This window comes from Medicago sativa, chromosome 3, assembly GCF_051527215.1.
Source record: "Medicago sativa cultivar Bolivia chromosome 3, Bolivia_mono, whole genome shotgun sequence".
NCBI classification, from domain to species: Eukaryota; Viridiplantae; Streptophyta; class Magnoliopsida; order Fabales; family Fabaceae; genus Medicago; species Medicago sativa.
In genome coordinates this window covers 47,055,749-47,127,837 of record NC_140751.1, presented here as the reverse complement: position 1 = coordinate 47,127,837, position 72,089 = coordinate 47,055,749, and the positions used below count along the sequence as shown (strand labels likewise).

At 35.3% G+C, this 72,089-nt stretch overlaps 5 protein-coding genes, 2 long non-coding RNA genes and 1 pseudogene across 9 annotated transcripts in view; 2 read left to right on the top strand and 6 right to left on the bottom strand.

Moving 5' to 3' along the window:
* LOC146937799 (uncharacterized) overlaps window positions 1–2,827 on the bottom strand; it is an 8,701-nt gene extending 5,874 nt beyond the window's left edge. Inside the window, exons 1-4 of the mRNA XM_085751919.1 lie at window positions 2,509–2,827; window positions 1,760–1,803; window positions 1,553–1,673; window positions 1,354–1,447 (exon numbers count right to left, since the gene is read on the bottom strand). Coding sequence (XP_085608045.1) covers window positions 1,354–1,447; window positions 1,553–1,673; window positions 1,760–1,803; window positions 2,509–2,707 — 458 coding nt within the window. The 5' untranslated portion in view covers window positions 2,708–2,827. The remainder of the gene's footprint in view (window positions 1–1,353; window positions 1,448–1,552; window positions 1,674–1,759; window positions 1,804–2,508) is intronic.
* Window positions 2,828–18,271: 15,444 nt separating this feature from the next.
* On the bottom strand, window positions 18,272–20,279 carry LOC146937798 (serpin-ZX-like). Its single transcript, XM_085757798.1, has 2 exons — window positions 19,693–20,279; window positions 18,272–19,197 (listed from the first exon to the last, which is right to left on the bottom strand). Exons 1-2 carry the CDS (start codon window positions 20,218–20,220, stop codon window positions 18,421–18,423), a joined length of 1,305 nt encoding a protein of 434 aa, XP_085613924.1. The 5' UTR covers window positions 20,221–20,279; the 3' UTR covers window positions 18,272–18,420.
* Window positions 20,280–23,361: 3,082 nt separating this feature from the next.
* Window positions 23,362–26,050, top strand: LOC146937797 (uncharacterized). Its single transcript, XR_015033322.1, has 2 exons — window positions 23,362–23,887; window positions 25,811–26,050. It is a non-coding gene; the product is annotated as an uncharacterized LOC146937797 (long non-coding RNA).
* An 8,651-nt stretch (window positions 26,051–34,701) lies between these two features.
* LOC146937796 (uncharacterized) lies at window positions 34,702–36,213 on the bottom strand (annotated as a pseudogene).
* Window positions 36,214–37,718: 1,505 nt separating this feature from the next.
* LOC146937795 (F-box protein SKIP23-like) lies at window positions 37,719–39,659 on the bottom strand. Its single transcript, XM_085751918.1, has 2 exons — window positions 38,397–39,659; window positions 37,719–38,081 (listed from the first exon to the last, which is right to left on the bottom strand). Exons 1-2 carry the CDS (start codon window positions 39,509–39,511, stop codon window positions 38,003–38,005), a joined length of 1,194 nt encoding a protein of 397 aa, XP_085608044.1. The 5' UTR covers window positions 39,512–39,659; the 3' UTR covers window positions 37,719–38,002.
* Window positions 39,660–46,198: 6,539 nt separating this feature from the next.
* On the top strand, window positions 46,199–48,997 carry LOC146937794 (uncharacterized). 2 transcript variants are annotated; one of them, XR_015033320.1, is made up of 9 exons: window positions 46,199–46,489; window positions 46,783–46,957; window positions 47,262–47,397; window positions 47,513–47,656; window positions 47,741–47,857; window positions 47,965–48,168; window positions 48,257–48,318; window positions 48,620–48,697; window positions 48,810–48,997. It is a non-coding gene; the product is annotated as an uncharacterized LOC146937794 (long non-coding RNA). The 2 variants fall into 2 exon arrangements; XR_015033321.1 differs by lacking the exon at window positions 47,513–47,656.
* Window positions 48,998–49,598: 601 nt separating this feature from the next.
* On the bottom strand, window positions 49,599–52,386 carry LOC146937793 (replication protein A 70 kDa DNA-binding subunit A-like). Its single transcript, XM_085751917.1, has 2 exons — window positions 52,098–52,386; window positions 49,599–51,539 (listed from the first exon to the last, which is right to left on the bottom strand). Exons 1-2 carry the CDS (start codon window positions 52,367–52,369, stop codon window positions 49,889–49,891), a joined length of 1,923 nt encoding a protein of 640 aa, XP_085608043.1. The 5' UTR covers window positions 52,370–52,386; the 3' UTR covers window positions 49,599–49,888.
* Window positions 52,387–54,440: 2,054 nt separating this feature from the next.
* LOC146937792 (Protein kinase superfamily protein) lies at window positions 54,441–58,697 on the bottom strand. 2 transcript variants are annotated; one of them, XM_085751916.1, is made up of 8 exons: window positions 58,290–58,697; window positions 57,132–57,842; window positions 56,921–57,025; window positions 56,628–56,750; window positions 56,150–56,320; window positions 55,939–56,068; window positions 55,639–55,848; window positions 54,441–54,953 (listed from the first exon to the last, which is right to left on the bottom strand). In XM_085751916.1, exons 2-8 carry the CDS (start codon window positions 57,773–57,775, stop codon window positions 54,819–54,821), a joined length of 1,518 nt encoding a protein of 505 aa, XP_085608042.1. In that variant the 5' UTR covers window positions 57,776–57,842; window positions 58,290–58,697; the 3' UTR covers window positions 54,441–54,818. The 2 variants fall into 2 exon arrangements, with proteins under 2 accessions (XP_085608042.1, XP_085608041.1); XM_085751915.1 differs by having other exon boundaries at window positions 55,939–56,320.
* Between the last annotated feature and the right edge of the window lie 13,392 nt (window positions 58,698–72,089).

Sequence of the window (72,089 nt, the reverse complement as noted above, 5' to 3'; positions counted from 1 at the left end):
GATTGGAACTTATGACCTATTATTAGACAGATGAAAGTAACTCTAACAGTTGCATTAAGACTCCCCATCAGATATTAGTATACTATTTACTGATTATTTATATCATCAAAAATACAAGTAATGCATACAAAAAAAAAATGCAGAGTTCAGTTGCTGTCACTAACATCCGATAGCAGTAAGAGATACCTCCCATGACCTGTATGTCACACTGAAACAAACATAGCTACAGTAGCTGACAGAACCACTGATCAAAACTTTCAGCATTTCTAATTTTCAAAATTTTATTTAAGACAAGCAAGAGTGAAAAACAATGCCTATGAGGAGATTTTCTAAACAAGGGAAAATGATTAAACATCCATTAAGTCTTCAAATTCGTCCAGTCACCAACCATAAAGTTCCCTGAGGATTCAAATGGGGCAACTGAACTTTTCAAAGACAATATGATAATGGACTTATGAACAATGACAATCACATGAATATTCTTTTTCCAAGAAGAAAAAAAAACAGAATAACAATAGATAAAGCAGCAGTGTTGTCAATTGCGGATTGTGGAAAATGGTGATTTCTTCAAATTCCTCTATGCTGCAACACGATAGTGCTGCTATAGTCGCTATTTGACAGCACTATGTGCGAAATAGCATATTGTTCAAATTCCACTGTTATAGCCGCTACTTGACAACATCAGAAAGCGACAAAGAGATTATTCACAAAAAGATACCATATATGAAAATCATCATCAAAACTACAATTGGGCACTGTTACAGAAAGCGACAAAGAGAATATTCACAAAATGATACCATAAATGAAAATCATCATCAAAACTACTATTGGGCCCTGTTACGTGGTGTTCCAGTCATCAACCATATGATAATGGACTTGTGAACAATGACAATCGATGAATATCCTTTCAACGAAAAAATAAAAAACAGAAGACTACCAAGAGTATTAAAGCGACAGTGTTGTCAATTGCAGATTGTGGAGAAGAGCCATTTTTTCAAATTCTTCTATGATGCAACACGATAGTGCTGCTATAATCGCTAGTTGACAGCACTATGTGTTAACTATCATATTGCGGAACTATAGCGATTTTTTCGTTCCGCTATGCTATAACCACTATTTGGCAACATTGGAAAGCGACAAGGAAAACTATGGCAATGTGGCAACATCGGGAAGCGACAAAGAAAACATTGACAAAATGATACGATATATGAAAATCATCATCAAAATCACCAATGTAACATTCTCAGCACATGGCCTGTCTCGTGGAATAACTGACATCAAGCCACAAACCATCAATAGCAAAATTAAGCATTAATAAAGTCAACGCCAAATTAGATTTTAAATAATACTCACACTTTTGTATTTTTCGCTACATAACGAGTCGTCGAAGATGTAACCGATGCACAAACTGACCCAACCTCTTGTTTGTCAGCCGCTTTACCATGTTCTGACATACGTTACACATATCCAACAACGTAAGACAATGCAATATTAAAAACCAATGTCACATTAAACGACAGATTATTAAATGCTTCACAGTCAAAGAAGATACCTTTATAAGCCACATGTTGAAATCCACTTTGCACAACACCAGGATCATTGACAATGCCGATTTTGCTTCCCTTATACCCCGTACTCTTACTCTTCGGCCTCGTCTCTGTCGCCTCCTTCATCTAAAGTCAAAATACATACACACATTATTCATCATCAAATTCAAATTCAATCTCATATCAATATTAACATAACTTAACAAAATTACCTCTTTTCTTTTTTCACGTTTGCTTCTCACCTCACGAAACGTATCTACAATTAAAATGTTGCAAACTTACAATTAAATTCACACACAATTTGCATTAAAAAAATATATTTTTAACAATCATTTGTATACAACTGACATCCCAACTATGTCGGCATCCAACCAATCGCTAACGATCATTTGCAGAACTTATAAAAATCATCAAACTGATTCATAAATCACAAACTACTTAAAAGGTATATCACCGACAACTACTGATCGAAGGCTTGTTCGAATATCTAACACCAACACCGACACAACAGTGACACAAGTGATTACAGTGAATTATGTCACTGTTTCAAAAAATTTAATCAGCATCGACGTGTCAGTGTGTGTATCGGGCGTCAGCGCTTCATAATTAAAAAACTATTAAACAAACATAAACAAATGTATCAATATCGACGTGTCAGTGTCAGTATCCGATATCCATAATTCAAAATTAAAAAAACAATTAAACAAACATAAACAAATGCATCATCAATAATTAAAACACAAATAAACAAGATAAACAAATGTATCATCAAAACCTATAAAATAAACTCAAAAATCATTTTTTTTCACTCAGAAAACCGTAACAAAACATCAAAACCACACAAACACACAAAAATCGAAAACCGATTTCATCATCAACACTAATTTTCTTCCATGCAACAAAATCGAAACGTTAGTAACGTAACCGAACAAAAAAAACGTATTCTCAAGAATCGAAAAACCTTGAGAGAGAAGCTTCTCAACAGCGAGATTAGGGTCCATATCACACTCCCTAAGAACATCATAGATCTCTTGTTCCGTACAATTCACAATCTCTTTAACCGCCGCAACCACATTCTTCGCCGTCGTAACAACTTCTTTCACCGCTTTCACTCCTCCACCGCCGCCGCCGTTACGGTTAACAACACTCTCACTCCCCATTCGGATTATTTCAACCGCGCTTATTTTAATAATCGCGTTTTGCGTCACGGCGAGGTTTTTTTCTGATTAAGAACGGAACAAAAAGAAGAAAAGCTTTTTTGTTTGTGTGACACTAAAATCGCTTTCGTTCTATCGCGCTTTTGGGTTTTGATGATGATAAATAAATTAATTATAAATTATTTGTTTGTATATATAGAGCGGTTTTTTTTTTCTTTCTTTCTTTTCTTTTGCTTTGCTTGTGGACTGTGATTGAGTAAAGTGTTGTAGAATATCTACACTAGATATTTGGGCTGTGTTATTCTTATTGGTTGTGATTTTTTTTTATTAATGAGGAAACATTTATGAAAAACTCATTTATCTCATTTTTCGTCTAATTTATTAACCAATTATTATTTAATTTGTGGTTTTGTATGTTTCAGATGACTAATGGTTGTCGTCATGAGTTTAGCTCAGTTAGTAAGGACAATTCATAAAATATGCAAAGGTTCGGGGTTCGAACCCCAGCCACCACCAAAAAAAATATGCAAGTGAATAATGTAACGCCCTAATTCTATTAAAGCAATAAAACATGCGAATATAGCAAATGTTCAAGAATTAGACGCTACGTCTCAAACTAAAAAAACGACATGCATGCATAGATAAAAATCTCAACAATCGCAGCGGACATAAAATCATACATCACCATATCAAATCCGTACATGTACCATGGTCAAATACATCATCATAAGAAAATTCTCCATCCTCAGCAAACAGTACACCTCAAATAAATAAAATAAGTCCAACACAACCAAAAGACACTGACTCGACCTAATCAGAGCCCTAGACTATAACTCCAAATGATAGCGGAGGCTAACTCCAACTATCCAAGCACTCACCGCAAGCGGACTACTCCTGCACAGCGTCTACCCATCCATACAGACAGGTAGGCGGTCAAAACCACTGGAGGTTAGTATTACATCAAGCATAATCAATATATAAAAACTTGATTTAGATAAAACAGTTCAATTCTCAATAATCATTATGAACATTTAACCTCCACATCCACATTCATATTACAACCTCAATCATTACAATCACATGATCATTTAGCACACTCATCATCAACATTCATCATTCAATACAACAATTAAGACTCATGCAACGTGATATGCCTAAACTCGACACATACATGCATGTGGTACCAAATCACCTCAAGGTCGTCACCTTCGATGCAACAAAAACATCGTAATCACCTCAATTGGATATAAAATCCGCCACCATCAGTCATGAATGCATGAACATATGACTCGACTACAATGCATATGTTCACACAAACAAATCACCTCACCATCACCAACATTTAGTATATATGCAATCGACAACAATTCACCACCACTTGACATATATACAATCACCAACAACATTCATAATTCAATCAACATATAGTTATCACATATATACATCATCAATCATCTCCACGTAAATTATATCAACTATCCACAAGGATTCATAAGGCAATCGGCTCTTAAAAACTTTTCTAACAAATTTCGTCTCTAAAAATCACAACTTTAGAAATAATTGAGCATTTAAGCCAAAACCAAGTAAACAAGTTTCAATGCCTCAACTAAGTATACCTCTAGGCCACATGTGGGTGCAGTAGAGGATACACTGGCGTTTCACCGACCAAACACGACGAATTCATGAAAATCACAAAGTTCGTCTCACCGAAACACTTTTCAAGAAATTTCCATTTTCTAAGCAAAACAAGTTAGACCCAACACATCACAGTTTGAAAACCATAATTGAACTTATAGAACCCAAGTTTGAAAGTAGGAAACAATCCATAAGGTTTGGGTCGACTTAAAAGTAGTTATGCGGAGTTTTCGTAAAATTTCTCTAAGACATCCTTAGAGTGTTTTCCTCATAACTTAAAATCCAAGAATCAATTTCAAGTAAAACCAGAGCCATTGGAAAGATAACAAGATTATCTAAAACTTCCATGTTTACACCAAAAGCCAAATCAAAACAGAAACGAGGGAAAATGACGCAAGAACGCGAAACAGGGGATACTGCCCTGTGCAACTCGCCGTTGCAAGTAACTTTACTCGCGAGGCGAGCAAGCCACAGGAAGCCCCTGTTGCTCGCGTCCAACTCGCCTCTAGCTCGCTGTGGCGAGTTGTGACAGTAAGCTCTCGAGAAAAACCCCATTTTCACCCTAAAACCCCAAATTATGACTTCCAATGCCCAAATTTGATCTCATGGTTTGTCTAAACGTTTCCAAACATGAAAAGACACTCAAATTCATATAAAATTTGACTCAAAACATTCTCCCAACAAAATTCACCATTTGACCCATTTTCATAAAACTTCAAAAAAATAAACAACACAAATCATCACAAGCTCAAAGATTATGGTTACCCAAGGTTCCATTCATCAACAACAACACCTCACAACTTCAACAACAACAACCAATCATGAATTCATCATCAATTTATCAACCACAACATTATTCATCATCAATTTCACTCAAGAACATGTTATATGCATATAAACCCATTTTATCATGCAAATTCAACGACAACAACACAATTATCATTCAATTCATGCATAGAATCATGTCCTCAAATTCAAGCACGAATTTCTACTTCTAAAAATCAAATTAACCACTTAATCAAAGAATTAGGGAAGAACAAAACTATTAATTATGCTTGAATTCTAACCCCCTTACCTTAATCCTTCTCAACACCAACTAAAGCTTCACTTTAGCTCCTAAAGCTTGAATCTCTAGCTCCCCTCTAGCCTCTTCTAGATCTCCTCTTCAAACCCTTATCTCCTCTCTATCTCTATCTCTTCTCAATTGCAAAATGTTGGTGAAAAACCCTATTTCTCTACTAACAAGAGTTTATATTGGTTCACCTAATTGGGCATAACTCACAACACTTTAATGGGCAACCCATTTCTATTCTTACCCAAATGTTACTACTCACTTAACGGTAAAATGTAATAACAACGGTCAACTACCGGTAATAAATAATTACTATAGTCTCTCTAGTGACTTAGTAAAATAACCACTCTCACTAAGCACTAAAAACAATCCTTATCAAAATTACAAAATTACCCCCACTCATAAAATGACTAAAATGCCCCTAAGTCCAAAATGACTAAAATACCCTTCTAACACCGAATTCTACTAATTTCCACCAAAACCCACACAGAGGCAAATAATCGCATATGAGCACATATCACACATAAATAAACAATTAAACAAATAATAAAATAAAACTGACGAAAAATCGGGCTGTTACAAATAACCTTGAATATAAAGTCCCCGTGATTTTAGCTCAAATAATAAGGACAATGCATAATATATGCAAAGTCCAGAGGGTTCGAACCTCGGACACCATAAAAAATATTAATGAATATGAAAATATATGAATTATCATATTTATTAATTGACGTCACAACATTATCATTTGATGAATATTTATACTGTATATAAAGAAAACAACATTTTCAACTCTTTTGGGCTAACTTTCCTAAAAAAACTCTTTTGGGTTGACTTTTTCTTTCCAAAAATGCCCTCAATTTTGAATACAAATAACACATGTAACAAATAGATAAGAATAAATTTAAATATTGAAAAAAAATGTAACAAACGCGATATGGATATATATATATATATATATATATATATGTCTGGAATTTTTTCCCTTTATCATTTAAAAAATGTAACAAACTAGATGAATATATTTATACGTATTTTTTCATTATTTCAATTATACTCTTAAACAATTTTTTATATAATAAAGATCGTTGTTTGTGTCATTAAAAAAAAAGAATTTAGATTATATTTTTTTATATTGTTGGTGTCATTGAAATAAATAATTATTAGTTTTTTTTTTGTAGTGGTCAGGGTTTGAACCCTGGACCTTGCATATAATTATGATTAGTTTAGTTTGTTATAACTTGAAAGCAACAAACATTTATATTTTTAGCTATCTCTCTGTTTTAACAGATGTGGGCTGAATTTGTTTTAGCCAAAAATTTGCCAAAGGGGGAGATTGTTGGATATTTGTATGTTGGCTTCACTTTTGCCTAAAACAAATATTCACTTCAGATGTGGAACACAATGTTCCAACATCAAGAGTTGTTCTGTACGTTCTGGGCCTGACCTATGTTTACGCACGCGCTTGCTTGATTGAAGGAATCCACACCAGCGTGTTGGTATGAACCGTGTGCAATTATGAAGAGATCAGAACATATGTGATTTCTTAAGATGAAATGACTTAGGAAAGTATTTTTATGTGACTTTTAATAAGCCTATTTTATAGGAGTTTCTATATCCGTCCATTGCTTAATGAAGAAGTCACTGATTCGATCTGAAGCATGATTGAAGGAATGACACGCCTTGCTTCAGTATATAAAAGGCTGCAAGACCTGAAGATATTCACTCAAGACATTGGTTTACAAATAGAGTTTTGTTTAGGTTTTGAGTCATACATATTGTGAGCCTTTCGTGTATCATCTTGATACATGTTTAGGACTGTGCTTTGAGTTGTAATACTGTGCACTACTCCGAAGCTTTTAAGCAAGGAGCTAGGTAGATTGTGGACTGCATCTAAGCTTTTAAGCAAGGTTGCAAGTTGTTGTTTTTTCGTGGGTAACCTCATTTGAATTGAGTCTGTAATTTGGGAATCACAGGGGATTGTGATCTGTTGTAAGGGAGTGAGATGGGATCTCAAATCTAGGAGTTCCTAGGTTGAAGTCTAGTTGGGGTAGGTCCTAGGTCTTAAGTGCAAACGTGGTTTGCTGAGAGCTTTTGAATACGGACTGCACTAGTGGATTTCCTTCCTGGCTTGGTAGCCCCCAGATGTAGGTGACGTTGCACCGAACTGGGTTAACAATTTCTCTGTGCCTCTTTTCTTTCCTGTTTATTATTTGCATTGTATTTGTTAGCTTAATGTTCTAAACATCATATACATCATCTGCTTTTCTGTGTTCTGTGTTGGAACATCGTTTGGAACATCGTAAGTCTAACGTGCCAGAATAACAATTGGCATCAGAGCAGACACCCTACCTGTTATTGGGTGAGATCCAGAGGAGATCTATTCTGGCAATATGGAGAGAGAAGGAGGCTTTGTTAACAGACCACCGTTGTTGGATGACACTAATTATGATTGTTGGAAATCACGTATGAGTGTCTTTCTCAAATCCATTGATAGCAAAACTTGGAAGTCTGTTCTGAAAGGATGGGAGCATCCTGTGGCTTTTGATAAAGATGGCAACAAGACAGCTGTTCTGAAATCAGAAGAAGAATGGACTACAACTGAAGATGAATCATCGCTTGCAAACTCTAGAGCCTTGAATGCCATTTTCAATGGAGTGGACAAGAACATGTTCAGAATGATCAAGCAATGCACTGTTGCTAAGAATGCTTGGGAGATTCTCAAAACAGCACATGAAGGCACGACTAAGGTAAAAAGTGCAAAACTTCAACTTCTTACTACTAAATTTGAGAATTTGAAAATGTTGGAGGATGAATGCATACAAGACTATCACCTGAATATTCTTGATATTGTCAATGATTTTAACTCACTTGGAGAGAAAATCTCTGATGAAAAACTTGTGAGAAAAATCCTCAGATCTGTACCTAAGAGGTTTGACATGAAGGTGACTGCAATTGAAGAAGCACAAGACATCTCCAGTATGAAGGTTGATGAGCTAATAGGGTCACTTCAAGCCTTTGAATTAGCTAATGGATATAAGAAGAAAAGCATAGCTTTTGCTTCCAACACTGATGAGGAAGATGTTCAATGTGATATGGAGACTGATGAAAGTATTTTAGATGCATTTGTGCGTCTTGGTAGAGAATTCAACAAAGTGGTGGAGATGTTTCACAAAAAGTCAAGACCAAATGTTCAGAACATCTTGTTCGACATCAACAAAAACAGTGAGTCTCAAAGAAGGGATAGAATTAATGATGAATATTCCAATCGTGTAACAGCTTTGACAGGAAGATGTAAGTCTGAGGTAAATGGTTCGGAAAGAATGAGTGCAAGTATGGCTACCAGGAAAGTGACTGCTCTAACAGGAAGAGTCTATTCTGATAATGAGTCTTGTGATGGAGAATTAGATTATGATGACCTAGTCACTGCTTACAAGGATCTGCATGCCAGAAGTGCAGAAATCTGTAAGATGCTAAGAAAACAAAAGAAGATAAATAGTCAACTTCTTTCAGAAAACAATACTTTTCTGACAAAGGTATCTGAACTCAATGATGAGGTAATGTGCTTAAATTCACAAATTGAAGGGTTTAAGAAACAGTTTGAAATTATGACAAATGGGTCTACAGTTCTGAATGATGTGACAGAAGGTGAGGGTAAGAGACAGACAAAGGGTATAGGATTCAATTATCAACCTCTAAATCGAAAGCAACGCAACAGAAAGACTGCATATGCTGTAGAAGATCATGGGATGATAAGAAAGGAAGAACAGGTCAAAGGTGTCAAGGCTCTTGATCCTTCAGGAACAGACGTTGCCAACAAGACAATGTTGAAACATTCTCAAAGACATCAGAATGGCAAAAAGACAGCTCGTCCTTGGATCTGTCACCACTGCAAAAGAAAAGGACACATAAGGCCGTACTGTTATAAATTGTATGGATATCCTCAGCCTCATGTTCAAACAAAGGTCAGTGGTATGATTACTCAAGATAGGAAAGAATGGAGACCCAAAACTCCAAATGTAAGTTCTTCTATGACTTCCTCTGTGTCGATTAATGTTCCACCTATTTTTACTAAGTCTAGAAACCTTGTTGAGTCAGTGCCTGTCGTCTATAAGCCCCATTCCATGTCAAAGTTGCATGTTGAACCCCTCAAAAACCATAATGTCAAACCAAATGTCAAATTATCTGGTATGGTTTCTGTTGTTGCTGATAATATTAATGAGGAAAGTGTTTTTGTGACCCCATCTAAAATTGCTGTTGTTGGCCCTCTTGAGGAAACCCTGACCCAACCTGATGTTGCATCGGATGTTACAACATCCTTAGCTCAACTTGATCACATAAAGTTTGAGTCTGAGTCTGAGTCTGAGTCAGCCTTTGATAATGGAAAATCCCAATGTAAGATGGTGTCTGAGAAGGATGGATCAGAAAGTGATGACCAAAGTGTGTGGAGTTTTCTCCTGTTTTAATCTTGGTTTTATGGATGTGTACTTATGTGTCATGATCTTATGTATTGCTGCTGTTCTTTCTATTTATGCGTCTTATGCATGGTAGTTTGTCAGAATTTATGGATAAAAAGGGGGAGTAAGTGTATACTTGTGTTCTTCTGATGTACTTCTGCTCTTTTCTATTTTCTGGAATGATGTCTGTGAAGTTGTTCCTGGAAGTAGGTTTTTGTATATGTTGGTGTGATAGCAGAATTTTTTGATGCATGCCTGATGATGGGATGTGTCAGATAATGTTGAAACATCTAGATGACATTTTCCTGTATGAAGAAGTGTAACGATCTGTTTTGTGAGACGTGTTATCTGTTTTCTCTTATGCGCACGTCTTTAAACTGTGAGGTATACATGACAATGATCTACTCTTGAAGTCTGCTACCTTCTGTTTGGCATATTTTATGGCTAAAAAGGGGGAGAAAAATGGTATTATCGTCTCTCTATATGTCTGCATTTTATGCAGCTTTATGTATGTTATGCCTGTTATGCCTGTATTTTCTGCTGTTGCATTTATTTTGCAACTATTTCAAGTACGTGTAGATGTTGACATGTATGTTGCAACATCCTGATGTTGTTCTGAGAATTTATTTTTCTCAGTATTTCTGCTGTACATGTTCTCTGCTGCTGCTATAAGGAAATTGGAACATGTCTATGTGTGACCTTGATAGGTCTGCTAGTTGGGGGAGTGATGGAAGTATTCCCTATGTATGTTGTGAAGAACTCCTAAGTTGTGTGGTCATATGATAGTAGGAAGATTAGTGCTCAGATAATGTGCATATTGATGTTGAGACATCTATGGTTGTGTTGAAGTCTTCTCTGTTAAGATGGTTATGTTTATGTATGCATGTTCTCGTGTTGCACTAGGAGTTTGAACATATTTCAGTTTGAGGATTTCTTCCTAGCATGCATATATTCAGGGGGAGTGTTAAAAATGTTATGTGTGCTCCTTGAGGGGGAGTAAACTTCTGTGTCCCTGAATGTTCCTAGAGATGTTGGAACGTCCGGTTTGAGCTACTGAGTATTGTTATTCCTATATTTCTCTAAGTAGCGTGTTGTGACAGTTGACTGTCTGTTTAGGATGTACAGGAATTTATTTTTCCTAATACGTCCTCTGCTGCAAGACTCTGATTTTCTCTCAGATACCTTCTAGTTCTCTTATCTGCTTATTTCCATGTGTTAATTGTTGTGTGAAAATATTGGAAGCAGAATCTGAGATCTGTAATATAATTCTTCTAGTCCTGAAGATTATGTGTGATGACTGAAGAACTATATTTTTGGTATCCTTTGGAAGTCTGAGAATGTGAACCTTTCTTCAAGGAAGATTTTAATTGTGAAGATTGAAGGAAAGGTTGCGTGTCTCTCTGTTTTAACAGGTGTGGGCTGAATTTGTTTTAGCCAAAAATTTGCCAAAGGGGGAGATTGTTGGATATTTGTATGTTGGCTTCACTTTTGCCTAAAACAAATATTCACTTCAGATGTGGAACTCAATGTTCCAACATCAAGAGTTGTTCTGTACGTTCTGGGCCTGACCTATGTTTACGCACGCGCTTGCTTGATTGAAGGAAGACACACCAGCATGTGTTGGTATGAACCGTGTGCAATTATGAAGAGATCAGAACATATGTGATTTCTTAAGATGAAATGACTTAGGAAAGTATTTTTATGTGACTTTTAATAAGCCTATTTTATAGGAGTTTCTATATCCGTCCATTGCTTAATGAAGAAGTCACTGATCCGATCTGAAGCATGATTGAAGGAATGACACACCTTGCTTCAGTATATAAAAGGCTGCAAGACCTGAAGATATTCACTCAAGACATTGGTTTACAAATTGAGTTTTGTTTAGGTTTTGAGTCATACATATTGTGAGCCTTTCGTGTATCATCTTGATACATGTTTAGGACTGTGCTTTGAATTGTAATACTGTGCACTACTCCGAAGCTTTTAAGCAAGGAGCTAGGTAGATTGTGGACTGCATCTAAGCTTTTAAGCAAGGTTGCAAGTTGTTGTTTTTTCGAGGGTAACCTCATTTGAATTGAGTCTGTAATTTGGGAATCACAGGGGATTGTGATCTGTTGTAAGGGAGTGAGATGGGATCTCAAATCTAGGAGTTCCTAGGTTGAAGTCTAGTTGGGGTAGGTCCTAGGTCTTTAGTGCAAACATGGTTTGCTGAGAGCTTTTGAATACGGACTGCACTAGTGGATTTCCTTCCTGGCTTGGTAGCCCCCAGATGTTGGTGACGTTGCACCGAACTGGGTTAACAATTTCTCTGTGCCTCTTTTCTTTCCTGTTTATTATTTGCATTGTATCTGTTAGCTTAATGTTCTAAACATCATATACATCATTTGCTTTTCTGTGTTCTGTGTTGGAACATCGTTTGGAACATCATAAGTCTAACGTGCCAGAATAACAAAATACATAGAAAATTACGTAATGATGAGATGTCATCACAACCCCAAACTTGAACCATTCCTTGTCCTCAAGGAATTTACTTGCAAAGCTGACAATCGACAGTAAAATAACAATTACCTGCTCAAGCGATAGTACCCAAAAGTTCAACACCTTACTAGCTAAACATAAGCTAGTTTGACTTGTACGCATCCAGCAATTCACAACTCCACGCAACAATATGAAAAGGGTTCACAGACAGTCGGCATGCAATCTACATATTACCATACGCTTGAAAAATTTCTAAACGTCAATCAAAATCAATGTCAATGCACACTTTGAGGTCTTTAAGGGTTATAACAGGGCTTAGGTGAAGGTGGGATAATATTTGGATAAGTAGGCTACACAAAATTTGAGTTAGGCATTCCTACGGAAATTAAGCACAAAATTCAATTCATCATTCATTCACCTTATGGAACAACAATTCTTGAAAGGGTATTAGAGATTATTTATAACAATTGGGACAATCGAGTTCGAAGTTACTCGGATTTTCAATGTTTTGTCCCTTTTTCATTCTTTTTTTTTTTGATACACCATTTTTCATGATAAATTCTTTCTTTGTTCTCTATGTTCTCTAGTACCCCCACCCTAAACATAGTTGGTTGCAAATTCCAATAGCAACCCCAAACTTAATATTTAGCAACATTCTACAATGCTAACTCAGAAAAACAATATTGGACAAGTCCTAAAAGTCTCTAAGCTTGTAATGTAGTTTGTCACCGAACAAAAAGTTCTAATCCTACCGGCTCAAATTGGTTAAGAAAAGGATAAAATATAACAATTAAAATCAGGGTAGGCTTCAAAAGGCTCACAGGAGCAAACACTTTTGCCTCTGTGTGCTAATGACAAAGATCAATCAACAGTAGAGAAAAATCGCAAGTTCTAGAAATGTAAATGCATGGAACACTCTATATAAGTAAATTGGAAAAATAAAATTTGGCCATGAATCCTTACAGTTATGATATCTGGGAGTTGTGACTACCTATCTTTAACGCCGTACACTTCGCCTTTGAAACACAAGTCACTCCTCCTTTTGAACTATATATAAGTCAACACATTAGCAACAAGCCAACACATTACTATATATAAGTCATCCCCTTAATCTATCATTGGTTTTAGGTTAACAACCTAATATTTCTCATTTAAGTGGATTTTTGATGTGTTGTGTATATCACAATTGCTCCAATATAATGCACTAAGATAAATCTTGAAAGAATAATGGGAAAATATATTTGATATGAATCTACATCTATCATTAATTGTACTAAGTCAACTTGTTTACAGCCCAGTAGGTTGATCATCAATTGATGAATTAGTTTTCTCAATATTAGGGGGAGATAATGAGCAGCTGAAAATGTGAACATGAAGTTCAAATAAATTATTTGAAAGGAAATATTATTGTCTCGTCTTGATCCTCAAGATATAACTCATTTGCAAAGGTAAACAAATCAAATATCAGCTGCTTATGCTCCAAACGAAATAGATATCCATGTCAGATAATCTAATACTGCAAATGAGTTTCAATCGTGCTTGAAGCATGGTAGATCAATCGGTTCCAAATATAAAAAGACTCGAATAAGAAAAGGAGCTTAAAGGAATGATAACACAAACGAGGATATAGAAACTCTAAAAGAGTTTTCTGACATAATTGATTTTTCATTTCTAGAAGAACTAATCAGGTACCTGAAACTTATGAAATATTAATAAATTATGTGATGAATGAAAGATCTCAATGGAATGAGATAGAGCCGAAATGAAGTCAACGTAAGTATTTTTGCATATAATATAGCGATACAAGTGATAGATACCCTAAGAATTCATACCTCAAGTTTTGTGGAAGTGGTTTCAATTCCACTTTTGGTGCCTCCTTTGGAAGAGGAACAGATTTTTCCTCAACCAAGTCTTCTATACCCAAGTCTTTGATGGGAGGATTTTCATCCAACAATTTAGCATAGACTTGGGCGTCTCCCTCCAACATTGTACCTGCATTGTTCACCAAACACATTTCCAAACCATCGTGTGTAGGTGATGCTAAAAAGCACTCTTTCACACAACTGTCAATCACATCTATCATGCAACAAGAGTTCTTAATGGAGGGACCCTTCATGAGTATCGTGGTAAGTATTCCCGCTTGTCATGCGGGTGACCCGGGTTCGATCCCCCGCAGCGGTGCCAAAAACTTGACACGAAACCGCAAGTGTACGGTTCTTATCGAGTAGTAAAAATATTGTCCACAGGGAGTTATATGTAATTCCCGATTTCTTTTTCAATTGTGATTAGCTGAAATGATTAAGGTTTAGAAGTTTAACAGATTTTTTTTGGTTTAAATTCAGATTTTAAAAGAAAGCCTTAGGATTGTGGTTGATCTTGATGACAAACTAAACAAATTCCTTATCTATTCCCTTATTCTATGTTAAATTCATTTTCTTAAGACAAGATTATCATTAGTAATTCATGTTTCCTTTTAGAAGCCACAAATGTATCTCTATAACAATCAAACCTATTATCATGGTTGATTGTTATTGAGATCCTTTAAGTTTTAATCTTAATGTCTAAGAGTTTACAAAACTATTCTCAAGTTTTGCTTACTTTGTCTAATCTCATTTGTTCCAATAACAATCTTCATCTTTCGATCATTCGATTGTTATTTGAAATATGATTTAAAGATGATGAGATTAGATAGAAAAGAATTTAAATAGAAAAAGGTTCTAAACTTGGTTTGAATAGGATTTAGTCATTAGACCTTCCAACAATCCCAAGCCTAGAGAGTCTACTCGCTCATGTTCATTGTAGACAAAGGAAATAAAAGAAAAGACATGGAATATAAAGACATTAAAATAAATTGCTGAATATGAATTGCAAGAAAGTAAAGAACAAGAGAAATAAAGAACAAGAATGTAAAAGTGCAGAAAATATAAGAGCGAAAGCTTAGAACAAAATGACAAACTTGATTTCAAGAAGATAGTGTGTTCACAATGATCCAAGGTAGTTTCTATGTCTGATAAGAGCCCTATATATAGTCTATAACCTTAGACAAGGCATTAAACTATCATTACATGGCAATAAAGGGCAAAAACCAAGAGTTTGTAACTGCAAAACTGCACTGAAAGGCACGCACGGTCGTGCTTGTGAGGCACACGACTGTGCTTGATAACAAAACGGCCAGAAGCTGGATGCTGAAGGGGCGCACGACCGTGCCATGAAGGCGCACGACCGTGCGTGTATGCTCGCAAATTCCTGGCACGGCCTGCCCAAGGTCACATACGACCTAGTGCAAATGGGGCACGACCGTGCCAACCTTTATATGCTCCAAAACTTGATTTTTCTTCATTTTTCTTGGCTTTTCATCCATCCGTTTGATCCTTGGCTTGTTCTTCATTATTTTTACCTAGAAAATAAAACACAAACTTTTGAAGTAAACTAGTTCTAAAAGTAAACTAAAACACACTAAATTCTATTAAAATAAACTCTTAAAAAGCACACAAACTATGACTTATCATTATATTTTTTCTTTTACGGTGCATCTCTCAATTTAATTTATAAACCAATATTTTTTTTTACATATTGATATAAAGCATGTTCTTTATATTGAACTTTTTTTTTGTTGCATCTTTATCTGGCACTCATATACCATTATAACTAGTACTAGTTTAAATATATCATAATAATTAGTACTAGTTTAAATAAAAAGATATAATTTTCCATCGAAAGTTATAAAATAAAATATACGATTATGAAGTTTAATTAAACAAAATATATAGAAGAAATTCATATATCACATATTACATTTGCAAAGAAAAAAATATAACTTTGAAACAAATTAAAATGTTTATAAATATAACTTATACAGAGTGCAAACATGCATGTACTTTAATGTCATTGTAAATTTATCAGCCACTTAAACAACTAATTTTAACAAACACTTATAAGCAAACTTTTCATCTATAAGCTTTCATCTATCAATCATCAGCTATAAGTTAGCTATTCTGATATCAGCTAACTTATCAGCTATAAGCTAGCTTATAACTTATTTTTACCAAATAGAGTTTATGTTTTGGGATGAATGATGATAACTCTTGGGCTTATATTATTTGGCTGACCGTTAAGTTTTCTCAAAAATGCAACTTTTGTGAATTCTACGTAAGTTATGGTGTGTTTTTTTTTAATTTCATTTTATAAAAAAATATCGTGGATTAAATGAGATACTTTATGTTTGCAAAGGGAGAACGGATGTTTGACGGTTAGGAGGTTGAAGGAGTTTAAATTATCATTACTAGGAAAATGAATTTGGAGGGTGTTGGAGGAAAGGGAGAGTTTGTGGTATAAAGAGCTTTGTGTGTAATATGGTGAGGAAGGGGGAAGGTTATGTGGGGGGGGATCGTTTTGGTGGCAAAACATGAACCAAATTAGAACGCAATGGAAAGCTTTTTCATAACAAGATGGAACAACTTATTTCTTTATTTGAAAAGGTTAAACTTTAAACTTTCTGGTGGTTAAAATTGTATTACATCAAAGTTGTTTTAGACAATGGAAAGACATTCTAGTATCGGATACCACAGCTAGAGTGGCAAAGTTGTTTTAGACATCAAAGGCTCCAAATTGAAAGCAAAATGAAGACAATAGAAACCTTGGTACGCCAATTACCTTTATATCATTTTCTTTGTTGTTTTACTAAGTTAAGAATCATGCCATATTTTATATCTAATTATTCTACTATGCTATTCTTTCTATATATTGTTACCCGTCAACAAAAGTATAGAACAAAGCAGCAATGTAACTGCTGTTTGTTGAAAATGTTGTCATTTGAACACCAAGAATTAGGAAACCACTAACAAAGCTCATCTAAAGAAGCATGTTTAAACAACAATAATTAAGAATAAGATTGATGAGAATTAATTAACAAGCTTATTTTTACACATGTGGGAAGAAGGTAAGAACAATTTTTGTTATTTTACCCTAGCAAACTGTTATGGAAAGGTAATTTCAAAGATTAAGGGAACACATACATCACCATGAAGTTACATGCAAACTAATGCCGGTCACTACATTAGCCTTCACGGTCTTAGGTTTGATTCTTCCTGGTGCCAATTCTGATGGACTAGTTTAACTTGTTAAAAAAAAGAGCCTTCATGAACCTCTAAATACCAGGCTCTTGTTTGCTTTATTTGAGTATCACAATGATCTTTGATAATTGGATGAGCGTCCCACTTAGTATTTATCCAAACATTTAATTTCTCGGGGCACTCTTCTTTTGAAGGCTTGCATTGTGATTAGATTTTCCAACATTTAAATTTTCATAATCAAAGTTTTGTTCTTGATCTAAGTAGGGAAATTCAACAACAACTTCAGTGCCAATTAGTACTTAGTACTTAAGGTTACAAAAACCTAATAAAACCTAAAGTTTTGTCATGTGTCTAGACTAGCTACATTATCTTCCATGCTTTGGAGCATCTTATACAGTTATGAGTAGTTTAAATAGTTTAGTTAGGGCCATGGAATTTATCAGAAACGACTCCTTTCAAGCTCTTTGCAAAAATTGTGTTCCCTCCGGACAAAGGAAACATGATAAGTCTAGAATATTTGATTCAAGATATGCTCAACTCATCAGCCCAAAAATGAACATTGCTTACAAAATCAAACCAAAGACGATATGAATGAAGTGAATTTATCATAGTTATTATACTCATCACTGTGAATGAGAATGTCTATCTTATTGAACTGTTGTATTTAAAATTTTAACTATAATAATACAGGCTCTTATTTTACGAATTGGCAAGCTCTTCAACATAAAAGAATATTTTTTAACATATTACCATTAGAAAAAATAAATTCCCTTTTAATTATCATTTTATTGACATATACTATAAGGAAATATCATCTGATTAAAATAAAGCTGGAAAAATCATAGGGCTATTTTCATACTCTTACCAACATTAACAAAATAAAATAAAAAGTACTTGTGTTATAAAATAATTCCAAATAGACACATCTAGACTCCTCTTCATCATAAATGCATATCTATTAGAAGAAAGGTTCCCTATTAATTTATTGGCAATCCAATAAGATCACTCAACAAGAGGATTGAGAACCTGCCCTACAAAGAGGATTGTTTCGGTCAAATCTTCTCTAATAAGAAATAAGAAAGGGTGGTCAGCTACAAAATCTACTCGACGACTTACACCCTTGATTCCGAATACATCAGCAGTGACTGCAGCAGCTTCAGTTCCTTCTTCATTTACTTCGATGAAAGACTTGTGAAATATGCGAGAAACAAAAAGGTCTTCATCCTCAAGAAAGTCCACCATTTTTGTCAAACCTCCAGGAGAGAAAGGTAAAACTACTCCTAGCTCCTTCAACATGTCAGAAGTTTCAAACCCAAATGAAACATTGAACCTTGGAATTCTGAAATCGCCCACTCTCTTTGGAGAAAGACGCTGAAGGTTTTGGTATAGTAACTCGGATTGAGAAGCCACCTTCTCAATCAAAGCCGATAGTCCATCTCTTGCATTTGGAAGAAAAAAATACATAGAAAATTGGCGCTTATCTTCACCTTGTCTATAAGGAAGACGAAGTACTTTGAAATCATCGAAAGCACAAATAAATTGATCCTCCTTGCTGGTCATGAAGGGAACTTTGATTAAGTTGCCATTCATTATGTGAAAATCGAAGTCTTTTGTTTCCGAAGCATCAAACTGTTGATCCCACACCCCTTTAAAGTAAAGTGCATTAGCAAATATGAGTTTGGTTAAGTTGTTTACCGACCCCGAAGGTAGGATTTCCTTAATAAGACCATTTGTCTCCTTTTTAGCCCATAAATTCACATCTTTAGTCACTTCAACTGCCTACAAAATAATATCAAAATTAAAAATAAATTATGCTTCATCGAATTTAAAAATAATCTATGCAAATAGAAAAGGTTGTAATTGAAGAATTGAACTTTTTGTTTCTGATTTTTACGCATTGCATCGATTGTTTTTGATCAATTGTTTTATAGAAGTTGAATCTTATTGCAGTAGAATCATTTTCGTCAAATAGCCGTATGCTAAAGGATCAGTAATGTTGTTTTCTTTTTAGAACTGGAAATTTTTTTTAGAACCTACTTTTTTACACACTTTATTGATTGATATCCTTCTAGAAGAACAGATTAACACAAAGGTTCACCACATACATGGAATTGCTTTAACGATTTTAAAGCGTATTAAAGCTGTATTATTATCATAATACAGGGCAAATACTTAGAAGAAACAAAGGTTATAAAACAACATGTACTCCAAATTAGGTTATGAAATAAAATAAAATAAAATGTTTAAAAAAGGGCATGGATATACAATACATACCTTGTTCTGAAAATCAACAGAATCTAAAGTTGCCTTGTAATCATTAGACACAATTTGTTGGAAGGAGAGTTTAAGAGAAAGGGCTTGATCAAACCACAAACCATTAAGGAATGAGAGGCGAGGACCACCAGCAGGAGCGGCATCAGATAAGGTGATGGAAAGGAGTTCAGCGACAAAGGAGTTGAGATGATTGGTAGATTCGGAGCGAAGGAAGTTGAGAAGCTGTTGTTGTGTCGGTCCCTCAGATCCAGCAGCGATAAGGCTGAGCACAACTTGTAGTGATAGCGGAGAAAACACGATGTTATTGTCGGGTTGTTTTGAAAAGAGATGTTTGACGATGTCGAGGGATACGTTGGTTTGGTTGCTGCTTGGTTTGTGGAGGGAAGAGTCTGTTTGGTTGGTAATGGTGACTGATTCTTCTTCTTGAGGTATGTATTGAATGTTTCGCATTCTTTTTCTTGGATTTGCTTTCTTCTGCAAGTATCGGAACTCAATTCTTCTTCTTCGTGATGGAGTTGCTTTCTTCATTCTTCAAGTAATTGCGGCAAAAAAAGATATCGCTACTGAGAAAGTTTCAAGTAACTACCGAAAACCTAATTTGAGTTGCTTTCTTCTCCAATTCTATACTATTCTATCCTATATATAATACTTTTTGAGGCGACTTTTTATATTTCAATTATATCTTTCAACAAATTTGCCTATAATAATGGTATATTGTTATGTTAATTAAAAAAAGATAAGAATTAGTGTTATATTGTTTTTATTATTTAAAAAGATTTTTTAAAAAATAATGTCAATTAAAAAGATGAATATACTTTTTTTTTTTGGTTACATGAGATAAGAAAGAAAAAAAAAACAAAAGAAAAAAGAAGCAAAGAAAAACTACGTCCTAATAAAGGACACTCCCATAGCATCAGCTAGTAAGGCTGAGGATAGGCATGGTAATGGTTGATGTACCATCACAAGAGTCTCTGATTGATTAGCACCTATTTTTGCAAGTATATCCGCGCAAGAGTTTCCTTCTCGAAAAATATGATGAATGGAAATATCCCACTGCTTATCCAAATACGTCTGAATGAGCTCCAAGAGGTTCTCATAGTGATGAAGCCTCGACACTTCCTTTGACACTAAATGCACTACATGAAGAGAGTCAGAAAAACAAACCAGTTTCTTATAACCAGCCTCCCAACAAAGCTTAATCCCAATCATAAGGGCATGAATTTCTGCATGCAAAATATTGGACATTCCCACACTACCATAGAAGGCAAATTGCATTTTTCCCTCAAAATTCCTAACCAATCCACCAAATCCTGCTGTACCTAGGTTAGTTAAAGCGCTACCATCTACATTAAGAACCATTGTATCATTATCACCATGCTGCCAGCATACTTCATGAGTGGACCTAACTAGTGTGGTTGAACTAGTATTGTCGAACGCCCGTTGTGAAACTTGCAATTGCGCATAAACATTTGAAACTGTAGTTGAGACTATTGGTTGGATACCATCAAACACCAACTTGTTGCGAGTGCACCATAGGTTCCACATTATAATAGGGGCGACACTCCCTATATTACTTAATAACATTTGTATGATATCACTCATATTACTCGAGAGATTACTAGTGCACAACGACGAAATGTCAGGAAATCCACATCCAGACCACACTGCAATAGCTCGTGGACAAAGGACGAGGCAATGAAGTATAGATTCATCCTCCCCGTTACAACATGGACATGTAGCAGAAACATTCACCCCTCGATGGTGAAGGACATACTTAGTTGGAATAGAGTTATGACAAACCTGCCAGATAAAAAATTGTACACTAGCTGAAAGTGGTAACTTCCAAATCCAATTCCATTTCTCCGGTGAAAAAATATCATCCCTTCGAGATAGGAGCCAGTGATACGCACTTTTAGCTGTGTATTCGCCATTTAAATTATCTTTCCAAACCCAAGTGTCAGCAAATGAGGTAATTATGGTTGGTTTCAGTTCATGTACTGAGGCAACAATTTCAGGAGATAAGGGAAGATTTAGCTCATCAATGATGCTTTCCCCGTTATCCCATAGATCCTTAATTTTGAGGCATAAATGATCTGGAGAGATATTTTGTACCACATTAATAAGAGGATGTTTGACGATCCAAGGATGGAACCACATATTTGTATCTCCATCTCCAATTTTGTACGTGAAACCATCTTCCAACACATTAAGAGTTTTGAGGATTGCATTCCAAATAGGTGAACCTGTCTTTGCTTTTTCTAAAAACATATTACCCTCTTTCAAGTATTTGTCAGCAAGGATAGACACCCATAACTTCTTGTCTGTTTGCACGAGACTCCAAACAAGTTTTCCCAACAAAGCTGTGTTTTGTAATCGAGATGAATATAGTTTGTTACAATATAAAACTGCAAAATATTTATCTATATTTATAATTTTTATTGCGTCAACGTTTAAAAATTATGAACAGTGTTATTTTTATGAAATTTTGTTTTTGATTAAAAACTAAAAATGTAAATGTTTGTTGTTTTCAAGCTATAACAAACCAAACAAATCATGATTATTTATTTCATTGACACCAATAATATAACAAAAATATAATCTAAATTTTTTTTAATGCCACTAGCAACAATCTTTATTATAGAAAAAACTGTTTAAGAGTATAATTAGGATAATGAAAAAGTATGTATAAATATACTCATCTAGTTTTTTATACTTTTTTTTAACAAACAAAAATGAGATATATTATCACAAAGGGAGAGCTCTACTCTCTAGCCAAACACCTGTAACATTTGGACGCCACTGCCAAACAACTGTAACAATTTCCTGCAAGGTAACTTTAGAAAGAGAGTCATACACTCCCCTGCTAAATCTTCCTCCCACGCCAACAACTGCCGACGCCACCCATAGGCTTCCCCTCCTTCCTCCCAACCCAAGGAATACATCTCCGCCACTGTCATATCCTTGTTTACAGATAAATCTAAAAGCCTCATAAACCTCTCCCTAAATGGAGCCGCCCTCACCCAACAGTCAGACAAAAAAAAAAGGTATTTAAACCATTACCAATTTTCATCTGAATGCTCTCCTCAAACCAACTTCCTCCCTCGACACCAATCTCTTCACGAATTTTCACAATCTCCCTCCACCAGGTAGAGACATCCCTCCCCCATTCTTTAATCTGCCCCCTCTCATCACCATAACGAGACGACATCACCTTATACCATAAACCCTCCCTATCCACCAGACACCTCTAACACCATTTACCTCATAGAACAATATTAAATTCCTTCAGCCGCTGCACCCCGAAACCCCCTGACTCCTTACTCATGCAAATAGAATTCCAACCAACTCAAGCAATTTTCCTATAATCCTCACCCTCGCCCCAAAAAAAAGTTAATTAAAATAGATATATACAATTTTTCGCGCGAAAGAGAATTACATTGATAAAATACATATGTAAAGAGTTTGATATGTTCACCGGAAGTGAGCTGATATATGTTTAAGAGAAATATTCACCTAAAGTGAATTCAAGAACTTTTTCTTGCTTCATTAAGTTTAGCATCACATGAAAGAGTCAATTTATATGAAAGATGTGTTGCAATATAGTTGTATGACTCACGTGATAGTTGTAACAACCATATTTTCGCTAGTTTTATTTTATTATTTATTTATGTGTGTTATATGTGCTCTTATGTGATTATTTGCCTCTGTGTGTATTTTTGGTTGGGAATCGTAGAATTCGGTGTTAGAAGGGTATTTTAGTCATTTTGGACTTAGGGGCATTTTGGTCATTTTGAGGGCAGTGGCAATTTTGTAATTTTGCAGAAAGTTATTTTTTTAGTGTTTAGTGGAAGTTATTATTTTACCAAGTTACTAGAGAGGGTGTAGTAATTATTTTAATTACCGTTAAGTGACCGTTAGTGTTATATTTTACCGGTAGGTGAGTAGTAACATTTTTAAGGTTGAATTAGAAATGGGTTAGGCCCATTAAGGTTTGTGAGATAAGCCCATTAAGTGAGCCTTTATAAACTAATGTTAGTGAGAAGAGATAGGGTTGCAACATTTTCATTTCATTTTTCATTTGAGAAGATAAGAGATAGAGGCTAGAGAGAAGAACAAGTGCAAGGGTTAGAGGCAAGAGGGATTCATCATCTAGGAGCTAAATTGAAGCTTGGGTTAGAGAATCTTGGTGCTAGAGGTAAGAGGGTTAGATTTCAACCATAATTCACATCTTTTTCTCTTTACCCATTTTTGTGAAATTGTTGAATTGAACCTAATTGCTTTCAAATTCGTGTTCATGTTTTAATGCAATGTTTGAGTATGTAATTTGAATGTTAATTGAGTTGTTGATGATGAAATTACATGCTTAAGTTGTGGTTATATGTATACTTTGCATTTTTGCCCAAAAATGGTGATATGAGATGTTGTTGTGATGAATTGTTGGTGAATTCATGATGTTTAGCTGCTGTTGTTGTTGATAGATGTTGTTGTTGATGATTAAAACATTGGGTAATCATAATTGGAGAGTTTGATATGACTTTGTGTTGTTTTGTTTGAAGTTTGATGAAAATGGGTCAAATGGTGATTTTTGTTAGGAGAATGTTTTGGGGCAAATTTTATATGGAATTGGGTGTCTTTTCATGTTTAGAAATGTTTAAACAAACTTTGGGATCAAATTTGAGCTTTGGGAAGTCAAAATTGGGGTTTTGGGGTGAAAAAGTGAGTTTTTCTAGTAACAGGACTGTCCCAACTCGCCACAGCGAGTGGGAGGCAAGTTGGAGGCGAGCAGGAGGTGCTTTCGGTGATGCTTACTCGCCTCGCGAGTAGATTTACTCGCCATGGCGAGCTGCACAGTGGCAGCATCCCCTGTTTCGCATTCTTGCGTCTTTTTCCCTCGTTTCTGTTTTGAATTGGTTTTAGGTGTAAACATGAAAGTTGTAGATAATTTTGTTAGCTTTCCAATGGCTTTGGTTTGACTTGAAAATGATTCTTGGTTTTTGAGTTATGAGGCAAATACTCCAAGGTGGTCTTGGTGAAATTTTACGAAAAATCCGCATAACTATTTCTAAGTCGACCCAAACCTTATGGATTGTTTCCAAACTTTCAAACTTATATTTTATGAGTTCAATTAAGGTGTTTAGTAGTATTTAAACTATGATGTGAGGGATTTAACTTGTTTTACTTAGAAAATGGAAAATTTCTTGAAAAGTGTTTCGGTGAGACGAACTTTGTGATTTTTATGAATTCATCGTATTTGGCCGATGAAATGCTTATGTAATTCTCTACTGCACATATGTGTGACTTGAGAGGATACATGGCATAGGCAATTGAACTCGTTTACTTGGTTTTGGCTTAGGTGCTCAATTATTTTCAATATTGTGATTTTTGAGACGAACTTGATTGAAAATGATCATTGAAGGCCAATTGCTTATGAACCCTCTATGATTAGATTGATATGATTATGAGATGATGTATGAATGGTTGTTAGGTGATTAATATGATGTTTGTGATCATATGTTGTAATTGTTCTTTTATTTGGAATGTAAGGAACTATGTAGAGATATGAACTATATGATATAGTTGAATGATGATTATAGCCGTTGACTTATAGCCGTTGACTTATAGCCGTTGATTATAGCCGTTGAATTGTTGTGAACATATGCATAGTGAATTGAGTCATATGTTCATGCATCATATGTCGTGTCGGATGTTATATCCATATTGCCGTTGACTATAGCCGTTGATAATGATGTTTTTGTTGCATCATGGGTGACGACCTTGAGGAGAATTGGTACCACATGCATCTAGATGAGTCTAGAGCCATTGCATACTTGTTGGTGAATTGAAATGCATTTGAGTTGATGATTGAATTTGTTAATTGTTGATTAAGATGGTTGATTTTGTGATGTGTGTATGTTACACTTGTGGGTATGAATTTGAGATGTTGATATTGAATGATGTGAATGTTAAGAATACTTGTGAATACATGTATGGTTTGTTATCCATCGTTCTTAAATGTATCTTTCATTCTCAAAGTTTCTTGATTAATTTTAAGTGGATTATGATGATGTAATGCTAACCCTCAGTGGTTTAGCACCTACCTTTCCGTATGGACGGGTAGATGGAGTGCAGGATGCTTAGTTGTGCTTGTTGATGCCGAGGAGTGGAGTTCCTCTTTTTCATGCAAGTGTCTAGATTAGGGCTCTGATCTAGGATAGTCTTTGCATGTTGTTTATTTGACTTTGTATTTTGGAGTTGTTGAGATATTCTGTTATTTGAGATTTGAAGGATACAGTTGTATTTAGTTTGAAGATCCAGATATGTTTATGAATTATATGTTGTTCCGCTGCTATGTTGTGTAGCATGATATTTATGCATGTATGATTTGTGGTTTATTCGAAGACGTAGCATCTATTTCTAGAATATGTTAGTATATTCGCGCGTTTTACCGCTTATTAGAAATAGGGTGTTACAAGTTGGTATCAGAGCCGTGGTCAGTCTTGTCCAGACTAGTAGACTAGTGTTTGTTGATTTACCCTGTTAGTATGCGAATGGTAATGAGTTACCTTCGGTACTTGTTCTTGTGTTGTTGTGCTGTTGTTCATATCTGTTGGTTGGTTTTGTGTAGAAGTGAGATGGCTGGTGGTAGAGATGATGCGGCAATTGCGCAGGCTTTGGCTTCGATGGCTCAGGTGTTGGCTCAGGCTAATGAGCAGGCGGCGGTTGGTCATCGTGATCCTGGTGAGGCTGAGGAGCGAAGGTTGGATCGTTTCTTGTGAAACAGTCCGCCGACGTTCAAGGGTAGATATGACCCGGATGGAGCTCAGAGTTGGGTGCAAGCCATGGAGAGGATCTTTCGTGCTATGGTGACTAGTGAGGATCAGAAGGTCAGACTGGCTACTCACATGCTTGCTGAAGAGGCTGAGTATTGGTGGACCAATGCTAAGGGAAGGCTTGAGGCTGGTGGAACTGTGACTTGGGCTAGGTTCAAGACTGAGTTTTTGAGGAAGTACTTTCCTGAGGATTTGAGGACTAAGAAGGAAGTTGAGTTCTTGAACTTGAAGCAAGAGAACCGTTCAGTGGCTGAGTATGCAGCAAAGTTTGAGGAGCTTTCGAGGTTTTGTCCGTACATCAATGCGGAGCATGCTATGGTCTCTAAGTGTGTGAAGTTCGAGAGCGGTTTGAGGCCCGATATCTATCAGTACATGTGTATTCAGGAGATCCGAGACTTTGATACTTTGGTGCATAAGTGTCGCATGTTTGATGAAGCTGGAAAGGTCAAGGTGAATCATTATAAGGCGATGAATGAGAAGAAAGGAAAGAGTCATGGATTTGGGAAGCCGTACAACAAGGACAAAGGAAAGAAGAGGGAATCTGGTGGAGGCTCTAAGCCGAATGTTGCTGATGTGAGATGCTACAAGTGTGGAATCTTGGGTCATTACTCTAGTGATTGTCGCAAGGGTGATAGTTGCTACAAGTGTGGACAGAAGGGTCACAAGGCATTTGAGTGCAAGAAGGATATTACTTGTTTCAACTGTGGTGAAGAGGGTCATCTTAGTACTAAGTGTACCAACCCAAAGAAGGCGGCGGGGAAGGTGTTTGCATTGAATGCGGAAGAGGTGGAGCATCCGGATAATCTCATCCGAGGTATGTGTTTTATCAATAGTACTCCTTTGATTGCAATTATTGATACTGGTGCTACTCATTCTTTTATTGCGGCTAGTTGTGTTGAGCGTTTGGGTTTGGTTGTGACTCCGTTGTCGCGAGGGATGGTTATCGATACCCCGGCTAGTGGTTCGGTGACTACTTCCTTAGTATGTGCTAAGTGTCCTGTTAGTTTTGGTAACGTGGATTTTGAGTTGGATCTTGTGTGTCTTCCATTGGAGCATATGGACGTAATTTTTGGTATGGATTGGATGTTGACTTTTGGTGTTAACATTAATTGTTTGACCAAGAGTGTAACGTTTTCTAAGCCGGTGGCTGAGGAAGGTGGGAAGTTCTTGACCGCGGAGCAAGTGAAGAGGTCCTTGGATGGTGAAGCTAGTGTGTTCATGATGTTTGCTTCCTTGAAGGAAAGTAGTGAGAAAGGAGTTGGTGAATTGCCGGTAGTGCAAGAGTTTCCAGAAGTTTTTCCTGACGACATTACCGAATTACCGCCGGAGAGGGAAGTTGAGTTTGCAATTGATTTGGTTCCGGAAATGAGTCCTATCTCGATTGCGCCTTATCGGATGTCTGCATCAGAGTTGGGTGAATTGAAGAAGCAATTGGAAGAGTTGCTTGAGAAACAGTTTATCAGACCGAGTGTTTCTCCGTGGGGTGCTCCTGTATTGTTGGTTAAGAAGAAGGATGGTAGCATGAGATTGTGTGTGGATTATCGGCAGTTGAACAAGGTGACAATCAAGAATCGGTATCCGCTTCCGAGGATTGATGATTTGATGGATCAGTTGGTTGGTGCAGAAGTGTTCAGTAAGATTGATTTGAGGTCAGGATATCATCAGATTAGAGTAAAGGCGGAAGATATATCCAAAACTGCGTTCAGAACGAGGTATGGACACTATGAGTATTCTGTGATGCCATTTGGAGTGTCTAATGCGCCAGGTGTCTTCATGGAGTATATGAATAGAATATTTCATCCTTTTCTGGACCGTTTTGTGGTGGTGTTCATAGATGATATTTTGGTGTATTCGAAGTCTGAAGAGGAGCATGCCGAGCATTTGAGGATAGTGTTGGGAGTCTTGAAGGAGAATAAGTTGTTTGCTAAGTTGTCGAAGTGTGAGTTTTGGTTGCGGGAAGTGAGTTTCCTTAGTCATGTGATTTCTAAAGGTGGTATTGCCGTGGATCCGTCGAAGGTTGATGCAGTGTTGCAGTGGGAACCACCTAAGTCTGTTTTTGAAGTTAGAAGCTTTCTTGGGTTGGAAGGTTATTATCGGAGGTTCATTGAGGGATTCTCTAAGTTGGCATTGCCATTGACGCAGTTGACTCGGAAAGGGCAAGCGTATGTTTGGGATGCTAAGTGTGAGAAGAGTTTCCAAGAGTTGAAGAAGAGGTTGACTTCAGCTCCAGTGTTGATTTTGCCGAATCCGAAGGAATCGTTTGTTGTGTATTGTGATGCTTCTAAGATGGGTCTTGGTGGTGTGCTTATGTAAAATCGTCAGGTTGTGGCTTATGCTTCGAGGCAGTTGAAAGTGCATGAGAATAATTATCTGACTCACGATTTGGAATTAGCAGCCGTGGTGTATGTGTTGAAGATTTGGAGGCATTATCTGTATGCTTCTAAGTTTGAAGTGTTCAGTGACCATAAGAGTCTGAAGTACTTGTTTGACCAAAAAGAGTTGAATATGAGGCAGAGAAGGTGGTTGGAGTATCTTAAGGATTTTGATTTTCAGCTGAGTTATCACCCTGGAAAGGCCAATGTTGTTGCTGATGCGTTGAGTAGGAAGTCGTTGCATATGTCTGCTTTGATGGTAAAAGAGTTAGAGTTGATTGAACAGTTTCGAGATTTGAGTTTGGTTAGTGAGTTGACACCGGATGGTGTGAGGTTGGGAATGTTGAAGCTGACAACTAATATTCTGGAGGAGATCAAGAATGGTCAGAAGGAAGATTTGGAACTTGTTGATCGAGTGGTGTTGGTTAATCAAGGTAAGGGTGGAGACTTCAGGTTGGATGAGAACGGTGTTTTGATGTTTCGTGATCGTGTCTGTGTACCAAGTGTTCTTGAGCTTAAGAGGCAGATTTTGGAAGAAGGTCACAGGAGTAGTTTGAGTATTCATCCAGGAGCGACTAAGATGTACCAAGATTTGAAGAGGTTGTTTTGGTGGCCTGGAATGAAGAAGGAGATCGCAGAGTTTGTGTATGCTTGTTTGGTTTGTCAGAAGTCCAAGATTGAACATCAGAGACCGTCAGGTTTGATGCAACCGTTGTTTGTGCCAGAGTGGAAGTGGGATAGTATATCAATGGACTTTGTGGGAGCGTTGCCGAAGACTGTTAACGGTTTTGATTCAATTTGGGTGATTGTTGATCGGTTGACGAAGTCGGCACATTTTGTTCCTATTAAGACCGGTATGTCTGTGGCGAAGTTGGCTGAGATCTACATTGAGCAGATTGTTAGATTGCATGGTATTCCTTCTACCATTGTGTCAGATCGGGATCCGAGGTTTACTTCTAAGTTTTGGGAGAGTTTGCAAGTTGCTTTGGGGACTAAATTGAGGTTGAGTTCCGCTTATCATCCCCAGACTGATGGTCAGACGGAGAGGACTATTCAGAGTTTGGAAGATTTGTTGAGGGCTTGTGTTTTGGAGCAAGGTGTCAGTTGGGTTGAATGTTTACCGTTGATTGAGTTTACTTACAACAACAGTTTTCATTCTAGTATTGGAATGGCACCGTTTGAGGCTTTGTATGGTCGGAGGTGTAGAACTCCTTTGTGTTGGTATGAGTCAGGAGAGGGTGCTTTGTTAGGACCGGATGTTGTGCAAGAGACTACGGAAAAGGTTAAGATGATCCAAGAGAAGATGAGAGCGTCTCAGAATAGGCAGAAGAGTTATCATGATAAGAGGAGGAAAGACCTTGAGTTTCAGGTTGGTGATCATGTATTCTTGAGAGTGAATCCTGTAACTGGTGTTGGTCGTGCTTTGAAGTGTCGGAAGTTGACTCCTCGTTTTGTTGGACCGTTTGAGATTATTGAGAAGGTTGGGATTGTAGCGTACCGGATTGCGTTACCGCCATCATTGTCGAATCTTCATGATGTGTTTCATGTATCTCAGTTGAGGAAGTATGTGTATGATGCGTCTCATGTGATTCAAGTGGATGATTTGGAAGTAAGGGATAATTTGACCGTTGAGACTTGGCCAGTGAGGATTGAGGATCGTGAAGTGAAGCGTTTGCGTGGCAAGGAGGTCGTTTTGGTTAAAGTGATTTGGGTTGGACCGACCGGTGAGAGTGCCACTTGGGAATCGGAGAGTAGGATGAGGGTTGCATACCCAGAGTTGTTTCCTTCGGGTAATTTTCGAGGGCGAAAATTCTTTTAGTGGGGGAGAGTTGTAACAGCCCGATTTTCGCTAGTTTTATTTTATTATTTATTTATGTGTGTTATATGTGCTCTTATGTGATTATTTGCCTCTGTGTGTATTTTTGGTTGGGAATCGTAGAATTCGGTGTTAGAAGGGTATTTTAGTCATTTTGGACTTAGGGGCATTTTGGTCATTTTGAGGGCAGTGGCAATTTTGTAATTTTGCAGAAAGTTATTTTTTTAGTGTTTAGTGGAAGTTATTATTTTACCAAGTTACTAGAGAGGGTGTAGTAATTATTTTAATTACCGTTAAGTGACTGTTAGTGTTATATTTTACCGGTAGGTGAGTAGTAACATTTTTAAGGTTGAATTAGAAATGGGTTAGGCCCATTAAGGTTTGTGAGATAAGCCCATTAAGTGAGCCTTTATAAACTAATGTTAGTGAGAAGAGATAGGGTTACAACATTTTCATTTCATTTTTCATTTGAGAAGATAAGAGATAGAGGCTAGAGAGAAGAACAAGTGCAAGGGTTAGAGGCAAGAGGGATTCATCATCTAAGAGCTAAATTGAAGCTTGGGTTAGAGAATCTTGGTGCTAGAGGTAAGAGGGTTAGATTTCAACCATAATTCACATCTTTTTCTCTTTACCCATTTTTGTGAAATTGTTGAATTGAACCTAATTGCTTTCAAATTCGTGTTCATGTTTTGATGCAATGTTTGAGTATGTAATTTGAATGTTAATTGAGTTGTTGATGATGAAATTACATGCTTAAGTTGTGGTTATATGTATACTTTGCATTTTTGCCCAAAAATGGTGATATGAGATGTTGTTGTGATGAATTGTTGGTGAATTCATGATGTTTAGCTGCTGTTGTTGTTGATAGATGTTGTTGTTGATGATTAAAACATTGGGTAATCATAATTGGAGAGTTTGATATGACTTTGTGTTGTTTTGTTTGAAGTTTGATGAAAATGGGTCAAATGGTGATTTTTGTTAGGAGAATGTTTTGGGGCAAATTTTATATGGAATTGGGTGTCTTTTCATGTTTAGAAATGTTTAAACAAACTTTGGGATCAAATTTGAGCTTTGGGAAGTCAAAATTGGGGTTTTGGGGTGAAAAAGTGAGTTTTTCTCGTAACAGGACTGTCCCAACTCGCCACAGCGAGTGGGAGGCAAGTTGGAGGCGAGCAGGAGGTGCTTTCGGTGATGCTTACTCGCCTCGCGAGTAGATTTACTCGCCACGGCGAGCTGCACAGTGGCAGCATCCCCTGTTTCGCATTCTTGCGTCTTTTTCCCTCGTTTCTGTTTTGAATTGGTTTTCGGTGTAAACATGAAAGTTGTAGATAATTTTGTTAGCTTTCGAATGGCTTTGGTTTGACTTGAAAGTGATTCTTGGTTTTTGAGTTATGAGGCAAATACTCCAAGGTGGTCTTGGTGAAATTTTACGAAAAATCCGCATAACTATTTCTAAGTCGACCCAAACCTTATGGATTGTTTCCAAACTTTCAAACTTATATTTTATGAGTTCAATTAAGGTGTTTAGTAGTATTTAAACTATGATGTGAGGGATTTAACTTGTTTTACTTAGAAAATGGAAAATTTCTTGAAAAGTGTTTCGGTGAGACGAACTTTGTGATTTTTATGAATTCATCGTATTTGGCCGATGAAATGCTTATGTAATTCTCTACTGCACATATGTGTGACTTGAGAGGATACATGGCATAGCCAATTGAACTCGTTTACTTGGTTTTGGCTTAGGTGCTCAATTATTTTCAATATTGTGATTTTTGAGACGAACTTGATTGAAAATGATCATTGAAGGCCAATTGCTTATGAACCCTCTATGATTAGATTGATATGATTATGAGATGATGTATGAATGGTTGTTAGGTGATTAATATGATGTTTGTGATCATATGTTGTAATTGTTCTTTTATTTGGAATGTAAGGAACTATGTGGAGATATGAACTATATGATATAGTTGAATGATGATTATAGCCGTTGACTTATAGCCGTTGATTATAGCCGTTGAATTGTTGTGAACATATGCATAGTGAATTGAGTCATATGTTCATGCATCATATGTCGTGTCGGATGTTATATCCATATTGCCGTTGACTATAGCCGTTGATAATGATGTTTTTGTTGCATCATGGGTGACGACCTTGAGGAGAATTGGTACCACATGCATCTAGATGAGTCTAGAGCCATTGCATACTTGTTGGTGAATTGAAATGCATTTGAGTTGATGATTGAATTTGTTAATTGTTGATTAAGATGGTTGATTTTGTGATGTGTGTATGTTACACTTGTGGGTATGAATTTGAGATGTTGATATTGAATGATGTGAATGTTAAGAATACTTGTGAATACATGTATGGTTTGTTATCCATCGTTCTTAAATGTATCTTTCATTCTCAAAGTTTCTTGATTAATTTTAAGTGGATTATGATGATGTAATGCTAACCCTCAGTGGTTTACCACCTACCTTTCCGTATGGACGGGTGGATGGAGTGCAGGATGCTTAGTTGTGCTTGTTGATGCCGAGGAGTGGAGTTCCTCTTTTTCATGCAAGTGTCTAGATTAGGGCTCTGATCTAGGATAGTCTTTGCATGTTGTTTATTTGACTTTGTATTTTGGAGTTGTTGAGATATTCTGTTATTTGAGATTTGAAGGATACAGTTGTATTTAGTTTGAAGATCCAGATATGTTTATGAATTATATGTTGTTCCGCTGCTATGTTGTGTAGCATGATATTTATGCATGTATGATTTGTGGTTTATTCGAAGACGTAGCATCTATTTCTAGAATATGTTAGTATATTCGCGCGTTTTACCGCTTATTAGAAATAGGGTGTTACAATAGTGATGAGTATATGAAATTCTTTGAAAGAGTTAATTTTCGTGAGATATTGAAGAAATGACATCATATGTCTATTTTAATGTATTTTGTTAACTTGTTTTTTGTCAATATTAGTAAATACAAATATCGGAACAAAGTCAAGCATACATAAGAGAAACAACATGATCAAGGAATTGGAGAATATTCTTTCAACAACTCAATATGAAGATAATATCTCAAGCACTGCTCATTTGGAGAAGGGTATAGAGATAAATCAGATCTCTCTTCAAAGTCACCCCCAAGTAAAGCTTTTGAGTAACCAGAATAGAAGACTAATTGACTTTCTTTGTTTCATATACGATTGCCTTTATGAGGGGGAGACATAAATGTGTTATGCACTTTTTTTTCCTTAACCATGGTTTTATCCAATTGGGTTTTCCTGGTAAGGTTTTTAATGAGGTAGATTATCACACAAAAGGATGTTGCACTCTTTTTCCTTCACTAGAACTTTTTTCCATTGGGTTTTTCTCTAATAAGGTTTTAATGAGGCATATCCTTGATGGACATCCAAGGGGGAGTGTTATGAATATTATAAGTGGATGTCCATATAACAATTGGGTTATTGGGTTATACTAAGTGCTTGCTCCCCAAGTCATTGTATTTCTCTATAAATAGAGCTCATATGTAACCTAATTGTATACCACAAAAGAATAATAGAATCATCTCTCTTCTCTTTCTTTCTCCTTCCCCACTTCTTTCTACTTTATTCTTGTTCCTATTTCTTTAGTTTCATAACAAAATCCAAAAAGAAAGAAAAAAGTGTACTATTAAAGAAGACCCTTGTGTTCCCGTGCATAGTTCAAAAACAATGCATTGTTATATATAAGGTTCGGGGTTTAAACCTTAGACACACTATTTTATTCACTTTTATAGAAAAAAGTCCATTGTAAAATCTTTAACTTGGTGCATGAAATGCTTCTCACTATTGTGCCACGATGCGGAACAAGCAATATTGAATGTTACAACCACATGTTAGCAAAAGGTACAAATAACACTGTCTGAACGTTGTCTATTATTGAAACTATAAACCATGACAAGATTCTTGAGTCTAGTCAATTTATTCGCAAATAAAAGGAAAAACAAAGGGAAAAGATCCAAACAAAAAGTGTAGAGTAATAATAAGCATGCTAATCAACAAGAGAATAATCTATCTCGTAGTGTAGATGTCTAAAACACCAATCCAAGTATTGTTGCCTTAAGAGGTCAGTAGTGGGATCTTGATGTTGAAGAATTATTTTTGGAATTTTATTGTCTTCCCCTTTATACACTCTATATTTTCGAGATGGAAGATCAATGAAATACACAGAATTGTTTTCATAACCCCACATGCGCGGGTTGCTCAGTGCATAATACTTTTTCCTCGGAGCATAAAATAATGCAATGTCACCCAAAGTTTCTAACTTGACATAATCTATGGTTGAGAAGTCTATCTTGTACACATTAAATATTTCCCTGGACATAACATTAAGCACTAAAAGATGTCCATCACAACTAACCAACCTTACATGTGAGTAAGAAGTAGAATTTACAATAGGAGTATTCTTCAAATTTAAATTTTTATATTTGCAGATTCCAAGCTGAGTATCCCAATGTTGGCCTTGTCAGTGACAATATATATGGCATTGTGCAAAACAACAAAGTCAACAACTTTTTGTGGTGTCAAATAAGTTACCCAATCACGATTTCGAGATTGATACACATGCAGATTGTTAGAAATTCTACATAAAACCACCAAGACAAATTCCTCCGAGCCTCTTGAAAAAGCAAGCAAAACTTGGCAAGAAAAACAAGAGAAATCAACTTTAAAGGTTGAGTTATTGATTACCATCTTTTTTCTTGTAAATGGATTAATTAGTATAAATGAATTATTCATCCCTGTCAAGATCAAATATCCACTAGAAGACCCTTGATAGCCAAATCCAAATAAGTAGTTATTGACCATCTCTGAGTGATAAGCTTTTTGCTGAGGTAAGCTGATGAAAGAAAAAGATTTCATATAACAGGGAGACATTTGGATAAGTAATGGTTCTTGAGATGACATGAAATTCCTCCAATAAATTTTATGAAATTCCCGCCAATTTTTGCACACATTACCAAATTGAAAGAGGTCATCAAAATCTAGCCTTCTTGAAATAATATCAAGCAAATTCTAAGGAAGTTGACAGTTCTTTACTACCTTTTTATTCCCTTTGAATCACAACAATAGACAACGTTAGATGATTTACAAACATGAGCTTCTTTTTCTATATTTCAAAAACATATAATATTTTTGTCACAATAATCTTTAAAAAAAAAAAATCTACTAACCTGTCTTATGACCCCGTTGTTCATCATTATCATCCAATGGAATTGGAAGTTTGATTAAATATGCTTCATGTAGGCGTTGAACCCTAAGATTAAATGTTTATGCCCTTTAAGTACCTTATTCATCCTTTCTTTGAATTCATGAATTGGAAGTATGATGATTCGATGATCATCATTCATGGATGTCTTGAAATCATATATGTCTTTTATAAACTCATCATACTCTCCCATCTTACCATGAAACACAACTTTTACTTCCTCCAGAAACCCAATTCCATATTCCTTTGCCATGGAGGCGGATTTGCTTCCGGAATTATCTGCAAACAACAAATGATTTTTTTTAACAAAAAATGAATTTTTTTTATTAAATAAAAACAAAAACTAATAACTACCCTTATGAATCATTCAAAGTTTTGAAAACAAAAGTCTAATTGAATTGGAAAACTAAAAACAGAACAGAGCTAATTCAAAAGAGAATAGACATTCCTCATCAACTAGAATTGATAAAGAAGGGAAAGAAGAAAAGAGAAAATACCTAGAAGAGTAACGCAGGAATAAAAATCTTATAACGAGATTATGAATAGAGAAAAAAAATATGATGATGAGAGATTATAAAAATTGAAAACCATAGCGTTATATCTACTATATATAATGAAAATAACTCTCAGTTATTTTGGGTTGACTTTTTTTCTACCAAAAACTACCATTAATTTTGAATACAAATAATGTAACAAATAGATAATAATAAATTTAAATATTATTTGGTCAAAAAAAAAATAAATTTAAATATTAAAAAAATGTAACAAACACGATGTGAATATATATATATATATATATATATATATATATATATATATATATATGTTTAATTTTCCTTTATCATTTAAATAATGTAACAAACTAGATTAATGTATTTATACTTACTTTTTCATTATTCCAAAGATATCATTAAACAATTTTTATATAATAAAGATTGTTGTTGATGTCATTAAAAAAATATTTAGATTATATATTTTTTGTTATATTTATACTATAAAAATTGAAAAAAAAATATCATTAAAGTATAAAAAATTGATGATGTGAGTATAAAAATTGAAAACCCTAGCGTTAAATCTAGCAATATATCTATAATATCTATAATATATATAACGAAAATAACCCTTTTAGCTCTTTTGGATTGAATTTTTTTCTTTTAGAAAATGCCCTCAATTTTCAATACAAATATAACACATGTAACAAATAGATAAGAATAAATTTAAATATTAAAAAGAAAAGTAAGAAACACAATGTGAATATATATATATGGAGCGTATCCCGTGAGAACTAATATTTTTTATGAGAAACAAGGAGGGCTTGACTTCATGTGGCTTACCCACTTCATTGCATTCCAATCTTTCTCATATTGCTTTTTTATCGTGGATATGATTTACAATTGTTTTGTAAATCAAATTTTTAATTATAAGTAAATGAAGTTATTAATTATAAATGTAATTTTTAATGATGAAAAGTATATTATGCTATTGTTGAAAAAAAAAAAAACCTCAAATTAAGATGGAGAAATAGAGTATTCATGAAGAGGCATGGCAGTTAGTGCTGTCAAGGTATGACAAACAAAGAAGATACATAAAACTTTTGATTAGTTCGAACTCGATTCGATTCAAGTTCATGAACAACCCTATTCGACTCGTTGGCCCGAGTCACATATATAATTCAACGGTCAATATTTTTTTTTTTAATTCTTTCACATAATTGATTTTTAAAAACTATCAATTATGTGAAAGAATTAAAAAAAAAATTGACAAAGCTAGTAATGATCAAAAGGCAAAAACCATATATACGATTACTAACATGGTAAGAACAATTTAGAAAACCAATGCACATGATTCCCTTCAAATGATGTTACAATAAAAAGAAAAAAGAAAGGAAATAAAACCAAGTAAGATTCATTGAGAAAAATCACAGAAATAAATAGTGAGAACCAATATCAATAATCAATTAAAAACTATAATTCTTTTCAATATATCAAATATGGGCTAGGTCAAGTATGAGCTAGGTCTTATGCATAATAACAATTTTGATATCATCGATCGTGGCCATATTGTCATATTGAGTTTGCATATTGCCATATTTTGCGAATGAACCCAATATTGTGTCTCGCGTTCCATTTCTTTCTCCCACTTCTGTATAAATTGACAAAGCTTTCTGTTAGGAACTAAATGAGAAAATTAAAATCCTAATAATTAATTTTAGGGAAAAATTATACAAGTAAACTGATAAATTAAGTTAATAAGCACATGATTTATGGACAACAAAGAAAACTTTGAAATAGATAAAAATAGAAGATGAACTAAAATAATAACCTTATTCTAAGTAAACAAGAAACAAAGAGGACTGATCAAGTCAAGTATAAGTTGGTTTTCATTGTTGAAACTAAGAACAATAATGCAGTATCAATCACTATCACATTAAAAATCTATCAATGTAAAATAACGTACTTTTTTATTGCAGCCGCGATCCACTTTGGAGGAGGCCATAAGAATAAGTTAAAATAATCTGGATAATCAGACAAAGGTGAAATCCGACCTTGATCCAAATGAAAAACACTCATATCATCTGCACAAAAGATGACACAATTCCCATTCTCTACACCCAAATCCGAAGCAGAAGCAGAAAACGAACAACCTTCCCCAAAAAACAAAACCCTATCCCCTAAATTAGACAATTTGACCCAATTCTTTTGCTTCTCATCGAGCCTAAACACATCGATCCTTACATCACCACTACTACCATCACCTTCATATCTATCCACAAGCAACAATTGACACTTACTTTCAACCAACAATTTAATATCGCCGCCGAAACAAGGTTCAGCCACCAAATGAACAGTCAAATCTGATTCGATCATCACAGTCCGACCGGTTCTATCTATTACACAAGGCCTCCCTTTAAAATTGCAAATATCTCCATGCGATTTTTCCACATTAGGGACATCGGGGATATTCATCCAATGATCATCCCTGCAATGGAAAATCATCGGCTCACCAGAATACTCGCATGTGACAATAGCTAGAGGTTGTTCCCCGACACCGAGGACCTTTCTAGGATAGACATAGCCCCCAGGATCACTGTCGTGGATGTAGAACACGTGTCCGAGATCGATGATGGAGAGTTTGTTTAAGTCGAGGGCCAAATTCAAATGTATTTGAAAATAAAAAGGTAATGTGTAGAAAATGTCTCTAGGGTCCCAGAGATGAGTTTTGCCGTTTAATTTTGGACCGACTCTGATCAACCAAGGGATTGGGGTCGTAGGTGATTTAATGAGAAAGATGTTGTGTTTTATGAGGCAGCTAATTTCAATGTTTGAGAATTCTGGAAGCTTCACTGGTAAATGGTTTTGATGGTAGTCATGGCTTGAAGAAGAGCGCCACGAGGAACAAACCGAACGAAAGCAAAGGCGATAGAGTTCACTGTCTAGTCTTTCGGATATTAGATGAAGAATTTCTTTTGGAAGTTGAGACCAATCTGGTTTTCTAACCTTTTTCTTTATTTTTAGCTTGTGGAGAATAGAAACAAGAACATGAAGGAAGGAATTTGAGACCAATCTAACCATGGATGTTGCCAGGTTTAGAGTGTTATGCAAGAAAAGAATGGATGAACATAAAATAATGTTGATAATATGGTTTTGGTTGGGTGGGAGAAATTGAAATTTTATAGACAAAAATTGGAATGTGAAATTGTGAACATGGGTAGTGAGAGAATGATCAACTGTGCTTTTTGAATTTTTGACGTTGCTGGTTGCATTACATCCTGATGACAAAGTTAATGGTCATGGGGACATCATGTTTCATTTTCTTGTTTGAAAATTTGGGTCAACAAGCTAGGTTTAGCTTTATTCCATACTACAAGCTAGGTTTTCATTGAAATAGCAATATGTAAACATCGGTGTAAAATTATACCTTTTCTTGCTTGGCCATTTTTGGAAAGATATGGAAAATTGGCACTAGACCAGTGATTTCTGATCGAATAAACATCTAATGTTCGACTGTCATTATAGCATTCCGTTATTGACTAAAGCAGATGAACAATTTTTTGAGGACTTGAGAATCAAAATGATTTACTAAATAGACATTTAGGGCGTGTTTGTAATTTTAGTATGTTAATTCAAAGACTATAATGACAACCCCTCACATATTTTGAGACTAAAATGATTGTTAAGTCTTTCAAATTCATGAATTAGAATATTTTTACTCTCACCAACAATGGATAGGTCCAAGTCCTATAAAAAAAACAATGGATAGGTCCAAGTGGTGATAAGTTTGAGTTTCTTACCAAATGGCTAAGAGTAATATTTATGACATGTGCTTATAAAGAAAAAATTCCGTTGAGAAGGAAGAATATATTGTGTGTCCAACACGATAGATATCCCGTTAAAAACGGTGAAAACTTCATACCTATAACATGATAAAAAAAAAAAAAAAGGAAATGCTAACCGGTGAACCTGGGGCATTGGTTAAAGATGTTAAAAAAGGAAATTATATAGTAGTTATTGCATTGAAAACTATGTAATTAATACTAAAAATGTCAAAAATGTTTCCTTTTATGGTAATAATTACCTTTTTTGACATCCTTAACCATTGTCCCGGGACACCGGTTAGCATGACCCAAAATTTATGTTATAGAACTTATTTAGTGATATTTGATTGAAATTATTGTATTTTTTCCCCAAAAATTGAGCTTTAGTATTTTGAATTTTGTTCTCACTGAGAATTTATTATTTAAGTACGAATCTTCATTCTTAACTTTAAAAATTTCATCATACGATGTAAACTTGAATGCATAAAAATGAACAATTGAATCATCAACTGACTTCATGGTGATCATATTCTTAAAAAATAGTATGTATTAATGACAAGTTTGTTTGAATTCATTATTCTTCTTAGAAATTTAGGTATTTCTTATCTCGTAACACATTCTTTCAACAAACATAAATTGATATTTTGCAACTTTTTTGCTCCACACAGTGCATTGAATTTTGCTCCCTTCTAATATCATGAACAACAAAAATTGTTGTATACTCTTTCAATCATAAAAATCATATCAAATAAATCAATTTGGTCTTGATCCTTGAAATTTTGAATTCTCCACATTCTAATGATCCTAATCTAAAAACACGATAATATAATGACAACCCCTCACATATTTAGAGACTTCTTTTTTGTGGTGGCCGGGATTCGAACCCCGAACCTTGCATATATTATACATTGTCCACACCAGCTGAGCTAAGCTCACGAGGACAACCCCTCACATATTTAGAGACTAAAATGATTGTTAAGTTTTTCAAATTTGTGAATTAGAATATTTTTACTCTCACCAACAATGAATATATCCAGGTCCTTTAAGGGCAAATATCTATGATTTGTGCTTAAAAAGAAAAAATTCAGTTTAGAAAGAAGAATATATATTGTGTTCAACAGATTCTCTCTAATAGATATTAATCACCCTTAAAAAGCGGTGAAAATTTCATACTGATAACATGGTAACAAAATTAAATTATTGATATTTGATTGAAATATTGTGTTTTTTTCCCAAAAAAATAGAGCGTGAGTATTTTGAATTTTTTTCTTCTCATTGGGAATTTATAATTTAATTAGTACTCCCTTAGTTTTTATTTAACCGTAGTCTGACAAGTTGGAGAATGAAAATTGTATAGGCTAATCACACAAACAATTGCTTATTCATTGAATTATATATCACCAAATAACTCCAAGTAGTACAATCCATAAAAAAAGAAGAAGAAAAAAAACTCTTAAGTAGTACAAACTTTTTCTTCAAAAAAAAAAAAAAAAAAAAAGTAGTACAAACTTTAGAATACCATACATTTACTCCAATATATTCAATATTATACGCAATTGAATTACATAAATGTCTGTGCATATACCAAACAACATATAGAGTGGAATGGCAGCATAAGAGGGTAGGGGTTGGGTTGGAGCCAACAATGAATAGAGTGCATACTGATCACATAGTAGCGTCTGATCTTGGTCAGTCCTAGCTTCGTGTGATAAGGCACAAGAAGGTCATAACAACAAAACAGCAAAAGAATGACATCATGATATAGTACGTTTTTAAACAATATGGCTACTTTGGAGGCATTAATAATTTAGATCATGTGACTTCCTTTTGCAAAGTAACATTCATAACTTTTGTAGTCTCATTCACAAAAAAAAATGTTGAAGTGAGAAGTTGTTAATATTGGTAAAACATGCTTTATAATGATTTTTTTGGACGTGGTTTTACATAATAAAAAAACTAAAAAAAATTGAGTCATGTATATTAATCAACCTCAAGAAGATCACTAAAAAAATTGATCATGTATATTATGAGTTGGTGCATTAACATAAAAGTTATGCTTGATGTTGATTCTTAAGAGTTACAACAATCACTATGAAGATGGCAGTTTCATGCTGCAGAAGAAAAGAAGACCGAATTAAAATCATTTAAAAGCCATAGAAAAGAGGTCTGAGTTGCACAACATGCTAGCAAGAGTGAAGATAGCAGAAGAATTAGGATTGCAACCTATACAAGATTCAATTTGGTTCCAAAGTCGTTGAGTCTATTTTGGAGAGAGACTTTGATGTTCTTAAGAGTGTGTTTGAACCAAAGTCATGCATACGAATTTTTAAAAAGTGTATATTATAGTACTTACCTATCACTATTGTGGAGTACAGCTGCATCTACAATTTAACAGGCAGTGAACAGAGATATCAAATTCAATAATCTGAACATAGAGAATCACATATTATTGGAGAGGAAGGTGGGGAATGGTATGTGTACCTTTTTATGGAACGATGTTTGGTTGCCAAATTTGAAGGCCCTTTGTGAGAGTTTCCCTCGTCTTTTTTCTTTATCAATAAAGAAAGAGATGAAGGTGGGGGAAGTGTGGAATGGTAATCCGGAAGGGGGGGAGTGGAGGCTCGAATGGCGTAGAAGTTTATTTTAGTGGGAGATGGACCTAGTTCATAGTCTTAAGATTGGTCTTCTTGGGGTGGAGGAGGGGGATGGGGTTGATTGGTGGAAATGGAAGCTAGAGGAGGGAGGGGTTTTTTCGGTAAATTCTTGCTATTTCTTATTGGAAAACTTGTTTTTGTTAGATGGGGGAGTTAGTGTGGAGGAGGAGAGGGTTTTCCGGTATCTTTGGAAGAGCCCGGCACTGTCCAAAGTTTTGGCTTTCTCTTGAACTTTACTACTTGGCAGTATCCCAACTAAGGATTTGGCGAAAAGACATTTCTTGGATGTTGAAGCATCAAGAAGGTGCGTTTTTTCAAACATATATGGGGAAACATCGGTTCATTTATTTTTGCATTGTGATGTGATTGCAAAGGTGTGGCTTAAGGTGATGAATTGGCTTAAGCGTCAACGATTTGGGTTGTTTGGAAAACAAGAAATGAGTGGTGCATTTTTTAGGCCAAAGGGCATCCCGAAGAAGTCATAGTGCCCATTAAATGTTTGAAAACTAGTTTTTGGAATGTCTTCTTATGCCAATCGTATTTGATGGTAACCGGACTGCAAGTCAATTTTAGAGAAGATGTGGGTGAAGGATGTCCGGAAACTACTTGAAGTGAGAGATCAAATTGTTCATAGTTAGTTTCGGATGGTTGTGTTTCAGAGTGAAGGAGAGAAGGAGATGGTCTAGGTTAGGGATGTCAATGGGTACCCATGGGTACGGATAGTATGATACCCGTCCCCGCCCCGTTGGATAAATATGATACCCGTACCCGCCCCATACCCTCGTGGGTACCCACTATGCGGGTACCCGCGGATATTGAGGTATCCATGGGTATTCATGGGTACCCATGGATTTTTGAATTTATTTATTTTTTTGGTACAAATAATAACTTTTATTAATTACCTACCAAAAACTTCAACTTTTAAACATCCATACATAATCCATTCAAAATTTCATAAATCATACATAATCCATAGAAAATTTATGATTCTTATATAATCGATATAATATGTTTTATGATGTGAATGAAGTGAAAATGGTGAACTTAATAAGATGAATTAAAAGAATTAAAAATAAAAATAGGTTATTAATGAGAAATCTTAGGTGGGCGGTAAAATTTCCTTCAATAAGGTAACAACTTTAAGTAATAACATAAGATATATAAAGATAATTTAGTAATTTACTTAACTCATTACCGGGTATGGGTACCCGTGGGTATGGATACAATCAAATCCATGTCCATATCCATATAATAATGGGTAGTCAAATACCCGTTATTATACCCGTGAATACCCGTTTAGCTACCCGCCCCATGCCCGTGACGGATTTTACCCACGGGTACCCGTGGGCATGGGTATTTTTGCCACCCCTAGTCTAGGTGGGTCAATTGAGATTTATTAGATGCAGACAATTTAGATTTATTTAGTTTTGCTAAAGCAATTGTTTGTGATATTGATAATGGGTGTAAAATTGCGAGTTCATTATGAATTTCAGGACGCAAACCAGAGATGAAGCAATCAAGAATGGAATGGGAGGGCAGGCCAATGACCCTATTACAAAGAGAATTCTGCTCTTTACCCAAACGGTTTTGCTCGTTCCCAAAGTAAATTAGTCCATATTACCCCTACGTGAGTTAACTCACGCTAGTGTTAAGTTTGCTTGAGTTAACTCACGCTGTGTTACTTAACTCATGCTAGTGTTAAATTTGCGTAAGTTAACTCACGCTACGTGACTTAAGTCACGTTGCTGAAAAATCACTTTGAATCCCAGCGTGAGTTAACTCACGCTGATTTTCTGTCATGCAAAAGCTTCAATATCATGTGGTGGCCTCTGTCATGTTTTACTTCAATATTAGACAAAAGTTGCCGTCATTGTCAAAGTGCCATCATTGCTTCAATATAACCATACATGATACATCATTCAATGTTTCAATATTATGACAAAAGCTGCTTGTATACGTACGTGCCATCAATGTTTCAATATTATGACAATGTGGTGGCCTCTATGATTTATATACGTGTCACAAAAAGAACTTAAGAATTGAATTGGTTAGTCAGCCAAGAACTCACGTGATACAAATTATTTGTCATGCAATTGTCTCCAATCCCCACAACTAATTACAGTAAAGTAAATAGGCTCTTCTCCCACTTTTGAAATTTGAAACTAGCGTGAGTTAACTCAGCGTAGGTTAACTCACGCAGGGGCAATATTGACATTTACTTTGGAAACGAGCAAAACCGTTTGTGTAAAAAGCAGAATTCTTACAAAGACGTTCCAAATCACGTTGGTAATCAGAAACAATAGTAGTTGTTTGCTGCAATTTGAACAGTGTCTGTCGATGGTTCTCATAAGCATATGGACTGAAACTAAGTTCCCAAAGCATGGATTTGTTAATCCGGTCTAACAACTATTTTGGGTAAGCAAATACTTCGGTCTTTGTATGTATAAGTATTGTCATTATAGTCCTTGAATGTATCGTATCAATCAATATACTACAAATACATGTCTAGGTGTCTCTTTTATTTGTAATTTTATGGACTAAATTGACTAAAGAAAAGCCCAAGTGACTCATTTGTTTACTATTTTGATACATTAAGGCTTTGTTTGCGAGTTGGGTTTTGGAGGGGAGGGGAGGGAAAGGAAAGGCTTATGGAGAGGTAAACCCTTGTTTGGGAGTTTTAAAAAAACAAGGGAAAGGTTTTGGGGGGTTTTGAAGGGCTTCATTTGTCCAATTTTAAAGTTCCCCCAAATTAGGGGGTTTTTGGGGGTTAAACATACAAATTGACAATTTTTTCCTCTTAATAATTCAAAATTCCAATTATATTTTACAAGATAAATTACAAAGTATAACATAATGTATTGATTTTAAGAGAAAAAATTGTAAAATAGTAAAATTATCACATAAGCCCTCCATCTCCTTTCCTTGTTGGTTTCTTTAACTCCCAAACAAGGGGAAGGTTTTCCCTCCTTTCTCCCTTCCCTCCCTTTCCTTCCCTTCCCCTCCTTAGCCTTTCCTTTCCTTCCCCTCAAAACTCGCAAACAAAACCTAAGGGAAAATAACAACAACATCTTTATCTTTATCTTTATATTAGACCTTTTCACCTCATTGTTTAGGCAACATTAGACACATCAAATTTGTAATCAGCCAATTTTTTAATCAATGAATCACTAACAAGCTTTTGTTCCATAACAAACCAATAAGATTCCTCCATTTGAAATTTGGGCGGCAAACATGTAAACAAAATTTAAAAAACAGGCTTCAAGGTTTAAATTGGGCTTCAACGCACTTCCTCTTTCAGCATATGTTTCAGAGATTTGGAAAAGCAAAAAACTCTTTCCTCCTTAACTCATGAAATTTTTTGGAAATTAACTGTCCAGCATTAATTCCTCCGCGCCAAGATTTCCCTCACCCCAACCCAAAACATGGTTTAACCCATTTGCTTTCTGAACCTATAATCACACATAAATTGCGAAACTTCAACATGTATTTCTTCTCCCAATTTTTTTTGTTTTCCTTGACTGAGTCTACAAATCTGCATTGGAGGGAGAATTTAGGGGGAAAACTCTTGAAATCTGGGCAAGGTAACCTCTAATTTTTTGTATCAAACTATGAACTACTGATTGAAAAATACATAGTATTATGTTTAAACAATTTAGTTTTTATTATGAAGCACGGATACGGACACAGACACTGACACGCCTCGAGAAAATCACATAATTCAGTGTAATTATAGGTGACGGTGTCGTGTCGGTGTCGAACACGACACGTGTCTGACACCAGGACACGGCTAATTTAAGGAGCGTTCGTACTTCATATGTTTAAGTTTATTTATTTTGTACAAAAGTTAATATTATCATTTTGTTCTTTGAATTAGGGACTAGGATCCATGCTTATGTTAAGAAAATTCTGATCCATAAGTTCCAAAATGATGTGAAGGAGGAGAGGGTATTTGCAGTGTCAATGGTTCTTGCGGTGTCAACGGCAACTCCTAGGTTCCTCTGTCAATGCTGCTGTTGCAATCCAGTTAGCTAAACTGAAGACCTTCCAAGGTTTGTTATTTTGACTCACCTTTAACTTTTCACTTTACTGCATTATGTCTTGTAAACTTCAGAGATAATATAAAATGCTAAATGTGTTTTTATTTGTTTTTCAATTTTATCTTAAGTGGTTGATTTCGAATTTGTAGACAAAATCCAAATACAAGATCTTTTTCGATCCTAACTGTGATGAGGCTATCAGCTTAAGAAACATGTTACAAAACACTTGGTCACTGTTTTTTTTATTTTTTATGAGAGTTTAACATAGTTTAAGTTAATTACTGTATTGGTTAACACTGTTTTTGACATGGTTTAGGATGACTGACATCACTCGACCACCGACAGTTATGTCTTTGTCCCAACTTCCTTCTGAACCAACTGTTGATCCTCTTCAAGAGTTTTTGTATGCGACTCAAAGACGGACAATTCAGGGGCTGAAAGACTGACCACAGGTTGAACATTTTAAATTATACACGTTAAAATTGTTTTTTTTAATGAAAATTAAGTCAATATCAAGTATCAACAGTTATCCAATCCGAATGTTCTCTGCATTTATTTATACTTCAGGATGGTCTTTATGTGGTGCTGGGTACTGTGAAACACATTGTGAATCCTGAAAATTGGTGGTACACAGCTTGTGTGTGCGACAAGTCTGTCTACCCTGATTCCAAGATGTTTTTCTGTGAAAAATGCAATAGGCATGTAACAAAGGTTGAAGAATATTTTCATCTTACATTATTTTCCAACAAACCAATGATTATTATTAACTTTCTTATTATTGCTATTTCACTATAGGTTTTCTATTAACGTTAGAGTGATGGATTATCGTGATTCTGCCACATTTGTATTGTTTGATCGTGAGGCAAGCAAAGCATGTTCAACAAGAGTTGTGCAGATATTTCGGATGCTAATGTAAGCTTGATCTGAGTCAAATACTTTTCAACAAATTGTTTAACTAGCCTTCTGTAATTGGATACTAATACTGTGTTTTGTTGCATTTTTCAAATGTAAATAAATAGAGATCTGCTGAGGGGCAACTCCCCGATGAAATCAATGCTTTGGTTAACTGCACATAGCTTTTTAAGGTTGAAAGTAAGGCTACTTTCAGTCCTAAGTTTGAGCAATCCTTTAGGGCGAGGATGGTGTGCACTGACGGTATAATTATCAACCAGTTTAAGGCTAAGTGGACCAATGAAGAGGCAATTTTCAGTAAGAATTCAAATGTAAGTCCAGTTAAAACATAAGGTTTGTCGTATATCAGAACAAGGTTACAGTTAATAGTGGCTTACAATTAAAATTTAACTTGTGTAGGATATGGCATCTCTAAGTACATTAGTTGAAAAGGGTAAGGACTCAAAGTCTGATATACACAGGTGAACATTTAAGTATTTTTCCTCTTTATATTTATCTGCAGTTTGTGAAACTGATGATGCTGCTACTGATTTTCAAAGTCGGATATACAACTTTTGTCTAAAGAAATTGATATTCTAAGTGAAAGCCTTATATTTGGTTCTGACTTATAACATCATGTCAAATTTTTAAACCAGATTTTTTTTAGATGATTGTTGTTTTAATCCAGGTTTCATTTATGGGGGTTGTAAAATGGACACATGTGAAAATACTTATGGTACTGCTACTGATTTTCTGTGTCTGATATATAACCTTTATTCTTAGGAAATTGATACTCTAAGTGGTAGCCTTTCACAAGGAAAAGAGAAGATTATTAAGGGAACAACAGTTACAATTTCTCAGGTTCACAATTTTGATGATCTAAAATCTCAAACTTTGATTCTGATCACAATCACAGTTAATTCAACCTCATGATGTTATTGTTAATAATATAAAGTACCAACTTATTTTTCAGGATCAGAGTGTTCTCTGCGGCTGTTGTGAATCTAGATGAAGATGAAATCCCAGTTGAAGGAAAGGGAAAGGGTGTTATGGCTGAAGTTGAAAGCAAGGAAGGGGCGTAATGGCTGAAGTTGAATGTTTAGGTTTAATGAATTATTATTAGGTTTTTATTTGTTAATTAATTGTAACTCATAGAACATGTGGCAGATGTGGATTTTGAGTTATCTTTAATGAATAAGTTTTTATTTGTTAATTAACATATACATAATATTGTTACTTCAAAAAAAAAATATAATATTGTTCTAAAAAATATAATATGTATAAAATATAATTAATTAATTATACATTACATGGTCAAATGTTATTCAACTTACATACGTTCCTAACAAAATAAAAAATAAACAAGCATACATATGTTAAAATTGGAAGGTAACGTGTCATCAATTTTTAACAAATTTAAAAGTCAACTGAACATTGGTTAATTAATTGGAAGTATTAAACAATAAGGTAATTTTGTCCCACTTAAACACAAAAAATGGGTTCACAATCATACTTGAACTACACCATCACATTCACCATATCACCTGAGCAATACACATATGAACCAAACCTTGAGTACCATTAAAAGTCAACTGAACATTGGTTAATTAATTGGAAGTATTAAACAATAAGGTAATTTTGTCCCACTTAAACACAAAAAATGGGTTCACAATCATACTTGAACTACACCATCACATTCACCATATCACCTGAGCAATACACATATGAACCAAACCTTGAGTACCAAAATCGCAAAGCATCATTAGAAAAGTTATCAATCGAATTTGCTTAAAGAACAAAATATTAAACAATGCAAATGATGTCTACTTTTCATGATACTTTATAGCCTATATTTTTATGCTTCCCACGTTTTTCACATATAAACAAACACTCCTAAACAAAAGTTTTTTGCTTGCCACATATAAACCAAAAGGGCAATACTACTAGTACTATACAACACTTTCTTCGTGACATGTAGCCTGAACAAATATCGTGACAATAGAATATCTCTTGGGAAAGAAACTAAAGTCAAGTCATGGCAAAAATATCAAATCAAACTTCATCTTGTGGTGGAACTTCTTCTTCTGCTTGCTCTGCCTCCAGATTCTGTGCAACTTCTTCAGCTTGTTCTACCTCAATATCAACCTGTGCATTTTCTTCTGCCTCAAGATTTTCTGCAACAACTTGTGCTTGAATTGCCCCAACTTCATGTGCAATCTGTGCTATGGGTGCTTCCAAGTTCACATCCTCATTATCCTTTTCATCTTGAGCAAGTTGACCAGCTACTAACCCATCATGCATTCCTCGCCCTTTTTCATAAACACCCTCATATGGAACTGCATTTAGGCCGGCATTGAAACCAGCACGATAAGAATCAATGTCACCATTCACATACACTTTATTAGAGATAGCAGCCCCTTGTGCAACATGGACTTCTTGTGCTTGAATTGCCCCAACTTCATGTGCAATCTGTGCTATGGGTGCTTCCAAGTTCACATCCTCATTATCCTCTTGATCTTGAGCAAGTTGACCAGCTACTAACCCATCATGCATTCCTCGCCCTTTTTCATAAACACCCTCATATGGAACTGCATTTAGGCCGGCATTGAAACCAGCACGATAAGAATCAATGTCACCATTCACATACACTTTATTAGAGATAGCAGCCCCTTGTGCAACACGGGGAAGAACTTCATCACCTAAGTTCATCCAGTCTGGCTTGTCTGTGCTCCCCAAACCTTCATCTTTGATTTGAGATACAGTTTTGCGTAGCTCATTCTTTGGTCCTCCATAAGAAATGTCTTTAGAAATGGACGAAGAAGCAGAATCTTTCCCGTCTTGATCAAACCAGAGCCTTAAGCTCTGAGCCTCAGGGAAATCTGGATTTACAAAAAGCCGTGTAGAAGGAATAGTGTTTATAGACTTTCCACGGAATTCATTAACCTTCCCAGCCTTTACTGCCAAAACGGGAAAACCCCCAGCATCCACAATATCTTTCAGCTCTTGTCCTTCCCTGTTGCATAGCTCACCCCAAAGTGTTAGCTCAACACTCCTGCCAGAATTGTCCTTTAGATTCAAAATCCTTTTACTCATTTCCAATGCATTTTCCCTTGACATAAGAACTGAAGAATTCACAGATGTAACAACCCCAATAACATCAACGATAGTGTTACTCTCTACATTCTCAATGTCACTGATAGACCTGAAGGAGAATTTATGCATAGGTATAGAACCATCCTCATCTGGGCAAAGCTCAACAGTTGAATTTGAATTCAGTATGATTTCCCAATCAATCTTCAAATGTTTCAAATCTTTTGAGGCAGGTTTCAAATATTTTAAGGCAGGTATCAAGCCACCTTTCGATATCAAGTAAACTTTACCAACCTCGATCCCTTCATAGAAAGTGTCAATTACATCATTTAAGCAAGTTACCTGTATTTCACCTCCATCAGAATCAAGAACATCAAACGAGAAGGCCTTTGCATATCCTTCAGGACTGTTATAGTGGCGAAAATGCCCTTTTGAAGTAACCCTTGCCTTGATGGCCCACCTACCCTTATAGGGATGTAAAGCAGCTATAGGTATTACACTTGTTGTTTCTTCATTTTCTACAGTTGGTAATTCTGAATCCACAAATGACTTTGGATTCCCAATGATTTGAGAATCAAGAACAATGGTTTCCATGTTATGCACTATAATAATCCTGTACAAGGAAAAACAAACTCAGAAGCACATAAATCTTTTGACTCTTCAACATCCACATGCTAAGAACTCGGATTCTATCAATTATTATGCTTCATTTCCCAATTTTCACACTAAAACTCAAGTATCATTATAGTGCATAACCAAAATTAAGTTTTAACTTCACACTAAAACTTAGGTTTTAATTTCTTGTAATCTGTGTTATTATCAAGATTCAACAGTAAAAGAAAGATTACATCATGGATTACAAAAATTTAAAACTTATGTAAAATAATTATCAAAAGGACAATAATAAAGTTTTAGGTTTAAAATTGGAATGACACAAAACTTAAATGCATATAAAATTCAAATCGCAACAATCATAATAAACTATGACAAGAAAAGAAGATTAAAAATTACAACATTTACAAGAAGTAAAGAATTACAACACTTAGAATGAAAACTGAATCAACTATCACATTTCATCATCATTCTCACACGAATTTTTACAAATGAAACAAAATTGAAATAGAAACAATCATAATAAGAGTATAATCAATTAATGGCGGAAAGTACGTACTTTTTAGTCACGATAGTAGGGCAGACGTAATCGAGAAGCTGAACGATGGAACCTTCCTTAACTCGTCCGGTTCCGACTCCGTCGTTGAGTTGAGCAGCGATTGTGGCGGGGTGAGAATAAACTCCGTCGGAAAGTTTCAGATGATATTTTCGCAGCAGAGAGTCGTCGCTGCTTACGAGTAATGTAACGCCGACAACTTGAACCAATGGTTTTGCATCAACGTCGCCGTTGATTATCGCCGGAATAGCGTTCTCCGTCAGCTTAACAGACATGGTGGTTGTTACAATTGTTTGTGTATGAAAGAAATTTAATACAGTTAATGGAAAGAGAAATTGTATATATAGCAAATATATATTGTTTAAAAACAAAATATATATATATATATATATATATATATATATATATATATATATTAAAATCATGGTGTGGATGGGATGGGTTGGGTCGATCCGGAAAACCCGGTCAAAACCACCCAAAAAACTTTTTTAGAGGGTTTAATCGGTTATCGGATGGGTATGGTTTTGAAAAATGAAATATCCATAAAAAATAACGTGTTTCAGGTAAAACGACGCTCAAACTCTATAAACTAACTTATGCAATAATATAAGCAGGGTCGTAATTAAATTTCATTAAAAAAATCAGAAGAACTTCTAAATATGAAACGAAATAAAAAAATTAAGTGAAAGAGAGGTGAAATTTACCTAACGGTGTGTTAGCCCATATTTTTATCCTATGTTATTCGACAGGTAAAAAGAGGTTTGAGGCTATAAAATTCTTTTAAGTCTATGACTGAAGTTGCTGAGTTCGACAGATGCTGAGAAGGTATTTGACAGAAGCCACAATTCGACAAAGCATTGGAAGTTTTCAACAAAAAGGTGAAAACTAACAAGCAGTTAATTCAGCAAAGAAGGTGGTTTCAAGTGTCCAAACACGTGGAAGAAATGCAGTTTTTAACGGTTTAGGTTCTGCAGTTATTTTCTAATATATTTATATATAGTAGTTTTTCATAAGAAATAAGAGTCGCAAATCACTTATAGAATTCTAGCACTCAAAATACTAGCGTCTAGACAAAAGAGTCATACAGAATGTATGTAATCTGATTTGTCGAACCACCTTTACATTAATGCAATGCAATTTACCTTTTCTTTATGTGTTTTAAACTTTTAAGTCTTTTACTTGCATTTCCTTTACTTTTCTATGTCGAAAGACATTTATTTTCATACATAACTTCATCTTGTTCATAAAGCAACCTATGAAAATGATGAACATTCATATATTTTATGGAAAAAGATTGCACAACATGTTCTAGGATTTCTAGTTTGATCATGCTTGTAATAACCAAACCTAGTCTTGTTGTTTACCCAAAAACCCACGTAAACACGGTGTCGTTTGAATTTGTCACTCCTCCATTGTGGGAAAGGGGAAAACGGATGATTTATGCGAAAAAGAAATTATAGTTGTGATTCTTTTAATGAAATAACTTTCGAAATTGATTGATTAAGTGATTATATAAATTGGGGGTGATTTGACAGCATCAAATTTATGTCCAAAAAGAAAAATTAGAGTCTAGAAAAAAAACTCAAATGTGTACCGAAGAAAAAAAAGGAAGTAACATATATATTTTTTTATTTAATTGAGGTGTGAGTATTAGACTTAATTATTTGTTTTGAGGCACATAGCTTTTGGAGGCCTGACTTAGTTGAGCTGCTTGCGCACCCTCAAGGTCGGGCCTGAATATGAGTTGTCATAATCGTTAATTTTAATGAGTATGAAAACTTATTTAAAAAAACTAATTAATATGAAAACTCATCATTGGATTGGATGCATGTGTATAAATAAATGTAGATCATATTAATTAAACTCAACATAATTCTATGAGATGACCGCTTAGTTTTTCTGAAGTCTATTTTGTGTTCTATGCCGATCTACTTCCTTTCATTCATCTAAGCTCTTGCAGGTATCATTGTTATCATTACTTCCCTTGAATGTATTTTTAACTTTTTTTTTTGGTCTTGCTAACAAATTAGGGCACTTGTTAAGGATTTAAAAAAGGAAATAATTGATAAATTTTATGTTGAAAAAGTTACTTTTTAATGTTTCAATGTGTTGAATATACAACTTACAATATAAACCTTCCACTTTAAACTTCTTATCAAGTGCTATGAGAGCACTTGTTAGCATTTCCCAAATAATAGTAATAATAATGAAATACTATTAATTAAATTATAAAAACAAGTTTGAGGTCAAAAGCAGCTAACATGCTTGGAGCTCCCTTGAGTGAGGAAGAAGTAGAGATGTAGAATCAAATTGTAAGGAAAATAAAATAATCAAGTAAGAAAATAATTTAAAACAAAGGCATATCATAATTCATAACCTCACTTAATGTCCTTTTGTAGCATATACATATAACTTAAAACAAAATCCAAGAAAAATGAAGCCTTATATCTAATTTTCACCAAATATCAATTTTTTCTTATCACCATTCTCCATCAGACATCTGTACAAAACTAACACACTCCATCCTCCTTGCAAATATGGTGTGTAATGGTCTTAATTAATCCTTAATCATCCAACTGAGGTATCATCTTTTATATAATTCTCTTTTCAGATGCAGCAAAAAAGTTTTTTCAGCACAAACTTGTGATAATGGTGTTGGATTGGTTGCTGAAAACAGCACAAAGCCAACTTGAACACCAAGGTTAAGTCACGTGATTCTTAATTCTACCCTTGAGTCGTCTCAGGTGCGCATTCTTCAGAACCTTTCGTCTTATCAGCAGTATCAGAAGGACCAGAGATATCCTTCAGAGATTCAACAATGTCTATGCTGGCGGTGCGGCTTTTTCTATTCCTTCGATCCTGAAAGGGATACCAATGACATGTTTAACTTAAATTAGGTTAAGAGATGAATATTTAGTTCATATAAATTATGAAAAAAGTCATGCATACTGCTTCAAAGGATGAGTTTTGCGAAAGCAAAACGGGTTAGCCATCATCATATTAGTCTTTCAAGTTCATCAATAACTCCACACAAATGGAAGCATAACACAACAAACATTAAAATGAAATCTAGCATTCTTTTTGTAATATGACAATCATTATACTATCATTTACTATTTTGGATGACTGTAAAGCGTGACTAACTACTCATGAAGGCACATTCAATCTATGTGGCACCTACATTCGAGATTCAAGGCACGTTCGAGTAACTGACATGTGTCGGTGTCTGACAGCAACACCATACTAACACTTGTGATTAAATACAATCACATCTATTTTATCAAATTATTACAGGTGTATCTGTCAGTGTAGGTGTCATGTCCGGTGTCGGTGTTAATGTAGTGTCGGTGTCATTGCCAATGCTTCGTAGCATTTAATTCCATCCTCAATACTCAACGATGAAGACATACCAATACAATAGCTCTTCATATCACTCACATTAGAATGTCATGCACAGAAAAGCTATGTAAAAAGTATGCATTCGCAGTGATGTAGCATAACAAAAGCAAGGAATCGATAGACAAGATAAGATAATGAAAGGAACCTCTCTGAATGGATATTCATCAGCTTCAAGCATCCTCACAACCTGACTCATTTTGGGTCTCTTCTCTGAATCAGGATCAACACACCTAAATGCAACAAGAAGGGCACGCTTTAAAGCACGTGTTGGTGGTTTCACTTCAAGGCTAGAGTCCACGACTTCCTCAGCTCTCCTTGAGCCCACCATCATCTTCAGCCACTCAACAAGATTCACCTGTCATCAGAATAATAAAAATCTTATCAGCTATATGAAAGGCAATTGTATCATCGCTTTCGATGGAAAACAGAGACGCATATTTGAAACCTCATTGGCAGGACGTGTATAGTCTACAGGGTCCCTTCCGGTAATCGCTTCTAGTAGGAGAACACCAAAGCTGTAAATATCACTCTTCTCGTTTAACAGGCCAGTATTAGCATATTCTGGTGCAACGTAACTGAAATGGAAAACAGAAGTTAGTTTCCATTTGTTAAATCTTTCAAATACATTTGAAAAATAATGAAAAATTTCAGCATACCCAAATGTTCCCATTACTCTGGTGGTTATGTGACTTTCTCCGGAATCCAAAAGTTTGGCTAAACCAAAATCAGAAACCTTTGCATTAAACTCGCTATCAATTAAAATGTTGCTTGACTTTATATCACGGTGAACAACTTTTGGTTCTATTGCTTCATGAAAATAAGCAAGCCTGCCACAAGTCACGGTAAAATGGGGATTTTAATTAGTCGTAAATTTAGGTCTAAAGCTGAAACTAACATAGCAGGTACATACGAAGTAACTTAAACAAATTTGAGGACGTGTAGGAAAAAACTTAACAATTATCGACATAAACTCTCAAATGACAGGTCACAGGACTTCGATAAGCATATCATAAACATCTCAAATTACGGAACATGAAATTCAGACGATCGTGATTTAACAAATCAATTTTGCACAAGACAGCAATGGAAATGATTGACATCGTTCATGTTTCCAATTTTTCTAATTGAACTTACGCTTTCGCTGTGCCGAGAATAACTTTCATGCGAGCTTCCCACGTAAGTACTCCATGTTGCCTCATTGCCCCATGTAACCATTGTTCTAAGTTGCCATTGTTCACATACTCATACACAAGCAACCTGAAAATCAGTTAGAAACTAAATTAATTATGAAACAGAGAGGCATATAATATAATAAACAGAAGAGCTTCTGTTAAAAAAATTTACCAACAGAAAAGATTGTCACAAACGCAAAGTTTGAAACGTTATCGAGTAGCGATTTCGACACATTTAACGAACATAAGGGTTACCTGTGAACTCCTTCTACGCAAAATCCAAGTAAGCGCACAAGATTTTTATGTCTGACATGACCTATAGCCTCGACTTCAACCCTGAATTCTTTCTCTGCTTGTCCCCTATAAAGAAATAAAGGACATTGTTTAAGAACGAAATAATCTCAATAAGATAAGTGCCACAAGAGAAAACTAAAAAAGTATTAATCAAACCCTAAAGTGCCCTTACAAGTTGTTAAGAAGTCTCTTCACCGCCACCTCAGATCCATTGATCAATCTTCCTTTATAAACAACTCCATATCCGCCCTCACCAATCACATTTTCAGCAGAAAAACGGTTAGTCGAAAGTTCGAGATCTCTAAGTGTGAACCAATGACCCCATCCAAGATGAGAACCTTCAGGCAAGCCAACCAGAGGAGATGCAGTTACCATATACTGCTTCTTAACAGTTCCAAAGTTTCCATCCTCTGCTGACATTAAACTTAATCCTCTCTCGTGGTGATAAATCGAACTACACTGACTGATATTATCAGGATCACTGGATTTTCTCAAATGAACAAACAACTTATCTGAATTCTTATCACTTGTCATGTTGTCGTGGACATGAATAGACACACTATCTACTTGACCGTTAGAAGGTTGCACTTCAACCTTGTCAACTTTAATATCCTTCGAGACATGCGGTATTTGAGATGACGAGTACTTGTCTACAGACCTCCTTGTTTTTCTCCGAAACGTTATCCATATAGATAACAAACAAAGAATCAGAACTATAAATGCACCAACAGCTAGTCCTATCAAAACCCATAATCTCAAACCCAAAAATGAAGTCTTCTTCGACAATTCCATTTTCAAAGAATGGTTGGAAGACATAATTGGATGCAAAAACTCAATCTTTATCCTCCAAATTCTTCTCACAGTAGAATCAACACATTCTCATCTGAGTACAAGAAAAAACTCTAGTTCAGTACTTATACACAAATCAAGAACATTCTAATTTACAAACAAATTTTCAGTTCTTACACTCATAAACCAAAAATAAAAAACAAATTCAACAATTCTACTAAATAGTAACTATATTAATTGCATTGTAGCTATATCAAAATCCAAATTCAATACAATCTGCAAGTAACATTCCGATAAATTGCGAGAATTCAGGTGTTCCAAACCATAAACTAATGTGATGCTTCAAATATTCAACAAATCAAAAACCCATTTGCAATTACATCCATATCACTCCAATAAGAAAAGACACAATAAATTCACAATTTATTTATTGGATAATACAAATCACAAGCAAAAATCCAACAACAAAACAAAGTAAGCTAGCAATAGCATCACTTATGATCCAACCAAACAGTGATATACAGAAAAACAAAACAATCACCTTTGTATTGATCTAAGTTACCCTCTTTGATCATCTTCCTTCAACACTAATAAAAACCAAAAGGGTCTTGTTTATAACCCTCAAATTACTCATATATCTGCAAAAAAACGTGAAACAAAAACTACAAAGCCTTACACAATTCAGAAACTACAAAAAGATGCAATTTTTTCAAAAGGGTCAGTGAGAAATGAAAAATGAAAGCAATGTCAGACAAAAAAAAATGATATTTTTAATGCAAAAAAATGCAGAAGAAGAGAGAGAAGTGAGGAAAAGGGTTTGGTGTAGTGTGGTTGAGGAAGATGAGAGTGGGACCAAAACAAAGGTGGAAAGGAAGCTTGGTTTGTAATGGAGGAAACACAGAGAAAGAGAAAAAGGTGAAAGAGAAACAGTAAAGGTAAAGCAAAAAATGTGAATGTGATGAATAGGTGTATGCATTTATAGCTTGTAGTGGAAAAGTGTACTTGATTAAGTTGACACAAAAAGTAATAAAAGGTGTGGAGAGAGAGAGAGAAAGAGAAGTGAAGTGAGAGAGTCAACCTCAATCCTACAAGGATCAACTCCAATCCAAATCTAGTTTGTCATGAGTTTTACAATATATTCCCTTCGGTCTCAAATGTAATAAACTTTATAAATGATGTATGTGGTCTATATAAACCACATACATTATTTATTGAATGAATCTAAAAAGTAAAAAGTTTCTTACATTTGAGACCGGAGGGAGTATTGTTTGCTACCTTCCTCCATACTATAATTTGCAAAAATAGTTCATTTTAAAATTAATATTAGTTGTCATTTTTAGATGTATTTATAATTCAATCAAAAAAAATTATTTCTAATTCAATCTAAAATTTTACATTTTAAATTCATTCAATTAATGATGTATATGGTCTTTATTATAGATCACATACATCATTTAATGAATGAATCTAAAATATTAGTTTTTGCTTATAATAGTGACCGGATGGTGTAATTAATATATGTATGGATCGGGGTTCAAATCCTAGACACCTCACTTACTCACTTTTAAGGTGAATTTTTCTAACTGTTTGGCTACTTTGACAAAAAAAAAATATTTCTAATTAATATTTTGTATAAATATGTCATTCTGATGATGATAGTGAATATAGTAGTAGGGTTTATTTGCTAAATTTAAAATTTTATTTATATTTTTAAAAGTGAGTGAAATAAGTAAGTGTGATAATGATTAGGGATGTTGGGAGTAATAGTATGTGACCAACTATTGAAGACATTATTTATTAGCTAAAATCCAAATTATTTTTTGCTATTTTGAAAATAATTTGGATTAATTATATGGATTTTTTACCAAACTTTGATGATATTTATATAAAACTCACTTTATAAAATAGAATGTGTAAAAATATGTATTAAAGAATTTATTAGTGGTTATTTACTTGCTGAATTATCCTATTGACACGAAAAGAAAAAAAATAATGTTTACAAATATAGAGATATGAAACATAATTTTTTTTCTTGTTTATATAATGAATTTGAAAATTTTCTATTGTACTAATTATATGAGACAATTTCATTTATTAAAATGACCAACCAAAACACAATTAAAGAATAATGAACCAAAACAACTTTTTATTATGTGAACGATATAGTTTAGATGAGTTGGACACCAAAAGACTTATCAGACTTAGGATGCAGATAAAAAAAACTAATATCATCAATAATTTTTTTTCCACACAATCAATTATTTTAAGTTTCATATGGTCATTTGAAACATTGCATCACATTGCGACTGTGTGCACAATATTACTCCTTCAATTCCCTCTCTTTCTATATAGATAATTTTCTCATTTTTTATATATTAAGAAAAAAATGATTGTGTAATGTGTATGTATATTTTGTGTATAACTATTGAAGGTAATATTTAAATATTGAATTTTTATCTTGAAGGATATAATAAATAAAATTAGTTAGGATTATGTTTAGAAAAGAAAAGTAAACATAGATAATAATTTTAAAAAATTCCTTATATATTAAAGTGCAGCTTTTTAAAATGGTGTTAAAGGTTAGAAACAGATGGAGTATTTTCCTAAACTGAGAGTGGAATCAGGTTTTCGATAACCATAGAGTATATCAAAGGGTACAGAAAATGTTAACATTTTTTTTTTGTATTTTTCATTTGCAGCTGGCAGATACATTTATATATTCTAGTTTTTTGTTCAAGGAAGAAACTTTCAAAATTGTTTCCAACTATTGAATGTGATGGCACTGGCACAAACTTTATACTAATTACTATTAACCAATGCATAGTTGATTAGCACATGGAATTTGACATTTTTAGTACTTGTAAAAATAAACACAAAACAGTCCACATCCATTCATAAGTCTTGATTAATATAAAAATATAGGAGTACTACATAAAAAACAGATTGAGCATACCATTAGTTTAATGTCGAATTTTTTTTGAGAACAGTTTAATGTCGAATTAAAAGCTGCTCTTTTTGGTACAAATTAAAAGCACTTTAAAATGGGAAAATACTCACCATATAATACTTATGGCAGGATTATTTTTTTATCGGGTTAACAAGTGTTCTAAAAATATTAGTTAAGAAAGCAAAAAATGAAAAATATATATTGAAAATAATTAACAAATTTTGAACTTTACGTCATCAAACAACAAATGATCCAAATGAGACGGACAAGACACAAAGAATCTAATTTCATCATTCAAGGCACACTCATAGTTTGCTAACGAATAAACACACTGATTAACTTCACAAAAAAATATATTTAACAACCTCCCACTCAAAATCAGATATATAGGTAGAGGGGATCCCATTTATTTTATGATATAGTGTCTCAACTTTTTTACAATTACCTCTGTCATTTCCATGAATATAAAAATATATGTATATATTTAATTATGACGTGTCAAGTTTGTGTCTATGCAGTAGAAACTCTTTAATTTAATACTCGGTAAATTAATAAACTCTCTAAAATAATAAATTTGTCCGGTCCCGACTTGGGCCAATGTAAAAAATTGAAAAACTCGATAAAATAATAAGATAATAATTTTTCGGGAGATCCCTTTATAATTTTCGGTCCCAAGAAAATCATAAATTAATAATTCACAGAAACTGAAAAAAAATATATTAAGAATACATTGAACACATTTGTTCCTCTTGTTTACATTTACTGTACTTCAAAAGTCATTATTGATTTCCAATGCATATGAACACAGTAGTTACTAATTTACGTTGAGTCCCAAGGTTCGCTGCAACGTAATTCTAAGAGACATAGACTAATTTGCCTTTTTGTTTGGTATGTACAGTATAATTACTTAAAAACTCTTTAAATTAATAATTATTAATTTATCGATAAATTAATAACTCTCTAAATTAATAAATTTCTCCGGTCCTGATATTATTAATTTATAGAGTTTTAACTGTAGTTAGATGGATGGAAATAGATTGTCTCAAACTACATAGAACCCGACATCGAGTTACCAATCTGACCGAATCTGCTACAACAAAACCCAAACCGAATCCAACACCAGACGGAAGCTACGTACATCGATTCAAATCAGCCGAATCAACATCCGACACGGCCGAACTCACGTGACAGTTACGACGGCGACAACAAACATTCAGGGGACCACTCAAATCGGACAGCATCTTCATCATCAAATCCGAACCACCAACAACAACGGACCAGAGGCTAGGCCAAGGCGAGCGCGAACCAGCAGAACAACAACAACCGTCACCGGCAATCGACGTAACCTTAAGCGATCCGGAACTCCGTTACGAGGTAAAATCCCTTTCGTTTTTGAATCTAATTTTTTTTCATTATCTTTGTTCTTTTTTTGGGGAAGAGAAAGGTAGGAGAAGAAATAATAAAAAGGAAAAGGATAATTGAAAGAGAATGAGGGATTGAATCAAAAAAGGAAGATGAAAGAGGAGTAGAAATAAGGAACCGAAATGAAGAAGAAGAGAGAAAGAACACGTCCTTGTTCCTGTAACATAAGAGAGAGAAAGCAATTGATAAAAATGAATGAAAAATTAGTCTCACACCCTTTTTATGCTACTGGGTCAACCCAGTTAACCCTACCCGCTCCAGGAACTAGTCCGACCCGCCCAGCTTGTTTCAGCCCAGTCTGCTCACTTTTTTAATTCCTACACCCCCCTAATACTGTTGCACCACCCACCTTGTGATTGAACCTTTTTTATTATTTCGAGTCTTGCATGCATTTTATTTTTATCTCTTAGCATCATTATTGTTTATATTTTCTCATGCATATTTTAGGATTAGATTCGTTATTTTGTTCACATATATCGTTTATTTTAAAGCAAGAAATTAGAATGTAAATTAGGCTTTAATGTAAATATTTATTTTATTGCAGACCTTAGAATGTAAATAGGCTTTGATGTAATAACTTAGGTGCATGTGTGTGCGTGTGTGTGTGCGTGTGTGTATGCCTCTTATTTCGTTTCTAGATTAGGTTAAAGGTGTTCGTGGTGATCCAACATCGCCACGAAATACCCACGCTTTTATTTTTTTATGCTCCATTAGCTATTATTCAAAAAACAACAAAAACATGCAAATAGTTCAAAAATCACAAAAAATATTTTCTTAAATAAACCTTGATCCTAAATCAAGTGACGTCCTTTTTTATTTTCTTTCCTTAATCAAACTTCAATCAATTTAATCATATTTCAAGTCATTTTTCTTTAATATTAAAACACACAAACAAATTCATTTTTGCCACTTGGCTTTTCATTTTAAAACTTTTTTCAAACTAATAAAAAACACACAACCAATCAAACGTCAGTTTTTACCACGAACTACGTGATTTTGATCCCTCACGGGTACGTAGGCAGAGGACTTTGTTCTTCCAAATCAATAAAATGTAGATAATTAGGTCTTCCTTTTTTCATTTCAAATCCCTTTATTTTTTTCAAAAAAATAAGCAAGTTATAGCACACTAATTAAATAAAACTAAGAGGTTCCCGTAGAGTACTACGGACATAAAGGGTGCTAACACCTTCCCTTTATGTAACTAACCCCCGAACCCTAAATCTTTTCAAAATGGGGTGGTTTGAACTTTTTTCCCCTTTTCTTTAAAAAATAAAATGTTCAGTCGTGAAATAATTAGTGAGTCAAAAAGCTAATCAAATAGCCTTGATCTCCAAAAAATGACGCGACAGAAATGGCGACTTCACTGGGGACCCCCCTAAGAGGGTTAAGCCTAACTTGGTCTTATTTAATATTTGTGCTATAACTTGCTTAAAAATAAAATCAAAAAAATAAAAGATGGAAATACTTGTATATATGTTCTCTCTTCTTCTTCCTTCTTTCTTAACGTGAGTGGTGAGATAAGTCCTACACCCGGACTTGAGGGAAACATAAGATAGGATGGTGGTATAATCAAAGTCCCATACCGAGAGTAAGTTTCGGGATATGGCACATGTGATAACCCCACTCAACGGAGGTCTCTTGGAAGTAATTTATGTCGACATGAGTAGTCGTGATTGGCATTGCTATTTTCAAGTGACTGTTAATGTTGAGGACCTTTAGTTACCTTTAACCCATCTTGGCCTTTTAGGACGTAGTGCGGTGGCTAATCAAGAGTAGTCTTGAGTTATTTGATACGCGATACTACACTCAGACGAGACTTTCTTACGAACATTGTTGGACCGGAAGTAGTTCTGCAACCCGATAATGTTCGGGAGTGGTTGATAACTCTGGGAACTTGGTAGAACCCGTGATACAGGTACATTTGAAACCATAGTCCTTACCAAATGGCGTTGTTACCCTTGACTCCAACATTATGGACTTAACCACACCATGTTTTCTCCGTTCTTTAGCATAATCATGCATACATGCATTCATTCATAAAAAAATTTCTCATCAAAACATTGAAGGACTTAGATAAGTTCTTGTAAACATTGGATGTGTGGACCTTATAAAGAGGGACACCAAGGAATACAGTTTCAAAAGTCTTAAACTAGACCTTAGCTTTGTTGGGAACCGTTTTTAATATCTCAAATTATCAAATGAAACAATGTTCCTTATGATGTTTACAATTACTTTGACAAATCATCTGATAAAAAAAAATGTGTCCATTTTTTGCATAAGCATGTCATGCATCATTTTTCAGTCTCAATTTCGAGTCTCACAAATTTTTCTCTTCCGTAAAAAGGTCAATCCAACAGTAAAGTGGTCCAATGTCGTCCTTCAATTTCAGTTCGCATATGCAGACATTCGTGCAAACACAAAAGACGGATCAACTTGAGCAAGAGGTCCACGACCTCCGCGGAGAGGTGACAACGCTTCGGGCCGAGGTAGAGAAGTTAACTAACTTAGTATCTTCACTGATGGTTACACAGGTTCAGCCACTATGTCCCCAACAACCTCGACAACAGGCTCTGCAACAGTTTATTCCTCAAAACCAGGCTAAGGGGGCACCGAAGTTTGATCCAATCCCTGTGAAATACGCGGAGCTGTTTCCTACACTGCTTAAGGAGGACCTAATCCAAACTAGACCACCTCCTCCGGTGCCGAAAAGATTGCCAATGGGGTATAGAGCTGACCTTTCTTGTGCATTTCATCAAGGGGCACCAGGTCACGATATCGAGCGATGTTTTGCTTTCAAGACTGTAGTTCAGAGGTTAATCCAAGATAACACCCTGTCCCCCGAAGGCCAGCTACTTGTCCAGCCACAACCTCAACAACAGGCTCCAAAAGCACTACAGTTTGATCTGATTCCTATGAAGTACGCGGAGTTGCTTCCGTATTTGCTTAAAAGGAGCTTCGTACAAACAAAGGCACCTCTTCCAGTACCGAAGAAATTGCCGGCTTGGTGGAGACCTTATCTCTTTTGTGTCTTCCATCAAGGGGCACAAGGTCATGATGTTGAGAACTGTTTCTCTTTGAAGATTGAAGTCCAGAAACTGATCGATGACAACGTCTTGCCTTTCAAGAATTTGAATCCGAGCGTGTAGCCGCAATTGGGTCGCTGTCAATGTTCTTTCTACTACTCATCTGCTCATTTAATGTGTTTGTTGTTTGTCTTTTCAAAAAAAAAATCCTTTCCTCCTGCCCGAGACGAAAGTAAACTTGTGTAGGGCTTTTCGCTTCATGTATTTTCCATCATTAATAAAAATGTCGTTTTGATCCCGACTTTGATTTTATTTTGTGCTTATTCTGGAAAAATGGTAATACAAAAAAACCAAAAAAAAAAAAAATTTAATCATTTCCACATATCTGCATAATTATAATGTTTATATCAATAATCAAATCATGCATTAATAAACCCGTTGAACGCATTAACCATGTATTCTCTCCCAACTTTGAGTTCCTTGTATCTGAAGCTGAAGAAGGAGAATGAAGAGATTCCCGACAAGATCACTCACATACTGGGGCATCTTAGCCATTGAAGCTGCAAACATAATATCAAGGAGATTGTCCAGAAGATGACATTCGGTTACAAAGACTGCCCCGGGGTGCTACCATTCGCTTTGCTCAGACATCGTACTTCAGTACACATTTCAACAGGGGCAACCCCCCTCCTTCCCCAATATGCAACATGGAGGTCATGCTTCCTGTGGAGGTCGAAGTCCCGTCAATAGGAGTTCTGCTAAAGTCCAAGCTTGATCGAATTTAAACGCATGACGACCTTGTACAAATATATCAAAAGAAGTTTGAAACAAGCTTCTAACGAAAAGGTTCGTCCCCATGAATTTCAAGAAGGGAACTTTGTACTACTTTTCAACCAGACTCCAGTGGCAAAGGTGGATGCCTAACTATGAAGGCTCGTGTGCAATGACTTTCGCATTTATGGATGGTGACAAACTGACACGTCCTATGAACGCTGGTGCAGTCAAGAAATACTCTGTCAAAAAATAAAAGATCGATGAGTCGCAAATCATAAAATGCGGCTTAGGCAAAAATGAGCGTCTCGGTGGACTGAAAACCCGAAAGGGCGGTCCAGGCAAAAATTAGAGACAAAAAAAAATGATGATTATCCTGATAGATTGAAAACCCCAAAAGGGCGATCTATGCAAAAGTTAAGGATAAAAAGACAAAGTAACTGCATCAATCAGCACAGTCCACTTGGGGCATCCAGTCGTCAAAAGAACCTCTGATTCGAAACGTCCACAAATCAATGACTCAAAACAGGGGCATTCAAAGTTGTTAGAGAATATAACAGTTATTGTGTTCAATGTACCTCCCATTATATTTACCATTTTCCAAATTTTTCAAAGATCCGTGGGGCCACGCCATTGGTAGGCCACCACTCAATTCATCAAACTTGAGCTTGTGCCATTTATTTGGAATTCTCATTCATTCTACTTGCAAAATTTCTTCTATTCTTTGATGGCAACACTTAAAGCAAAAAATTTAAAATACAAAACTTTTTTTTTACATCGTTTGAAAAGTGTGAACAGCAAACACACTCTCTTTGAACTCGTGAGTAGTTGAAGCGTACATCAGCATGCGCCTTGAGAACGGTTACATTCCGAAAGAGAAACATGGCTAAGCATTATGGAGAGGACTTTTGCTTCAAGCAAGATGCTTTTACAGTCAAAAAAATATATATACAAAAGGAAATACAAAAAATAAAAATGCTCGCTAAGTTGAAAACCTGAAAAGGTGGCTTAGGCAATAGAGAGCGTCCCGGTGGACTGTAAACCCGAAAGGGTGGTCCAGGCAAAAATTAGGGGCACAAAAAAGGAATATACTCCCGGTGGACTGAAAACCTGAAAGGGCGGTCCAATCAAAAGTTAGGGATTTTCAAAAACAAAAAATATGCAAAAAATGACTGTTGAAGCATGCCGATGGAAATACACTCTGCGCCGGTTTACAAAATGGCGACTTCTTCCAGATTCTTTTGGTTAACAATGGGCTTTATCCCCAGGAGGCATCTGTTGCTACCTTGTGCATGATTTTACACCGTCAATGGCTCAATTTATTCACAATAATATCATCTTCAAGGAAATTTGCCAAGTGTTTGTGCTGCGATGTCAGTCCACCTCTCATCTTACATGTCTTGTATTGTTTCATCGAGTCACTTGTCACGTACAGTTTATACAGTCATACAAGTTACATCCATACATTCATACAATCATACATTCATACATTAATACTTTCACATATTCATACATTCATATATACACAACATATACACAACATCATTCATACATGGTTGCATCAGTCACCCATAGTCTTGGTTGGTCGTATCCCTTCAGTTCGGTCTTCACTTACCATTTGGTCCAGGTTAATCACCTGCCAATATCTTTTATGCCTGTTGGACCGGGTTAATCACCTGCCAATATCTTTTGTGCATGTTGGTCCGGGTTAATCACCTGCGAATATCTATTATGCATGTTGGACCGGGTTAATCACCTGCCAATATCTTTTGTGCCTGATGGTCCAGGTTAATCACCTGCCAATATCTATTATGCCTGTTGGACCGGGTTAATCACCTGCCAATATCTATTATGCCTGTTGGACCGGGTTAATCACTTGCCAGTATCTTTTGTGCCTTTTGGACCGGTTTAATCACCTGCCAATATCTTTTGTTATCCTTGGTGTCAAGCGAATAGCTTGCAAACCTCTTTTGTTATCCTTGGTGTCAAGAGAATAGCTTGTAAACATCTTTTATTACCTATGTGCAAGCGAATAGCTTGCAAACATCTTTTATACCTGGAGTCAAGCGAATAGCTTGCAAACATTTTTTTGTCACCTATGCGTCAAGCGAATAGCTTGCAAACATCTTTTGTTACCTATGTGTCAAGCGAATAGCTTACAACCCTCTTTTGTCATCATGTGTCTCAAGCGAATAGCTTGCAAGCCTCTAATGTTACCTATATGTCAAGCGAATAGCTTGCGAAATTCTTGTCATATAAAAATTGTCATCCCCAGCGTTAGCTGTTCCAGTGATGTCATTAGTCAATTTCAATTTCAAAAGTGTCATCCCCAACGTTAGTTGTTCCAGTGATGTCATTAGTCAATTTCAATTTCAAAAGTGTCATCCCCAGCGTTAGCTGTTCCAGTGATGTCATTAATCAATTTCAATTTCAAATGTTTCGTCCCCATTTTATCGTTCAAGAGATGTCACCCCAAAGTTTTTGTCTTCACACAACTGTCAATACAGTAGTAGACAATCATTTTCCCCAGTGAAACTACATTCCCTCTAGCAGAGCCGGATCCCTTTTCTTCAACGAATTTGGGTACCTCGTTGTTGTTTCTCGTCTCAGTCAAGTCATATTTGTCGTCCTACATTCATACTCGCATCATGAGCATTTCACGATATCTTAGGTCAAAAATTGGTGTACTTTTATATTTAAGTCTCTTCGGTCCGTCAAATCAAAGATTCCATCTTCAAATCTCCGGACGAAGAAACTTAAATAGGGGCATCTGTCATACCCCAATTTTTGACCTAAGGATCCTACATTCATACACCGACACGTGTCACCTGACCCTGATCAGCCTCTGACTTTTCAGTGAAAAATTCAACAGAGAGGTATTTTAAAATACCTCATTTTTTTTAATCTCTATTTCCATCTTTTAATTTTAATTTAATCTTAATTTTATTTTTAATTTTTAATGAATCAATATTTCCTTTTATTTTAATTACTTCTTTTTAGGATAAGTCTAATTGTACAAATTTGCAGTCACCCTTTTTATTATTATTTCTTTTTATTATTATTATTTGATAAAACCCCAAAAATATGCATAGTCATCCTTTCTTTTATTTTCTTTATTATTTGTATTATTATTTTATTTTTAGTCCAAGTCCAAAAAGTGTCCACGTTCAACCCAGCCTGTCAATCCCAATCCATGTTCAAGCCTCATCTGCAAAGAACACATTCAGGAACAGAATTCCTCATCTTCTCCTAATTCCAAGCACAAGTTTCTGCTAATTTGAACAAACCCTAACATCCTAATCCTTGTACTATAAAATAAACCTGCACACACACAGAAAGGGGGGCCGAAATTCACACCAAAACCTGCACACAAATTCGGCCAAAATTTCATCGGAATCGCACAACACAAAATTCATCACAGAACCAATTCCCACAACCATTTTCACGCACAAGGCCAATTTTTTTTCTTCACAACCGACAACAGAACAAATCAACAATTTTACACGCACAAATAGCCAAGACTCAATAGAAAAAGCCAATATTTTAACGCATAAAACAAGCTAAACCTGCAAAAATTTACAAACACCAAATCAATTTCCAGTAACACAAATTCACAATCAACCAAAACCTTCCAAACCAATTCAATCCTCATTGAACCCGACATCGAGTTACCAATCTGACCGAATCTGCTACAACAAAACCCAAACCGAATCCAACACCAGACGGAAGCTACGTACATCGATTCAAATCAGCCGAATCAACATCCGACACGGCCGAACTCACGTGACAGTTACGACGGCGACAACAAACATTCAGGGGACCACTCAAATCGGACAGCATCTTCATCATCAAATCCGAACCACCAACAACAACGGACCAGAGGCTAGGCCAAGGCGAGCGCGAACCAGCAGAACAACAACAACCGTCACCGGCAATCGACGTAACCTTAAGCGATCCGGAACTCCGTTACGAGGTAAAATCCCTTTCGTTTTTGAATCTAATTTTTTTTCATTATCTTTGTTCTTTTTTTGGGGAAGAGAAAGGTAGGAGAAGAAATAATAAAAAGGAAAAGGATAATTGAAAGAGAATGAGGGATTGAATCAAAAAAGGAAGATGAAAGAGGAGTAGAAATAAGGAACCGAAATGAAGAAGAAGAGAGAAAGAACACGTCCTTGTTCCTGTAACATAAGAGAGAGAAAGCAATTGATAAAAATGAATGAAAAATTAGTCTCACACCCTTTTTATGCTACTGGGTCAACCCAGTTAACCCTACCCGCTCCAGGAACTAGTCCGACCCGCCCAGCTTGTTTCAGCCCAGTCTGCTCACTTTTTTAATTCCTACACCCCCCTAATACTGTTGCACCACCCACCTTGTGATTGAACCTTTTTTATTATTTCGAGTCTTGCATGCATTTTATTTTTATCTCTTAGCATCATTATTGTTTATATTTTCTCATGCATATTTTAGGATTAGATTCGTTATTTTGTTCACATATATCGTTTATTTTAAAGCAAGAAATTAGAATGTAAATTAGGCTTTAATGTAAATATTTATTTTATTGCAGACCTTAGAATGTAAATAGGCTTTGATGTAATAACTTAGGTGCATGTGTGTGCGTGTGTGTGTGCGTGTGTGTATGCCTCTTATTTCGTTTCTAGATTAGGTTAAAGGTGTTCGTGGTGATCCAACATCGCCACGAAATACCCACGCTTTTATTTTTTTATGCTCCATTAGCTATTATTCAAAAAACAACAAAAACATGCAAATAGTTCAAAAATCACAAAAAATATTTTCTTAAATAAACCTTGATCCTAAATCAAGTGACGTCCTTTTTTATTTTCTTTCCTTAATCAAACTTCAATCAATTTAATCATATTTCAAGTCATTTTTCTTTAATATTAAAACACACAAACAAATTCATTTTTGCCACTTGGCTTTTCATTTTAAAACTTTTTTCAAACTAATAAAAAACACACAACCAATCAAACGTCAGTTTTTACCACGAACTACGTGATTTTGATCCCTCACGGGTACGTAGGCAGAGGACTTTGTTCTTCCAAATCAATAAAATGTAGATAATTAGGTCTTCCTTTTTTCATTTCAAATCCCTTTATTTTTTTCAAAAAAATAAGCAAGTTATAGCACACTAATTAAATAAAACTAAGAGGTTCCCGTAGAGTACTACGGACATAAAGGGTGCTAACACCTTCCCTTTATGTAACTAACCCCCGAACCCTAAATCTTTTCAAAATGGGGTGGTTTGAACTTTTTTCCCCTTTTCTTTAAAAAATAAAATGTTCAGTCGTGAAATAATTAGTGAGTCAAAAAGCTAATCAAATAGCCTTGATCTCCAAAAAATGACGCGACAGAAATGGCGACTTCACTGGGGACCCCCCTAAGAGGGTTAAGCCTAACTTGGTCTTATTTATTATTTGTGCTATAACTTGCTTAAAAATAAAATCAAAAAAATAAAAGATGGAAATACTTGTATATATGTTCTCTCTTCTTCTTCCTTCTTTCTTAACGTGAGTGGTGAGATAAGTCCTACACCCGGACTTGAGGGAAACATAAGATAGGATGGTGGTATAATCAAAGTCCCATACCGAGAGTAAGTTTCGGGATATGGCACATGTGATAACCCCACTCAACGGAGGTCTCTTGGAAGTAATTTATGTCGACATGAGTAGTCGTGATTGGCATTGCTATTTTCAAGTGACTGTTAATGTTGAGGACCTTTAGTTACCTTTAACCCATCTTGGCCTTTTAGGACGTAGTGCGGTGGCTAATCAAGAGTAGTCTTGAGTTATTTGATACGCGATACTACACTCAGACGAGACTTTCTTACGAACATTGTTGGACCGGAAGTAGTTCTGCAACCCGATAATGTTCGGGAGTGGTTGATAACTCTGGGAACTTGGTAGAACCCGTGATACAGGTACATTTGAAACCATAGTCCTTACCAAATGGCGTTGTTACCCTTGACTCCAACATTATGGACTTAACCACACCATGTTTTCTCCGTTCTTTAGCATAATCATGCATACATGCATTCATTCATAAAAAAATTTCTCATCAAAACATTGAAGGACTTAGATAAGTTCTTGTAAACATTGGATGTGTGGACCTTATAAAGAGGGACACCAAGGAATACAGTTTCAAAAGTCTTAAACTAGACCT

What these genes read in the sequence shown, in the direction of transcription:
- LOC146937798 (XM_085757798.1), bottom strand. Translation starts at nt 20,220, where the DNA reads ATGAAGAAAGCAACTCCATCACGAAGAAGAAGAATTGAGTTCCGATAC. An exon ending in CTGTTGATTTTCAGAACAAG is followed by an intron (nt 19,198 to 19,692) that starts GTATGTATTGTA and finishes ATTATTTTGTAG; the next exon opens with GCAGTTGAAGTGACTAAAGA.
- LOC146937795 (XM_085751918.1), bottom strand. Translation starts at nt 39,511, where the DNA reads ATGGTTAGATTGGTCTCAAATTCCTTCCTTCATGTTCTTGTTTCTATT. An exon ending in ATCGCGGCTGCAATAAAAAA is followed by an intron (nt 38,082 to 38,396) that starts GTACGTTATTTT and finishes CAATTTATACAG; the next exon opens with AAGTGGGAGAAAGAAATGGA.
- LOC146937793 (XM_085751917.1), bottom strand. Translation starts at nt 52,369, where the DNA reads ATGTCTGTTAAGCTGACGGAGAACGCTATTCCGGCGATAATCAACGGC. An exon ending in CCTACTATCGTGACTAAAAA is followed by an intron (nt 51,540 to 52,097) that starts GTACGTACTTTC and finishes TTCCTTGTACAG; the next exon opens with GATTATTATAGTGCATAACA.
- LOC146937792 (XM_085751915.1), bottom strand. Translation starts at nt 57,775, where the DNA reads ATGTCTTCCAACCATTCTTTGAAAATGGAATTGTCGAAGAAGACTTCA. An exon ending in ATACACGTCCTGCCAATGAG is followed by an intron (nt 55,849 to 55,938) that starts GTTTCAAATATG and finishes TTCTGATGACAG; the next exon opens with GTGAATCTTGTTGAGTGGCT. An exon ending in ATGAATATCCATTCAGAGAG is followed by an intron (nt 54,954 to 55,638) that starts GTTCCTTTCATT and finishes TATCCCTTTCAG; the next exon opens with GATCGAAGGAATAGAAAAAG.